Source organism: Dermacentor albipictus, chromosome 4, assembly GCF_038994185.2.
Source record: "Dermacentor albipictus isolate Rhodes 1998 colony chromosome 4, USDA_Dalb.pri_finalv2, whole genome shotgun sequence".
In the NCBI taxonomy this organism is placed as follows: Eukaryota; Metazoa; Arthropoda; class Arachnida; order Ixodida; family Ixodidae; genus Dermacentor; species Dermacentor albipictus.
This window is the reverse complement of record NC_091824.1, coordinates 124,113,057-124,185,145: the sequence shown is the minus strand read 5'-3', so window position 1 is coordinate 124,185,145 and position 72,089 is coordinate 124,113,057. Positions and strand designations below refer to the sequence as shown.

At 45.5% G+C, this 72,089-nt stretch overlaps 2 protein-coding genes and 1 long non-coding RNA gene across 4 annotated transcripts; 1 reads left to right on the top strand and 2 right to left on the bottom strand.

Annotated features, from left to right (window-relative positions):
- Window positions 1-7,645: 7,645 nt before the first annotated feature.
- Window positions 7,646-21,575, top strand: LOC135899555 (leucine-rich repeat-containing protein 58). Its single transcript, XM_065428852.2, has 2 exons — window positions 7,646-8,380; window positions 19,557-21,575. Exons 1-2 carry the CDS (start codon window positions 7,857-7,859, stop codon window positions 20,167-20,169), a joined length of 1,137 nt encoding a protein of 378 aa, XP_065284924.1. The 5' UTR covers window positions 7,646-7,856; the 3' UTR covers window positions 20,170-21,575.
- Window positions 21,576-34,527: 12,952 nt separating this feature from the next.
- Window positions 34,528-48,090, bottom strand: LOC135899607 (uncharacterized). Of its 2 annotated transcripts, XM_065428913.2 has the most exons (6): window positions 47,283-48,090; window positions 42,932-43,088; window positions 41,729-41,884; window positions 40,669-40,905; window positions 37,144-37,302; window positions 34,528-34,848 (listed from the first exon to the last, which is right to left on the bottom strand). In XM_065428913.2, exons 1-6 carry the CDS (start codon window positions 47,567-47,569, stop codon window positions 34,681-34,683), a joined length of 1,164 nt encoding a protein of 387 aa, XP_065284985.1. In that variant the 5' UTR covers window positions 47,570-48,090; the 3' UTR covers window positions 34,528-34,680. The 2 variants fall into 2 exon arrangements, with proteins under 2 accessions (XP_065284985.1, XP_065284986.1); XM_065428914.2 differs by lacking the exon at window positions 34,528-34,848 and having other exon boundaries at window positions 37,185-37,302; window positions 40,700-40,905.
- A 10,547-nt stretch (window positions 48,091-58,637) lies between these two features.
- Window positions 58,638-67,371, bottom strand: LOC135899606 (uncharacterized). The gene is made up of 2 exons (XR_010563660.2): window positions 67,267-67,371; window positions 58,638-58,932 (listed from the first exon to the last, which is right to left on the bottom strand). It is a non-coding gene; the product is annotated as an uncharacterized lncRNA (long non-coding RNA).
- Between the last annotated feature and the right edge of the window lie 4,718 nt (window positions 67,372-72,089).

Sequence of the window (72,089 nt, the reverse complement as noted above, 5' to 3'; positions counted from 1 at the left end):
GTCCAAGGGCGATAACACCGTCGCCGCATGCAGTGGGGGCGAATGAAAGCGTGCGAGGGTAGCCGACGATCGCGGCTCAATCTCGCGCGCGCAGAAGAGGAAAGCGGAGAGGAAACAAAGCGCCGTCTTCCGTCGCGCGAAAGGCCCCGGGTGGGGGAGGCGATAACCTATCATCATCATAATTTATTTTCCTTTAAGGGCCCCTGTCGGGGTACTTATATAAGGGGGGAGGGGGGGTACTGCAGAAGATAAGAATAGAAACAAGGATATGGTTACAATTTCCGACAAAACTCCGCCTGTGGATTCATATGAGAACAGAAAAGGAAAAAAAAAGAGAAAAACGCGAAAAAAGAAAGGCGTAGGAGGCACACTGAATACAATGCAAAAGCAAATCAGCAGAACAGTCGCAATGTGAAACGTCAGTCGCAAAAGAACGAAGACACAGCAAAGTCATTGTAAGGTTAGGGTTTGAAGTGATCAGCAAGCCGCTGTTTGAAGATAATGGGGTTACGTTCATTGACAACTCTATCTGGTAAATTGTTCCACTCTGCGATGGCGCTAAGCAAAAACGATTTATTAAAGGAAAATGTTGAACCGTGCAAGCGCTGGATGCTGCAAGAGTTAAAGGCGACGAGATGGACGGGTTGGTGGGATTAGAAGCTTTCCGTGTAGTTGAGGAAAGTTATAATACAGTCGGTGGAAAAGGCACAGCTTTGAAAATTTCCGCCGGAACACCAATGGTTAGAGTCCTATAGGGATGATTTAATGGCACTGACACTTTCTTCACGGCTGTACGTGGAAGCGATTAATCTAGCGGCACGATTTTGTATTCCTTCTAATATATTAATTAAGCAAGCTTGGTGCGGTCTCCAAATATATAGCTGATGCGTACGTATTCAAGTTTACTTCGAATGAAAGTTTTATAAGCTAGTTTTCTTGTGGATGAGGAGCACAGCGCAAGGGTACGTCTGACGTAACCAAGTGATTTAGTTATGTCGGTAGCCAATTTTGTTATTTGGTCGTACCAGGTCAACTTGCTGTTAATAGTGATGCCGAGATAACGGTATGATTCAACTATATGGATAGGGCTGTCGAGTTAAAAAATTGTACCGGTGATTTTTGTTAGAGTGTTTACGGGATACCTGCATAACTTTACATTTGGAAATGTTAAGTTTCATTAAAGAATTGGAACACCAGGTTTCTATTAAGTGCAAGTCTTTTTGGAGCATTGCATGGTCGTTTGGGTCTGTGATGCGACGATAGATTACGCAGTCATCTGCAAAAAGTGGGATAGAGGATGAGATGCCGTTAGCAAGGTCGTTTATTAAGATGAGAAAGAGAAGCTTGGGGACCGAGGACAGACCACTGTGGTAGTCCATATATCACGCTAGCAGTGGCTGAGCAATAATTTCCAACAGCTGTGTACTGGAAGCGATTAGTAAGAAAGCAACAGATCCATGACAATGCGAGAGGGTCGAGACCGAGGCATGAAAGTTTGGCCAAAAGCCGCTGATGGGGAACACAGTCAAATGCTTTGGCAAAGTCTAGTTATATGACGTCAGTTTAAAGTGATGAGTCTAAGTTCTGGTGAAGTTCAGCAATAAATTCAAAAAGCTGTGTATCGCATGACAAACCAGGCCGAAACCGTGCTGATTATGAGAAGAGAAGGAATGATCACCGAGATGACATGCTATTTGCGAATATATTATATGTTCTAGGAGTTTACAGGGAATACTTAAAGAAATGGGGCGCTAGTTGGAAGGATCACAGTGGCTGCCTGACTTATATACCGGTACCACTTTGCTAATTTTCCAATAATTTGGAAGTGAACTATCAGGAATGGACTGAGTAAAAATTATTTGTAATATTAATCTGGAAATTTCTTTCGTACCTTTTAGCATCTCATTAGTGATGTTATCCGGCCCGGGGGCACTAGAAATCTTTAGGTTTTCGATAAGTTTCATAATGCCCTGAGAATCAATCGTAATGGGAAACATGAGGGGAAAACTGTAGCCGGGCAAATCAAAGTCCTTCAGTGCAGGCTCACGAGTGAAAACAGAAGAAAAATGCGAGCTGATGACGTCTGACCGCTGATCAAGCGGCACGTTCGAACCGTCGGGGTAATTCAAGGAAATATTATTGGAGCTATTTGTTTGGTTTCAGAATATTCCAAATTTTTTGGGGGTTGACACGTGTGATGTTAGGCAAGTCGTGGTGGAAGAACTTCTTTTTGGATTGTTTCAAAGTGCTAGTGTATTCGCGCAAGCATTTAAAGTACTTGTCCCACTTTGAACAAGATTTAGAGCGTGTCGCATCACGAAAAAGACGTTTTTTTTTTCTTTCCCGACAGCTTCCTAAGTGTGTTAGAAAACCAGGGTTTCCTAAATCACCGCGAATGCGAACAAGAGGCACATATGTCTCTCAACAAGCGATAATAATTTATTCTTCAATAGCAACCAATTTTCATCTACTGTACGAGAAGAAGCAGTCTCACGAAAAACATTTTAAAAAGTGTTTAGTTCAGTGTTAATTTTGCTTAAGTCTGCTTTGTTGTAGTCCCTAATGTGTTTGGTCGAGGGTTGTCGAATAGGAACTGCGATGCAGAGATTAAATAGCAGTAATTTGTGGTCGCTTAGACTGGCAACGGATGATAGCGAGTTTAGCATTTCGGGGTTAGAAGCAAGGACAAGGTCTAGAATGTTCTCCCCACGGGTTGCCATATTAAGCGTCTCAGTAAAGTTGAATGTAAGGGTCGCGTCAAGAAAATTTTTGGATTGCTGGTTATGTGCCTATAAATTTGCCCAGGTAATGTCCGGAAAATTAAAATTGCCACAGAACATAAAATTCGCTGTCGGGAAGCGAGAGTAAAGACTCGCTAGTACAGAATTCAGTTCATGGTTTAAACATCAGTCAGGAGCGCGATAACAAGCAATAATCACAGTCATACTTGACGGAAGTGATATTATTACACACAAAATTTCGTGTTGACAATTCCGTTTGGGGACATACGAAGGAACACTTTTTTTTAACAAAAATCAAAACGCCGCCTCCCCTGCGCCCCAACCTGTTAAGCCTGTGAACAGCGTACGTTAGGCTATCGTGTAGTAGCTCGTGGTCAGCGATATGTGAATGCAGCCAAGATTCTGTAAGTATAGCGAGGCAAGTATTGTTGTCTTTCAAAATAGAATTCTATGGCGTCTTTCTTAGGCAGATAACTACGCACATTTGCGACCAAGAGCGAGAGATTTTGATAAACAGGAATAGTAATTGAGGCGAGGCAGGTGGGGGGGGGGGGGCGGAGTAGAGGGACGCGCATGCCTGAAGAAACGCAGTGACCGTTATGCCCTCATTCCAACTATGCAATCAGATTCAGAATTGTACGTGAAATGACGTGAATCATTGTACTACGTTGTACTCCAACAGCGCCCGAGGGTTGCCGACGATTGTGGCTCAATCTGGCGCGCGCGAGGTGAAAGCGAGGAGCAAACGCGCCGTCTTCCGCCGCGCGCATGGCGTCGGGGGGAGGGGACGGAGCGGGGACGGCGTTGTGCTCCGGCAGCAGCTGCGCTTTGCGTGGTCTCGCGTGCCTTGAAAGCCATCTGCTACAAATCGGATACAAATCGTAGTAGTAGTATTGCTACGGATGTACGGGTGCTTCGTCGGTGTCTTCCTACGTAACAGTATAAAACTTTTATTTAAAAAAAATCACATTCAGGTCCAGTGGGTGGGTCCCTCAGTCCAGGGCCCCACTGGCGATCGCGGCACGCCGGGCTTGGTCGAGAAGGGCCAATTGGCCCTCCCGCACCGTGCTGGCTAGCCACAACTCCCACTGCCTACTGTTGGAGTTTTGACCCATAAGGGGTGATTGAATTTCTTGTGGCCGACTCTGGCACGACCATGTGATATGGTCAAGAGATGGCCGCCCTCCGCACCAAGGGCAAGTGTTGGGATACCGGGTGGGGTGTATGTGGTGTAGTAGGAGTGGATGTGGGTATGTACGGGTTTGTAGTCGGATCGGAAACTAGATTGTTTGACCGCTGGGTAACGTAGATTTGCGAGCAGGTAGCGCATGCGTGTATGTGTATATATATTCATGGGTCACACACCAAATTAAACCAGTTGGAAGTGCCGCCCGTGTTGTCTGTATGTGTCTTTCTTTTGTGTGTGTTAAATTGCGGCAAAAAAAAACATGTCTTTTGTCAGGGGTCGTGTCTAGGTGCAACTATAATGTTTCTGTACATGCTACCGCAGAGAGCAGAGTTGCGCGTTACTTTTCCGGCACCACTCGCACCGCTATTCGCCGAGCGCTATCACGTGGAGGAAAATGACGTCAAATGTTCAACTGCGCCACTGCGAAGCCAACTTTACGGGCGCGACGCCGACTCGTCGTTCCCGTCAGTGCCATCGACAAGAGAAAGTTTTAGAATAGGGGCCCCGATAGTTTGTGGCCCCAAAGAAGACTTATGGAGAAAGAGCTATGAAGAAGCTAAGAATACCTATGGGCCCCGGGTGCCAGACGACCTAGCTACGCCACTGGAGGTGCGTTTGCCCTGTTTACAGAGGTGAGTTGGGCTTGTTTATATTAAAACAACATTTATCTCAAGTAACACCCCTGCTAACGCTGAGATCAGTTCGCCTGTCACGAGAGGTTGTACGATTTTTGGTTTATATGCGCAGCACGACAAAGACGCGGGACAAAGAATGAACGACACGTCTGTGTCGCGCTGCACATACACGCCAAGAATGTTGTCTTACCAACTCGCCCAATTCACTGTGCTGCTTGTTCGATTGTTCTGACTATGCGGGTCTCGAACAGCGTGTTCAAAACAGAGTAAATAACTAGCAGATAAAATTTGCCCGTTGCACCCTGGTTTTTCTCTCCTCTGTTTTTTATTTTATTTTTTTGTTTGCGTTCTAATTTTCATGTGACGCCGATGTGCTAGCGTTCATTTTCTGTAGTAAGCGAAGACCTCGCGCACTCCCGCTTATGAGACAGCTGGGATAGCTTAAGCATTTACCGCCTGCAATATCTTTCTTGTTAGATCGGCCTTAGCCGACTTGAGGAATGCAAAATTCTGCCTGTATGCTTAATAAGCGCTGTGTTATAGTAGATGAACCTGAGCGGCATTAGGACGTCAAGAAAAATGTATTCTCATATTGCAGTCTGCAATGTGTGAATAATTATCTTGCAAGTTTGCCATGTCGATGTTATTAGTGCAATAAAAATGACCTCTTGTTACTCTTAATAGCCTGTTGCCTCTCCAGTTGCTTTGAATTCTTCCCCCCAAGGTTCCTAGAACCAGCAATCTTGCCCTACTGCCAGCAGCCATTGCTCAACCATTCTCTTGTACGAAATAAATTTGATCTAGAAGCTCCTGTATCTTGAATCTTTTTCCACTTGGAGATTTGCTGCTACGAAGCAGCTGTTTAGTACGCGGTATGAATGAATAATAAAAATAAGCTTTGCATAAAGTGTGTATGGGAACATTTGAAATGCGTTTATATCTACGTGTCTGCACCGTATGTATCGAAAACGTGCTGCTGCTGTGAACGACAGTTAGTGATAGATGAGGCTCTGTTAAATGTCACTGACATAATTGCATGCACGATAGTTCGCTTGATGACGATAATTAATCTGCTTTTCGGCAGCCAAAATGCGCTCACATAATTGTTCACTTTACGTGTGTGAAATTTTGTTTAAACATCCTTTAAAACATTTCTTGCCTTCCAGCCTCGGCGAGGAAACTTCATGTGCATGCCGAAAAACATTGCACCGCTTTTTGTTTCAACGTGATGCGCGTTTGCACGCGAGCTTTAGAGCTGTTTGAGCCACGGGCGTAGTCAGAACTTTATTTCGGGGAGTCGAGAGTGGTCCTACCTCCTATATGCACGTTCGTGTGTGTGTTTATATATACATATATATACACGCACATATACAAACTAAATATTTCGGGTGGTTGCAACCTTATCTCGCTTCTGCTGCGCCAATGGTTTGAACATATGGCCTGTATTAACAGGTGCCATCTTTCTCAGCACTTGCGAACAATTGCCGCATGTAGCTCGGGACCAGCAGACCAAAAAAAAAAAAGCAAATGGAACACCGCGCGACATTTGCCTCCTGCGCGTGGAGGAGTGGCTTCACTGCATAGCTGGAACATAATGCCGGACCTCTGGGCAACTCTGCTCCCTGCGGGAGCATGCATATACAGAAACACTAGCTGCAACGGCGGCTCATACCTTCGTGCGTGCTGCGTTCTCGCCACTCACTTTGCGCTGAAGCGATACACAGCACGAAGGTCACTTCGCTCGCTCATACCTTCGTGCGTGCTGCGTTCTCGCCACTCACTTTGCGCTGAAGCGATACACAGCACGAAGGTCACTTCGCTCGCTCATACATTCGTGCGTGCTGCGTTCTCGCCACTCACTTTGCGCTGAAGCGATACAGAGCACGAAGGTCACTTCGCTCGCTGCTGCTGCCGAGCTTTCTCAGGCCAGCGTTTTGACAGGGTGTGTCCCCAGTCATCAAGAGTGATGTGTTCATGTTTGCTTGCGCGCTGACACCGTGCTTGTTAATTTAGATAGTAAGCGAATGTTCGCAAGTTTATACGGTCGATAAAACTACTATCCTCCGTACAGCTGTGTACGCAATACACGCAAAGTGCCTCGAGCGGCCAGTGGCGCGGCAATTTGCGTGTATTCGCGGGCTTCTTTCACGCCCGGAAAAACACTTCTTATGTAGCACGTATAGCGCAACAGAAAGCTGTATCGGGAACGTTTCATGTTGCTCTACAATTTTCTCATTGACACTTTTCATGTAATTATAATATTTGAGAAGATGATTAATTAAGACTAATTATTGCAATAGGCGGAATGCAAGAAACTATCCTAAGTATCTCCAAGGTATGTGGTATTTGCATACTTTTAAATCTTGGTGCATGATAGTTTGGACACCCGGTGTGTGTGTGATATATATATATATATATATATATATATATATATATATATATATATATATATATATATATATATATATATATATATATATATATATATATAGTAGGCAAAGAGGGATTCTTCAGGCTACCTTTCAAACGTAAAGAACTTGAGTGGTGCTACAAGGTAAACAGAACAAGTATTTAATTTCGACAGTTTCGATATATATATATATATCAGAGGAGTCCAAGCGCAACTCTAAACCTTGTTATCAAAGCTAGCTGTTGTAGTCATATTTTAATAGCTAAGAACATTTTTTTTGCACATGATAATTTTCATGCAAATCGGTTCACCAGTCGCCAAGAACATTTCTGCATCTAGCGTGCTACGAATCGTGCTCGAACTGAAAGGTATTACTATTAAATACAAAAATATAGTCGAACTCAACTGATAGACCGGTGTTCTGAGATAAGAAATGCGTCACTGGTGCCTTTAACAAACCTTCATTAAGCAAGGAAAATGCGTAAACATGATAGAAGAGCGATTGACACCAATGTGGAAATACGGCTTGTAAGAAGAGTATTGTGAGATTGATATACGATCTTGAAATAATATACATATGTGAAAATAAAATGCAAGTTCTTATTTTCTTGTTATCTAAAAAGCTCGGCTGCTTGTCTGGACAAGCTAGAGACCGAGCGGGAACTGACAGCTGCTCTTTAGTCTGACGCCAGTAGGCTCTTAGGAACATAAAAGAAAATAAATAAAGGCAGTGATAAGGTGCGGCGATGCGCACGTGTTTGCTATGGACCCGAGACTGGACTTTGAAACGCGCGCGCAGAGGAAAGGTGAAAGGAGGACAGCCCTCATGACAAGTGACGTAATCCTGAGGTCAGCGAACGTCACCCGGTCTCTGCCAATCTATGCTCCCATCACATCTCATCACGCCTGGCTCGACGGCGCCTCTTGCGAAGATGGCTGTCGACTGGGGCGTCGACGAGTCACCACCGCCCGTGGTGGACCTGTCTGGGCAGGAATTGAACGCAGAAAGCTTGGAATCACGGCTGTCGGACGTAGCTGCGTCGCAAGAGGACGATGGCACGGCGCCGCGGTCGCTGCGGCTGGAGCGCAACCGGCTGGAGAGGCTGCCGTCGGCCGCCCTGGCGCCCCTGGGACTGCGGCTGCACACGCTAGACGTGAGCAACAACGGATTGACCAGCCTGGGTGAACAGCTACCGTGCCCTTCTCTGCGCGTGTTGTTGGCGCGTGGCAATCGGCTGAACGACCTGCCTAAACAGATGCCGGCGCCACTGCTGGTGCTCAACCTGTCGGGCAACCAGTTTACCACACTGCCCGATCAGCTGACTCAGCTTAGCGAACTGCGACACCTCTACATGGGAGGCAACATGCTAGACCAGTTACCGGACTGCGTCGGAAACATGCTCAGGTAACTACCGCTTCGCAGCGTCAGCTGTCATCTGTGACTCATTATAATACTACTTACAACGCCATGACGCGAGTGAAAGGGCTTCAGAATGAAAGTGATGATAGCGCCCTCTCGACTTAGCCTCTCTCGGCGGCCGCGTGTGTTTTTCTTGGCAAGTGCACAGCAGTTGCCAACACGCCGTGCGCAGTAGTTCTGATAGACCCCGTCTTGTTGCAAGAGCCCAGAAAAGCCAGCGTGCCGAGCGCGCAAAGCTGTTATGAAATATGGTTCCAACGAACACTGCGGTACTCACATGAACATGTTCCTTGCTCTGTACAAGTCATTTCGTGCAGAGTACCGTGCTGGCCAGCAGCAATACCATCTAATTCATGTTGACAGTAATTCATAAGTTTTTACATAACCTGTTCACTGAAGTTTTTACGCCGAGAATGTGTCCTCAAACTGTACTTTAAGGCTGCATTTTGTTTGCACCACATAGAGTGCCCAATATTTTATTAGCTCTGTAGGAAACCTTGCAGCACTGATTCCAAGCTGCTGTGATAACGTTTCTTTGCAGAGTTGGCCTGCGCTATGTAGGCAGAGATATCTCACAGAGCAGCAGCAATTGCTTTGACTTTGAAAGAGAATGAAATGCAGATTTGTATGCTGCTTAATCCTAATTCTTCTCATGCTTTGGTGTGTCACATGATGAGGTAAAGTGTAAAGTGATGTTGGACAAGAGCAAGTGCAATGCTCTGTAAACGTACTCTTTGTAATTCAAGGCATGCACTGTTATGTGTTATGTGTAAAGCAATAAGCAAGTGTTTGGTAGACTCTGCATGTTCAGAATCCATCAGTGCAATAAAGTTTTGCAGTGGGCCTAACAAGATAATGTTTGTGTGAACTACAACAGGCTGTATTTTTAATACACAATTTTTGACCACCTCAAACAGCTGTAAATGCATAGACTTAAAACTGTGCTAATGAATGCGGTAGCTAGCCTGTTCTATGTATATCCATGCCACTCGAGCACAGAAAATAACATTAACTTGCTGATGCCTTAAATTGTAATGCCATTTGCATGATGTCACATGGACAAACCTAATTCCATTTTCCTTAATGTCATTCGCTATCTAATGTGTTCACCAGAACTAATTTCACTGAGAAATGCATACCCTCAACTCTATACCTTGTCCAGTGCAGTACAGTTGAAGTCCTTGAAACAGTCTCTACCATATAAAAAATAATTTCTACATAACAATCAGCTACAATGCTCCTGCAGAAAGTTGTACTTGGTCTACTTCTTCAGGTCAGCATTGGAGTGGTTTGACTGGCCAAACCATAGAGTTTCTCACTATAACACCTAGAGGGCAATCTGGCGGCACCGTCTATGGGAGTTTCCTAAGGAGTGCTGTGCCATCATGGGAATGACGGTATATGTGTCTACGAGGCTTGTGTTGGCTGGTGTTGTAAGAGGCTTCGTCTAAAAGGTGGATATGGCTACACAAATGACGCATTCTTAAAGTAAATTCTTCATAAAATGTTTCCATTCACATATATCTTCCAGTGAAGTTTACTCACCTACAATGCATGACCAAGTGAAGAAAAGCAACAGATGACAAACTCATCCAAAGCGAGCACGAATCTTGTCGTCTGTTCTCCAACTGTAGCGGCCTGCTGATACTTTTTACGTTTCATAAAATTGTACATGCAATAACAAGTTCCCATAGTTAAACACAGCATGTTTTTGTGTGATAATAAAGCTAAAACAACTTTCTATGTGCTGCTTTAGCAGAAAATGAATCATTGTGGCAAACGGAACGGTGCTTGCTTGGCTCTCTGAGAACGATGCCAATCCGAAGTCGCAATATACCGGCATTCCCATGTATACCACAGCGCAGCAGTGCCAGATTTCCCTCTAGGTAATATAGTGAAAAACTCTGTGGGTCAAGCACCGTTTTGATTTTGGGCTTTAGATTTGACTTGGAATGGCCAAAGTTGCTATGGTCGATTGCAACATTGTAAAACACAGCTGCAAACTCAATATAACGACACTGTAGTATGCTTGCTTTTATGATTCACTATTCGTAAAGGCAAATAGTAAACTTGTAAATGCATAGTTATTTTTTATTTAGTACCTTAAGATTGCTCACTTGAGAAGATGCTGTCATCGACATCACCACATCAAATGTCATTAAGTTTGGATGTGTGGTAGCTCCACGAAAAAAATTATCATTACGGAACTTAAGGCACTAACGCACGAATGTCATTTTTTGTGCCTTTGTGGCACGGGTATTAGGTTACTTTTTCATTCTGCATTTTGCTTGTTTGACAATATCACTTTAGTTTGGCAACATGGTTCTCAAAAATTTAAACTTGTATAATGTTATCCTAGGTTTTACAAGCAAGTTTCGCAACTTTTCTTGTCCTTTATTTTGCTACAAAGCATGAACACATATTCATTTATGTAAAACAATGCTTGGGGCCGTGTATTATGCACTGGTACCCAGCAGAGGCTCTTCTTGTGCTTATATATGCTGCTGTAAATATCTTGGAAGTGCATTGTTTCGATGAGAGTGAAAAATGCTCATGTACTTAGATTTAGGTGCACGCATTGGTCCCAGGTGGTCAAATTTATTCAGTAGCCTTCCACTACGGTGTGTCTCATATTCAGATCATGTTCTTGGCTCATAAAATATGAAAACTTAATTTTATTTTATTGCATTGTCGATCAGAAAATACTTGGTTCACATGAGCAGCACTGATTGCCCAGCCTGAGTATGTCCAATATCTGAGAAAACATTCTAAGCTGGGGCATACTTTCAAATTTTCAAGGCATAGGATTCTGTATCACTTAATTTTAGCGAAATAAAGCTGTGCATAATAAACTTCTCAAAGCCATTAGCCACAGTAAAGAACGAGAAGAAAGGGGGTTAACCGAGGAGCCCAATTTTTATTAATCCTATCATGAGAAGCCAACAAACAGACGCCAAGGACAACATAGGGGAAATTACTTGTAGTTACTAACTGATTTAAATAAAGAATAAATTAATGGCAGTGAAAGTGGATGAAAAAAACAACTTGCCGCAGGTGGGGATCAATCCCACCTCTTCACATGGCGCTTGCGATGCTCTAACCAACACAGCTATAGTAGCATCTTAACAATGGCGCAATCTATTTTTTTTTTGTGTGTGTGTGTAACATTCTGAGCACTCTTATACATCTTGCAGAGCACAAGGAAGTAAGCTCTTATAATTTATCTTGTCTCATTCAATTTGAGTGATCTAGGTCCATTTAAGGTCCTTGCTTGCAGCAATGTGATTACAAACATGTTAGGAAAGAGCATCTGTGTTGCAAGTCATACGTTTTCATGTTACTAGTTTCCTTTAAATGACAAGAAATGCAGAGTGCATCTCTCCAGGACCACCCACATATTGCTGAAATGTACCATGTAAACACAGATATTCATTTACTCCTATTTGTCTTGCTCTATGAAATTCTTACTCTTGGCTTACATTCTTCCAAATGAGAGAATCATTACTGAAGCGACTGAAAACCTAATTTAACTTCTTAGTGCACGCTCTTCTAAGTATTGTAACGTTTGCTGTTTAATCGGTTATTTATTTCTGCGTTTTTGACTACAGCTGTGTCACAGGAGAATGCTTAGCAGCGAGGAAGACTTATGAATTAAAGAGTGTCACAGAGGAAAATAGTTCTTGCGGAGCGATACAAAAACAATAGTTGCTGTTCCTTTGCTGTTATAGGCACTGACAACAGGGGGAACATTGATGTCTTAGAAATACTCTTAGAAACAGAAACCTTCCAACTGCTGAATATAGCAGTGCCATTTCATGTAGGTATGGTGGTAAGGGCACATCACTCACTGCAGCTTTCATCTTTATTTGAGCAATCTTGCAGGCCTGAGTTCACAAAGATGTTCTTATGCTAGAACTGTTTTAAAGGCTAGATACAAGTCAAGTGCATTGACATATTATTAGTAAAGGTGGCAAGCCAGTGGCAAGCAGCTCTTGCAAGCTTTGTGCCCTTGCACCTTGAGTGTAATCCCCGTATGGGTCTCATTCAAAAGATGTTGCTTCTGAACAAATTGCTGGTTCTAGGCAAATGTTCGGGTATAGAAAACAATAATTAAGCAAGTGATGCTAGTTACAAAGAATAAGCAAGTGCCTTATGTGGGAAGGCTGTGATTGTTCACACTGCTGTAAAGATAAATTTTATTGACCCACAACAACATATGTACTCTCAGCTGAGTCATTGAAACTTGCATACATTGATGTGGTGCATCTGTATGTATGTATGTATTTATGTATGTATGTATGTATGTATGTATGTATGTATGTATGTATGTATGTATGTATTTATGTTTGTGTGTGTGTGTGTGTATATATATATATATATATATATATATATATATATATATATATATATATATATATATATATATATATATTCTTTCTCTCCTTCCGGACGTCTGTTCAGTGTGTCGCAGTGATAATAATCTAATTGAATGGTGGATAGGTGAACTAAACTGTAAAGCTGTTCTGTAAACGGCGTTTCTGGTTTCCTCACAGCGCCGTAAGTGGCAAAATGCAGCAATGTCCTGCTCTCACGTGACCACACATACCGCGTCACGGCATCACAACGCAGTATCTTCCTGGGAAACGAAACCGAAACTGCCGTAGAAAAGCTATTATGTTAAATTATTTACGACGCTGTGAATCTTCTCATTATTTTTTTTCTAGTGTTTAAAGTATAGAAGCTATAGTTAAGCAAAAATGATGAATAGTCGGAAATATCATGTCAGTACCCCTCTAAGCTGCTTTATCGAATTACGCGTTTGCATTAGAAAAAAGTCGCAGTTTCGCCCGAAAGGCGAAGCATCGATTGCGATAGCCAATTAGTGGACAGCTATACGAAGTAAGGATGGTAGTTTTATCGGCCGTGCAAGAGTTGTAAACATGAGCGTACTAACCAAATTAACAAACATGGTGTCACGCGTGCACAAGTAAGCACGAACACATCTCACTCGACCGCGGAACTACGGCAGCAGCAGCGAGCGAATTGACCTTCGTGCTGCCTCTCGCATCAACGGGAACTAAGCAGGGGAAAACACGGCCTACGGTGGACTGTGCCCTGTGGCAGGTGGCTTTCAAGATACAGCGGCCCGGGCGGACGAGCGCGGCCACTTTTAGAGTAGAACCCCCCCCCCCCCCCCCCGCGCTCTCATTAACTTCCCGCCGGAGCCTTGCGCGCTTCCTCCCCGCTTTCTTTCCTTGCGTGCGCGAGATTGAGCCGCGATCGCCGGCTCACCCTCGTACGCGTTCACTGGCGCATGCAGCATATACGGCGCGCGGCGGCAATTTTATCGCCCTAGGATTTTATACGGAACCTCACGGCGACGCCGACGGCAGAAATACGCCTGGAGTGTCCATATAATCTGTGAGATGGGGCTTGGTAAGCGAGAAAAGATGCGAGAGCGAAAGACTGGTGGCGACGCCGCCGTGAAGTTCTCGCACCAGCTTGCTGTAACGTCATGAATTTTGACATCGTCTGCTCGGGTCTAATTAATTATCTGTAAAGTAAGACTACAGTTCATTTCAAAACAACCGATGACTCAAACAAGAAAGTTAGTCACTTTTCCCGAGACAAAAACGCCCAAATACGAGATAATGCCTTTGAATTAGTGACGCACCGCTGACTTACCTACTTTTGGCGAGAAGTTCACGTAAGAGAAGTTTCATTTTGTCCGCTGGTGACAGATCTGTTACCGCTTAATAAGTGCTGATAGAACCTTGAAATACTTTTATGCGTCTAAACTGTCTTCCTGTTCTACTGCTTCCTTAATTTTTTAAAAACAATGCAGTGGAGGTAAATAGGTTATTTTTTTCTGCCATATAACATGAATGGTTCGGCGCTGGCGGACATCAGAAATTGTGCGGCGATATCTGGTTAACAATTTGACTAGGATGGCCTGACGTTTTCATTAATTGCGTTGTGACACGTGTTGCAGTCGCCGAATCGAAGCCAATGAGGATTCAATGTTTGATTTCATATAGCTGGTGTCTATAATCCAGTGACTAGCTTTGAAAGAAACTTGCAGCGAAATGTCCATCGACGTCCTGATTAATTCCCGGAAAGCATTCCTGCCGCAGTGAGCGCGAAAACCATGCGCACGGAGTAGCATTTTGAGGGCAAATTTCGGAGGCGGATATCTTAAAGCTGGTGTTAGTATAAGGATGATAACTTAAGCACTGACCGGTTTCAAATTCCGCGATTGCAACATGTGCCCTGAAATAAATAAGAAATTCAATCAGCGAATTTAGATTTTTATTCCATGGTAAATACACAGTTTCTAATGGCCGTATCGGCGCTCATTAATTCGTTACTGGAGATGATTGCCTTTATATCGCTGCAGCAACAGTGGTTCCATCTTTTCTTTAAAATGATTTCTAGTTCTGTGCCAAACTAACCAGTATGACAAGTAATTTAATTGTTTTGATATCCAATTTAACAACCTTTTCTAGCCGCCTTGGCAGCACAATTTTATGGCGTGGGGTACATTATTCGAGGAGGCGGACATTGCGTAGAAAATCGCTGTATATATACTGCTAATTATAAAAATAATATTGAACTTTAAACTAGTCGCTATACAACTCTAAGAATTAAGCCTTACTTCATGAGCTCCTGTCTAGATACATGGGAGCGGAGAAATCGCATTTCTCGGCATTGACTGAGCCAATGGTGATCACGTTTATTGCATTTAAAAGTAAATGTTAAAACCTATCGACTTAAGGAGTAGAGTTTTGATTTAGCCATTGATGTTTCTTTGCAAAATTTCTAGAAAATCGATAAAGAAGTAACTGAAAAAGTAGACTCTTTAACCAGCAATAAAAGATTATATAAAATTCTCGAAACTGCTGCTATTGAGACATCTATAAAGCGGACAAAACATTTCTATTTTACATTGCTCTCAATATACCACTAAATTGTGGGTCGGAAGAAGTGCTTGCAAGAGCAAGTGTTGTAGTTCAACATCTTCACGTAAGCCCTAACGTATGGCATGCGCCCGCTTTAAAAGCTCCAACAAATGCTGTATTCTCTCTTAAAGAGTTCAAACCAGTTCAGCGGTTGTCTACTGAGAGCATTTCTTTGTTTTACCCGGTTGTCACACGGAGCACGTTCGATCTCGGTCGAATCCGATTGGGGTCCAATTTCTGTGTCGCGATTGGCTTCTTAGAGCAAGCTGCGGTGAGGAGCCAATCCGCGGTCTATAATTTCGATCCAGATCGGGGTCAATCGCGATCAAAAGTGGCCGTGTGACGCCGGTATTACATGTATTTGAATTGGGAAATCAGGGTTGGCTCCCGGTTAGAGCTTCGTCTCGGCAGTCCTGCTGCTTTTTATCGCACGAGTGAAGGAATTGCGGGCACAATTCAAAAGCAACGCCTTTGTTTCGCCATTTGGGTGTCAGAAGGTGCGAAGCAAAACGTCCGATGTGGTCTTGAACTGTTGACTAGCCGTCGACACAGCGGTGCCCCCCCCCCCTTTCCGGACGTCACACAGTCCATGACAAATGGCGTTCGCTATCGGTGGGAGAGGCTTAGAGTCAGCGATTTCACGCGAAAATTTCGAGTTAATGGACCACATCAAGTCGCGATTGGTGAGTTAAAGCCGGCGATTTCTCAAGGCGTGTCCACTTGGAACGAATGTTGAAACTAGTACTATTGTAAGGATTGGGAGGTCAATCCCATCGCTCGTAACCAGTTGTCAAGATTGGCGTCGGGCATGAATCAGATGGTAGCTGGCGCATGCCGTCGTCCAACTTATCCACGCTGAGGACGTTGTTGAAGGAAGGACTGCTTCTCATCGAGAACGAGGAATATGGGTTTATTTACAGTATCTACATCAGGACGTTGCAGTTCATCAGTCTAGCATGACTGCGAGAGAAAGTATACTGAGCAGCCGCACAACAGCGGTTTATAAACACTCGGTCCTCCCTCGATCCCTTGGTGAGGGAAACGTTCGACCAGTAGACGAGCCGCCTCTCTGCCGGAGGGATTACATACACACACACTTCCGCACAGGTTCATGGTCCTCAACCGAGGTCAGACGGTCTTCGCAGAACTCGGGGCTGACGTCAGGAACGGTGCGTGGTAAGGGGCCTCGAACTACGTTCCCTCGGGGACTCCCTTGTTCACAGCAGACCAGGTCGGCGGTGGCGGGTTCCGTCACAAAGCCTGGTTCGTCGAACTCATCTCGGCAATCCCGCGACGCAGAGTGGCGGACGTGGCGCATTGTCCAAGAAAAGTTGACGCCGCTGTCGCAACTGGCTGGCAAAACTTGCACCTCAGCGGGCCGTTCTTGACACTATGCATTTGAAATAAGTGCTGTCAAACTTGCGGCCAGTAGGCACAGTTGTCCCACTAAGATTTAACCAATAAGCGCCTTCCAAAACTGGGTGGGACAAGTTTAACTAAAGAATAGAGGGTCCTTAAGTTTAATTGGTACACCAGTGCATTTCGTCGCACTATTTGCGCTGAGCCGTGCTCCAGCAAGGGCTGCAGATGATATCGTCTACCCCTTCCTTTTCCGCAACGGACCGCTTCTCTCTCGCACTATTTCGTAACGCGCATCTCGAAAACTGATGCCAGCCTCAGAATTCATTATTAGTGGATGTGTCTTGCGAACTTGCGCGCTCTGTTTCTTAAATTGTAACATGCGCCTTAAGGTAACTATACACTATATAAAAAAAGTAGTCATTCAGTTGATAATTATTTGGTCGTGCATTTGGACTTCACATGCAAGTAATGTACGCTTATTGAAGTAATATAGCTCAAGGAGGCACAATTGTGCTATCTGCTGAGGGTGAATTTTTAAAATGAAATTTGGTTAAGATAAACAAGAAAGAAACACCTGGTATACACTACTGTCGCAAACTGACGGAACAAATTGGATGCTTGAACGTCGTTCATGGCTCTGCGCCAATATGAAGGCGGTAAGCAGCCACGCCGTCGGCGACAACTTTCACTACACGAGCTCTCCGATAAAGCCCACATGGCCGCCGCATACGTGATGCGCCATGCGTATTCGTCGAGCGTCAGGGTCATGGAAACTCGGCCACGGGGAGCGAGGCAGTAGTCGCACGCTCTCCGTTCCAAAGGTTACGTAGAGCACACACCCGCATTCGGAGTATTCACGCGAGAGCGTCAAGGGCCCCGCGTCGCAGAAAATCCAGCGTCCAGCGTCGGGCATCGCTTCGGCAAATATAATTTCGAACCAAATTCCGAACCACGCATACCCAATTACTCGTTTACCACCAAATTTGCTCATACCTTGTCTTTCATTCTTCACAAAGTTATACATCGGAATATTGAGAACGGCAGCCCACAAACAAATGTAATAATAATAAAAAGAAAGAAGCGCCGGCAGCGCATATATTTTATGTTAGCTGTTCTCAGAGTGAAATATTAAAAGTGCGAAACAATAATAGGAGGTCGACTCATGCAAGAGGCAGCGTCACGCATGACCCTCTAACAGTGGATGTGCCACACCCTCTGCACCGCAGACGTCATGCAGTATGTGATCTTTGGCGCATACAAATTGCCCATAAACCATTGATTCCCTTGATTGCATTATCTGCTGGCTTCTTACAGTTGTTGTGTGAGTGTGTGTCGCACACAAAGCATTCATTGACAGCAGACTTTGCAGACCTAATGAAAAAAAAAAGATATATAGCGTCGTAATATGACTAGTGTCGTAGACAGTAAGGTTTCTTTTTTTTTTATGCAGTGAGCGTGAAGAGCCCGCACAATTGCACAACTTCTTAAGGCCCAGGGGGAATGATTGTGCTGCGTATTCTAGGTAGTCCTATATCCAGGACCAGTCCGTTCTGAAGCTAGGTTGTAAGGTTCGTCTCCTTCCTTTTGGACGATAGCGCATCGCTGGCCTTGCCAGAGGCGTGACGTAAGCTGGTGATATGATGACCCGGACTTGGTACACCTTGTCTGAGTGTGCCGGAGTCGATAGGTGCTTATCAGTTATCCGCTGAAAGGAATCGCGGTATTAGGTCGCGAGTCCACCATATTGAATATATGAGCACAAGATCGGGCTTTGCTTTTCGCTTCCGTAGCACGTAAAAGCTTCGAATCGCAAGTTTAATTAACAGCGGATATTTCGAATGTTCCAATATTAAAGGACCTTTGGAAATTGTAGCGTCCAAATATGCGATATGAACACAATTAGAAAAGGGTGGCGATGTCGGCTTGTTGGTGCATCTTGATGGTTGAGCGCAGGGAGACACAAGGACAACGGTAGACGCATTGGAGGCACAGCTGCTACGAACAACAATTCACGGAATGGAACAAAATACTACCTTCAGTCAATTACGTCACATATGACATGAAACACTTTTGAAACAAAAAAGAAAGTTAAATTCGATTTTTCATGTTTGGCTTAGTAACTTCGCTGCAAATCGCTGTGGCCGAGGCGATGAACTGACTGCTTTAGCGATAAAACAGACTATAAAAGATATGAATTCGCTAACTTTGCGGAGAAATGCATTGGCGTTCTAGTTATAATTTTGTGCTTGAATGCATATAAGGACGATTTGTCAAGGAAGTAACTGGAACGCCAATGCATTTCTCCACAAACTTCGGGAATTAATTTTTAGAAACTGGTGTCATCTGAGAATTCGTTCGAAGTGGATCCGCCTTGCGAACTCCACGGCTAGAATTTATAAATTACAATATGGGCCATAAGGTAATTAGTTAAAAAGTAAGTAGTGAATTTCTGTTAATTAGTCGATTATGCATTTCAGATTTTCGTGCAAGGAGTGCCCACCACTTCGAATAGACCACCTCATGAACTATAATTGTGCTATCTACCACAGGCAAACTAAGAATTTTCGAATGTGTTCACTGAAACATCCTGTATGTATAGAAACTTGCCTGTCATTGTTGAGGGAGGGAGGCGTTAGGCATAGGTTATTTGCCAACCGATTCGCTTTCCCCCCTCTGTTTGCCAGCGCGATCTTCTTGCGGATTTTGCACGCGGAGGTTGCTTTAGAACCTCCATGCCCGCCCAGAAAAAAAAAAGGAAAGCGCACCGCTTTGCTCGGCGTTGTGCGGCAAGAAGCTCGCTCCTATAGGGCCGCGCGTGCTTCTGCTCTTCCCACGCGCAGCCTGGAAGCTCTGTACCTGGGCGGCAACCAGCTCGAGGAGCTGCCGGCCTCGCTGGGCCGGCTCTGGCGGCTGCGCAGCCTGTGCCTGAGCGGCAACCGACTGGCCAGCGTGCCGGCCTCGCTGGCCGACCTGCGCAGCCTGCGCTCGCTGGCGCTGCACGACAACCGGCTGCGCACGCTGCCCCCCGGACTGGTGCGCCTGGGCCAGCTGGTCGAGCTGAGCCTGCGCGGCAACCCGCTCGTGGGCCGCTTCGTGCACGACCTCACGTACCGGGCGCCCAGCCTGCGCGAGCTGGCCGCCCGCTGCGCGATCCGCGCGGGCCTGCACGAGTCGCCAGAGGCGAGCGCCTTCCTGCCGGCCAGCGTGCGCGAGTACCTGGCGTCGGCGCAGCACTGCGTCAACCCGCAGTGCGGCGGCGTCTACTTCGACAGCCACGTGGAGCGCATCCAGTTCGTGGACTTCTGCGGCAAGTACCGGCTGCCCCTGCTGCAGTACCTGTGCTCGGCGCACTGCAGCTCTCAGCTGCAGGCCGACTCCTCGGCCTCCTCGTCGCACGCCCAGGATCCGGTGGAAGAGGACCCCGACCGCCTGCGACGCGTCCTGCTCGGGTGATTGCCGACGTTGGGCGCAGTGCGGGCGCGGCGATTGAAAAGGGACCACGTGGCGTGATTGATGGACGTCCGCGTACGAGCAGTGTGCGTGCCGTCGCTCTGCTGTAGACCTGATGAGATATGCAGACACGTGAACGCAGTACAGGCTAGCGCTAGTGGCGTCGTATAAGTTAGGCCTAGCACCTCCTTTTCTCTTAACTATATTGCCGCAAGGTTAGAAAGGTCCAGGACAGGTGGGTCACGTACCTATCACAATAGGATTAACAATTTTATCTTCAGTCCTTGTAGTTTTTCGCCCTTGTTCATAAACAGTGTTTTAAACACTGGACACATTTCACAGGTGCAGGCGACTCTTCACAGAATGGTACAGCGATGGCCGAAAAGACTTGTGCTGCAAGTTCATCAATGACTGTTGATCAAATGGTGTATGGCTTGAAATGAGTAGTAGCCAAGAGAAACAAAATGCTGGTTCAAGTCATACGATTTACTATTTCTCAATTTCAGTATCCCCTTTAACCCTGGATATTAATTCGTGCTCCTTTGTTTTTCTTACAAAAACAGGGGTCTCGCATTCAAGGCAGTGCTGTCCGCATTTAGTCAGCAGAAATGTGTATGAATGATACCTCTTACTATGAATTATGGACCCAATTTCTTTATATTCACTTTTTCATTTATGTGTACTTCACTGCACAGTGTAAGAAAGTGTATTTGAAGAAATCCATTCAGACCAGAGTTCATGCGTACAAAAATGGTGTGCAGTGCAGTCATGAGGTTCTTATTTGATAAGTGCTCCTGCAGTTTTAAGCATTTGTGCACCAGTTTATGAACAAAGGCCACTTCATAGCTTTGTTGCACATGCATTAATGAATAGTACGCATGTCACATGTATTTATCAAAGTATGCATCTTCAGCACATGAGATGTGCCTTAGTTGCATGTGCCTAACTGCAGCCGAATAGAGATTATATAAAGATGTCACTATATATAAATGTGTCACAACTGAGGAGGCATGTTTCAATAAGTTAACAATTGGAGTAGAGAATTAGTAGAATTTTCCAACTTGCACAATTCAAACATTGTTGATAACGCATCTGCTGCATTGCCCTTTTGATTAGTCGATGCTAATCTTGTTTGCTGGTCTCAATATTCTTGCACTAAAGCCTTTTATAGTGTGACAAAGGACATCTTTATTTCAAAGTGATGATTATTAGAACCGATTATTTTATTTTGTTGAAATGTGAGTATTTTTGCATTGATTTTTCGAAATGTGAGGGTTTCCTCTATTCTCAAATGCTGTTAGTCACAATATTCTCCCTAGTTGCTTTGTTATGTGCAATGAACAGTTCATCTGAAGGCAGATAAGGAAAAAGAATTGTGCACAAGAGATTAAATTGGATTGAAACTAAAATGCGTCACATTTCTATGTTGTTGGCTTAGATATTACTATCGGCGGACTGTAATGGTGCTGAACTGAACACCTATGACTGGGTTTTATACCGCGCTTCGTCTCAGTTTGCAACGATGCGCATCCCTCTCAAGATTAGAGCTGGAGGGAGCCTGCCCGAGCCGATCGTTTAGCTGATCGCAGAGAAATAAAATGATTCACGTGAGCAAAAGTCTGCTGGATCTCGGCTATACTCGCAGGTTCAAAGGTGAGAGCGCCACTGAGAGCGTTGAACTGTAGCGACATGCTCTGAACGAACCAGGCGCTAAATGTAAACTGTGCAGCTAAAGCGACCTAAAACGACCAGTCTAACAAGAAAAGCGTGCGTGTGAAAACATCACGTGAGCAACATTTCCAGAAATATGTGCCTGGCTAGTGCCATCTAATGTAGCCCCAGAACGCTGGCAAATTCGCACTGATGAGGCAGTGGGGATCGTTTCCGTGACGCGATGTGGATTGGGCCTGTTAAATCACCACAAAAGACATCCCTAAGCTGCCCGTGTCTGAGCTGCCCGTGGGCAGCTCAGAGACATCTCTGAGCTGCCCCTGAGGCACCGTCATCCTTCTTTAAAACACTGCACAGGCATCTTATCTGAGCCACCTTTTAAATATGTATTGTAATCGCATCATGTCAGCAACATGCGGCATATTCTCGGATGATTACTTTGAGTGCGCGCTGCTTTGGCTGGTTGAGCAAAACCTCTCGAATTATCCAACAGCACGCGTTCTACGCCACGCGAAAGTGATATTGTCGCCGGAAGCGATTCATCCGAAGTCCCCGTGTTCGGCGCGATGGCGCAGTTTCTGTAGTGCCAGTGACAGCTTACAAGAATACGAAACACATGCACATCTGTCGCGGAATACAGCTGCATAGGTCGCCAAGACACACCTCTTTACCACTGAGCACGCGTGTGAGAGAGGCTCCGAGTACAGCTTGCCGACATTCTTGCATTCGCTTGCTCATGCTTTTTTTTCACTCTGCCAATTTTAAGAGAGTGCTTAAAGCACTTGGATGCATGAAATGCCCATTGCTTTTTTTTTACATATATAAAGCCACCAAAGATGAGGCATCAAACATGCAAAGAATGTAATACTTGCTGCTTATAAACTTTCCAAGCAAAATATAACCTTAAATGATGTGCTCAGTGATGAATGATGTTCTCACTGTGCACAAAAAGTTGTGTGTAAGTGGTTAACTTCACGCAGCAAGGAATTGAAGGTTAAGCAGTGAGTGTACAATTCATTATGAGTGGCATCAAAGCAATATGTATGTATAGCGGTGACCTTATGCAGATATATACTCATGAGATGTTTCCAAAGGGAGTATTAATTTGAAAGCAAATAATTTATATTGCTGATAAGAGAACTTATTTTGCATGAAATCAAACAATTGTATTCTTTCTTGCCAGCCTGGGTGGCCAATCTGTTGCCACCTTACTACTTAGACATACCTAATTTAACATTTAAACAATGTACAAAACATTACCAAAGTGCACAAAATTAAAGGGACACTAAAGCGAAATATTAAATCAGTTTAGACTAATAAAACGTTGTTTGAGAACACTGCAGGCAGTCATTTCAAAATAATAGTTTGATTATTAGATGAGAAAATGAAGGTCGAAGTATCAGTACTTGAATTTCGCTCCGAAACCCCGATGTGGTTACATCAATGTGACGTCAGGGGTTCCAAAGTATGTTTTCGCATTTGGGCCACGTTGGCTGAGCGAAGGTTCCCGAAACTTGCCATGTTTAATATTTCATGCCTTTAGAACACAATGTAGTCAATCTGTACCGCTATATAATTAAGTAGGCCCTAGAAGATGCCATCAAAATCCATGACGTCACAGCGATCATGTGCGGGAACTTCATGAAGGCATCGCCACCCGTCTTTCTTTCTTCCATTTTTTCTGGTTTACCAAGAGTCTTACCATGCTAAGAGCGGTGTTTCGGTGTCCTGGAGAGGTAATTTACTGATGTAGAAGAAATCATTTTTTCTCTTTATTGTCCCTTTAAGCAGTACCATGACAGGCATGCTCCCTCTTTACCCATGGCAGCAAACAAGGATGATCGACTTGAGACTGTTTGATACTGTCAGCATCGTACATTTGTGTTCTGTTTTGATTGCTCTACATATAAAAAGTATGCCCACACAGGATGCACATGAGATATGAACTATTGTGAGCTCTACTCAGGTTATTTGAGTTAGTTGGGCATGGGCTGCATGTTGTTTATGTATTTATGCAGTAACAACCTAGCTAGCTAATGCACAGCCATATTTTAGGAAAATGAAGAAATGCATAGCATAACATAAACAGCTGGCCACTACCTGCATTTATTTAAAAGCAAACCGAGATTATCAAGTGACTTAGCTTAGCAGTAAGTTCAGAGACCTCTCGTAGTGTGAAAAGGTTGATGTAGTATGTAGTTTTGTGTTCGTCTTTCTTAATTAGTACACGCTTCATAATGCACGTGACAATGAAATGAAGGCTCATATGGCGGAAGACAGGGCCGCACAAAAAGTGAGGAAACATTCCTTGCCGTTTTTTTGATTGCATAACAAACCAGCGAATCATTCCTTAGGCTCAGTTTAGTGAATAAAGCACAAGGTGTTCTGTGTAAAACTGGAAGATTGTTTTGCTCCATTATCTATTCACCATTCAGGTAGCCAAATGAATGATACCCCCATTACCACTGTGAGAGCACAGAAATTTGCAATCAAGAGGCCGCAATGGCACAGCCTCTGTGCTTTATGTAAAATTGTTCCAGAAGAAAACACGCATACTGGTGAATTGGGTATGCATTCACATCTACTATTGAAATCTATACATCACGAGTAATCTTTCATTCCTTGGCACATTGCTCACTATTGTACAGACTGTTTCAGCACTGTGTGTGTGCAGTAATATAACTTGGCAAATCAAAGCTGTGGTTATTCAGTACACTGAAAGCAACTTTGCATGTGGGTTAGATAATATAATGCTCCTACATATGGGTCAGCTTAGTATTATCAGCCGCCTTGTTTACTAGTTACGCCTGGGCTATACGGGGCCACTGGACAATGCTGTATTCCTGCACGTACGCTAGAACAGCTTGGCTATGCACAAACATCTCTTTACATCACGCTTAAATTAAGGTGGTGTAGATTTGCTGTCAGGATGCACTGATAAGCATAACTGCTGAGCATTTGAAAAATCGTTTGAAATGTAAAGGTGGATGCTCAGCTTTGCAGGTGTGACATTTTACATTTATAGTGCAAGGACACATCGATGGACAAGGATACCACATAAATGCTCATGTTGTGACCCCACAGTCGCAATGCAAGTAGTTTTCTGTGGTTTTTTATTTATTTATTTATTTATAAATACTGCGATCTTAAACAAGATCTTAGCAGCGTGGTACACGAATAAGTTCACGAAACAATATAAATACAACAATGGGGAATTTCACTCAAAAATTCCTCAAGCCAGCGCTTCACACAAGCGTTTCACACAAGCGCAGAAAACAGGCGCAGAAAACACAGGCACAAAAAAAAACACACAAGCGCAAAAAACAAGCGCTTCAAGGTTACATCGGTGATCTTTCCCAATCATACAGTAAAACAGTGCTATCACTGACAATCTCAGCATGTGCCCCCCAAAAAAGTTAAAGATATGTTTCAAAAAGTGATAGTGAGTCCTGTGTTACAGTTTTATCGGCCAGCTTATTCCAATCTACTATAGTTCTTGGAAAAAAGGAATACTTGAAGCAGTTGACACGTGTTGTAAATGGTGTTACAGCTAGTGAGTGTCGCTGTCTGGTAGCGTAACCTGTTGCATAGGTGATAATGCGAGACGTGTCGATGTTGTAGTGACCATTTATTATTTGGAAAAAGAACTTTAAACGACATGCACGATTTCTGTCACTTATAGAAGGCAAGCCGCTCCGAGATAAAAGGTTAGTAATAGAACTACGCCCATATGTATTGTAAATGAATCGAACTGCTTTTTTCTGTAAGCTTTCTAGCTTTCCAATATCGCTTTTAGTGAACGGGTCCCATATAACTATAGCATATTCTAAAACGGGGCGGACTAGTGTTTTGTATGCCAATAGACGTACTGTTGGTGTGGAAGATTTTAATACGCGTCTTAGAAAAAACAACTTGCGGCGACAATTTGCTATTACTGTGTCAAGGTGCTTTGACCAGGAAAGCATTTTGACCAGGAAAGTTTTTAGCTATAAACATGTGAAGCAACCTGTAAATTCATAACTGTATTAGGTAAATTTAGGCACCATGAAAAGCAACATAACACTAAGGTGTACACATTTTTTAAATTGTGAGATAAGCTCTTTGTGGTGCAGGTCAAATATATATATGCGCTATTACTAGCTGAAAACAGCATGCATTTCACATTTAGAGCTCGGATTGTTCAATAGAAAAGATTTTTAATGTGTCAGACATACATATGGTATCTTGTCCAATGCTTTGTCCAGCATTGGACAAGGTGCTATCCTTGTCCAGCTCGAGTAGCACATTCATAAGGTACTACTACATACAAAATTCATATTGCACCTCTCCTTTGATAGTGTACCCTCCGACACAGAAGTACAGACTGGAATTTTTCTTTATGTCAATATTCAAAAGGCAAAGAGGTTTTTGGTATCGCACGTCTCAATCTTCTACACATGGCACTTATTGCATGTTCTAAATGTGGATTCATTGCCGGTGGTACATCTTCTAATGTGAAAATAGTTTGGTTGACGTAGTTTTACCGGTATATTTTTGAATTTACCCATAAGTTTACTGCTCTACTTGTATATACCTCCTTCAGTACTGGTATCTGTGCTGTGCCTTCATTAGCGCAGTAAATGTTGTGAAAGCTGTTAATTCATAAAATAGGAAGGCTATCCAATATAAACAAGAAACTTGCAGGCAAGGTAATCTTGACAAACCAGTTGAGATGGTGGCACTATTCTACTTGTTTTCACTTGTGATAGAAGTATTCCCACTTGTGCTGCCGCATGGTTGCGACCAATATGCTCGCGAAGGTTTGGGTCATTCACATTTCAAGGGATGAGTAACTGTTGCATACGTGCAACATGTTCCTCTACCTATATCAATGGCTTAACTTCATGTAGCAGGTTCAGCTGTGTGATTATTGGTGTAGCTGAAGTGGTGTATCATGCATAGTTTCCGCACACTACCCGATTGGCGAAAAGCATGCAGGAATTGGTCTTTGGGCTATGGGTCCAGTGGTGGCTTTTCACTTAACTGACTGTTGAAGAGGCAGACTTCATCAAAAGGCCCGTGTGAAAATGAGCCTAGAGCTCATGCCACCAAATAGAGCCACCATGTGTGACTGCAGAACAACACGCGACAGAACGATGAGCAGTGGGATTCATCTCACTGGTACCAGTGGCGTAGCCAGAAATTTCGTTCGGGGGGGGGCTCACATTGCAGCTCGGCCTCCTCCTAAGAGGAAAAATTAGGTCGGATGCTCCTATCTGAATACACGTCGAAGGAAAATTCGTTTTTCTCGGCAACCACTGCACCAAATTTGATTATATTTGTTGCATTTAAAAGAAAAACTTAAATTCTAGTGCCTGTGTTTCGAATTTTCGATTTATGTCGTCAATATTTTATTGATAAGTGGCACAAATCAAAAAGTTTCAGAAAACGAAACAATTAAGTTTATAAATCTGTAAATCAGCAATGAAAATTGATATCACAATTCCGTGAATTGCACATAATTGTACGTCTACAGCGGACAAAATTGATATGTTACACATGAGTCTCAAAAAATTAAGTATTATGGAAATACGGCTCTTGCAGAACCCTTGTACCTAACATAACCAATTCATGTAAGATACAAATAGATATATCCTATTTGTCCGCATTGAATGGTGTAGTGGGTGCCGTGTACAGAACCGCGATATCTATTCTCGATGCAGAGCTCTTAATTTGTAAACTTCGTCCTATTTTTTTTCGAAGTTTCCAATTTTTCAAAATATTTTAAACAATGTTCCGGCCCTAAATCGAAATTCTGCTTCCAACAGACACTAGAATTTAACTTGCTCTCTCAAATGCAACAAATTTCATTAAAAGCGATTCAGGAGTTATCTCAGAAAAGCGTTTCTGCGTTTTACATGTATCTGAATAGGCCGCGTCGGAGTTGCGCCCAAGCTAAGCTTCCTCTTAAATAATTTGCCTAGGGATCAAATACATGAATAATAACCTCATTGCCATTGCCAAAGATGCTGCAAACGAATTCTTGAACGTACGCACTGTCAATACAAGTAAAATACGTATTTTTCATAAAATATTCTATTCGTATGTGCCAAAAATCGCGCCCAACGTAACTGATGTCAATGCTTCCACGTTTTTGTCTATTTAATAATAAAGAAAATATCACATGAACTTTAGAACTACATCAGTTCGAAATCAGCAAAGCAGTGCATGTCGCTGATATGAAAAATGTAAAGGCCATGAAATGAACAAGTTGAGGACAAATACGTTAACGAAACTTTGTCATTCAAGGTCCTTGTTTACATTCTTGTACATATGCAACGGCCAGTAAAAAATCTCTATGACGCTGTCATTTGTTCCAATGTATTTCGCAGAAACATTTATCACCGGTCGTGTATCGTGAGTAATTGCACCGAAATTATACTGGCAGCAGAGAGCACGTATTATGAAGCAGGAGTTCTGCAGAGTATACGAGGGCGAGTCAAATGAAAGTGAGCCAATGCAAATATATGACAAACGGGGTACTTTGTTTAAAGTAGCCTCCATAAGCATTTAGACATTGAGACATTTCTCTCATTGACTAACGAGTCGCGTAATTCCCGTCTCATAAAGCTCCTTGGGTTGCTGCTTCAAAATGTCTGCAACTGACTTTCACGTCATTGTCCAAGACGAATCTGGTTCCCATGAGCTGTTTTTTCGGTTGCCCCAAAATGTGGAAGTCAAAATGTGGAAGTCGCAAGGCGACAGATCTGAGTTGTATGGCGGATATTGCAGCATTTCCCACTTGAACTTCGCCAGTTTTATATTAACCACATCAGCGACTTGGAGATGGGCATTGTCATGGAACAAGATGAACCCATTCATCAATTTTTCACGTAGTTTGTTCTTGACTGCGACACGCAGGCAATCTGGCGTTTCACAATATCGTAAACAAGTGATAGTCTCTCAAGATCCAGTAAATTCTATCAGTAATGGCCCCTGACGATCGAACAATAAAAGTCAACACCTTTCCGGCTGAAATGGTGGCCTTTGCTTTCTTTGGGGGGTGGTGAATTCAAGTGTTTCCATTGTAAGCTTTGCCGTCGTGTTTCAGGCTCATAGTAGTGGCACCATGGTTCGTCCTCGATCACACTTGCAGACAAGAAATCGTCACCCTTATTGTAATACCGGATCAGATGAGTAAAGGCAGCGCCGAATTTCTCCGTATTCTGGCGGAGATTCAAAATCTTGGGCATCCATTGCGCACACAAGAGCCGATAACCGAGATGTTCATGAATTATGGCGTCAACGGTGACGGTGAACCGAACCGTGACTGATGTTCACACGCTCTGCCAAGTTCATCGATGCTTATCCTCCGTTCTTGTGTCATCAGCTCATCAACCTTTGAAATTTTGTTAGGGGTGATTGCACGATGGCTTTGTCCCAGTCTGGGATCGTCTTTGCAACTTTCACGTCCTTCTTTGAACCGGTTATTCTAACGCTTCACAGTGGCGAATGAAATGCAGTGTTCAATCTACACGGCAGCCATACGATGAATATTACTTTTCGGGAAACACCTTCAGCTGTCAAAAAGCTCACGGCACCACGCTGCTCAACTTCTGGAGCGTCCATTACGTCACGCAACCATGTTCAACCAAGTTTATGAGCGCATTGAAGAACATTTACGCTCACACCTGCGTGCCACTTTTGTAAATGAGAGATGCCTGCGTGCTACGCGCAGGCTTTGCAGATAATGAACAGAACCATCATTGCGCGGGGTGGGTAGGCTCACTTTCATTTGACTCGCCCTCGTACATTAGAAATGCGAAGATACAATGGAATATACAAATGCTAAGATACAGCTTGATAAAGGGCAAAAAATTGCCACTGGAAACAAAGTTCACTGCACGTATACACAAAACCTCGCAACAAGATATACGTATAAGTTTGCAATAAATCTACGTATCTAAGAAAAAGTCATGGTATATAATGGGTCAAACAAGGCAAATAAACATGTTGCGCAATCACAGATTCACAGAATCCTAGATCCCGCCCCAATTCCATCCACTCCCCCCGATGTATCACGCGCGACGGCAGGCGCGGTGCGCTTGGTCCCCGCTTTTCTTCTTTGCGCACACAAGACTGAGCCACCATCATCGGCTCATCCATACCCCCCCCCCCCCCCGCACACACACACACGCTTTCACTCGCACATACAGCATGCGGCGCGCGGTCACGATGTTATCGCCCTTAGACTTTATGCGGAATATGAGGGCGACGGCGACGGCAGGAATGCGCCTAGAGTCTCCACATAATTGCTATCGCAATAATATAATGAGCATCCGGCAGCTGAAGCGTCCCATGGTCCATTACTTTCCGCAAAAGAAGTAATAAAATAGAACTTTCACCATGCGACAATTCGCTGCGCCGCAACATTTTGTTTTTCCTTTTGTGGGGCGGGGGAACCGTAACGAAAAAAAAAAAATACGCAAAGGAAAGTATGTTGGTGACAATCGAATTCCTACTTTGGGCAACTAATGTGGCTATTAAAGGAATATCGAAGAAAACACGAGACGCTTGGTTCACCAAGAACCATGTGAATACTGCTCGGTATCCTACACTGGCGAGACAAGACTTTCTGGAGAGGTTGCGCTCAAGCGAACGCGGTGCAATCCGTCGAGTCCCCACATTGATGGCGGCGAGCGACCATTGTTTCTTTTTCTCGTCTGCTAGCTAGAAAGCGTCCAAAAACTCTGCCAGGCGAAAATGCACTCGGCCAGAGAAAACCGAAGGCGCACAGAAGTGCGCCGCGCGGTGGTCGGGGCAACACGAGAAAAACGCATGCGCCCTGGCTGGCTCTGGCAGACCCCGGGTAGGGGAGCGAGATCAACAAAATTGAAGAGGCTCAACGTGGTCTTCGCGATTAAAAGTCATAGTAGAATCAAATAAATAAGAACGTAGTTACCTTGGCTGGCTTTAGTGTCTTCACTGGATGCTTTGGCGCAGGTGAAAAAAAAGTGATATTTTTTATGTGACATGACGGCACGAATGAACCACCACAACGCTTCGTCTCATCGGGCCTCGCTGCGGGCTTTGTCAACTTGTCTGATAGTGCGTTGATTTGGCTAGTCTCGTTGTATGGACCGATGTGCGACTTTGGAAAAGTTAATGCACCTTTGGCGTCAAATATTTATGGGAACATTAAACTTACAAAGTTACGCAATTGAAAATCTCAAGCACACGTTTGGAAATGTCAGTGCACCTTTCAGATCAAAAGTTTACGAGAACTTTATAGCCATAAAGTTTCGGAATTGACATGCACGCGCTCCGTAGATTTCATGATAGAGTGGAGATTCCGCAGCCTCCGCGAGATGCCGCGGCGAGCCCGTTCGCCATAAAGTTCGCCATCAAAACGTCCTTGAAACTTAGAGCTCGGATGGGGCTGCTTGCGTTATGTGACTCCCGGTGCATGGGCGTTGCCGCGAAATCCAGCCCGAGTTCGCAATTTTTGCGGTGAGATGGCTTTTCGAGCATGAAAAATACGTTCTAGACAAAATCCAGAATGATTTTCTGCGCCGGGGGTTGCCTTGGTCGGCAGTGCATGGATAGCGCGAAAAAATTTCGGGGGGGGGGGCTGAAGCCCCATAAGCCCCCCCCCCCTGGCTACGCCCCTGACTGCTACACAAAGAACTGCAGCTGCATTCAGTATTTCACTGCTGGTATACTAAACACAAACCTTTATATGAGTTGTTTGGATGGTACAATCAAGATCCCTCTAATAAGCGCTGGCAAAAGCTAAATAAAAAGCTGCTGCCTCAGGTACTGCATTGGTCTAAAGTAAGCATTTCACATGCAGTGGATGCAGTCCATAAATTGGTTTGCACACAGGTATGAAATGGTGTAACTGCACCATGTGATTAAATGTAAACAAGATCAGCTGAATACCATATAGAACATATTTAATGGGGTGTAGTTGGTGCAACATGCCTTGATGTTAGAAGTTGTGCTGTTTTATTCTCACACACATGCATGTAAATGCAAGGTACATTTACATTTGTGTTTATGTGTTACTGTGTGCATCAAATGAACAGCACAACCTTGTACAACAAGACAAAGACCAATTTTTTTCGTACCAGTCTAATTCCTATTAGCTACGCAGTGATTTTTTTTCTGACATGCGGCAACTCAACCCCGTGCATAAGTTAAGTTGATGTTGCTAATCTAAGCTAGACATGGGTGTCATTTGCAGAAGATGATAAAGAAGTGACCATGTGTATGGGCCTAAAATTGATGGTTTGACAACCTCTTATCTGGCTGAGCAATAAATTTGTGTCAAAAAAAGAAAAAAGTAGCACACTGACAAAACAGGGTGACTAGCATAATAGAGGGAGCAGACACTCTGCCGGCAGAGTCACTTGAACATTTTGCCAGCAGTTCATCCTCATTAGCTGGCTTCAACCACATAACTAATGCTGACATAATTGTGAAAATTTGTGTTCAGGATAAACTCATGGCAGCTAATAGGCACGTTTTACATTGTGATAGCAGCTGACTTCTCGGGGGCAATGCACTGTGGCCATGAATATGCTAAAGAATGACGAGAGGCGCGGCACCTCTTTCCATAGTCTGGCAGCACAGCTGAAAACGGTTCAGTTAATGAGTAGAACCGGGGCATGTGCAAAATAAAGATCAGTGAGATAGCCACTTACAGCGTCCAACATCCTACACCCACGAATGACAGGCAGCAGTAAGCTTACAGATAGATGAAAGTGCACCGGAAAAAACATTACTTTGCAGTAAAAAACGTACTTTGCAGGCCCAAGTCTGTTTAATGCACATTATTTGCTAATGACTGTTGGCAGAATGAACATGAGGATAGAAAATAAAGCACTTATCAGGCACATAATGCTTGCACTTGTGCTATTGTTCGCTTTAAACTGAAGGCTCTTGCCAAAACAGGTGGCACGGACCAGATAATCAAATAGGCTGGATATACAAAGTAACGGCAAACTTTCGCTTACCCAATTCTGCCTGCATTAGTAAAATGACCATAGCTAGCCAGTGAGGAAGAACTCAAGACAAAATTTCTTTCATGCAGTTTTGCTGGCTGCTAGCAGAATATCACATATCACCATACCTGTGACACTTGTTATTACTTGTCTTATGTGTTCATTTTTACATTCATATTGCTTATGTCTGCAAATGTAAAATTTTACTTAATAAGAAGGAAGTATCCAGTTGTTACCTGTAACGTATTCATCTACCATGCCACTGGTGTCTTCACAGACTCTGTGCTTAGTCACCAGCCAAAAACAAGCAGTAAGGATTTTTGGGTATGTAAGCCGTTTGCATCACAAAATATATAGCAATTTACTTCCTGAAATCTAGAAATATTGCTATTCACACCAATGTCCACATGATAAAAAGCAAGGCTGCCTGAAATTTTCATTCATGACATTAGTGCTGTCAGGCGTGTCCAAATTTCAGGACAGCGCTCTATGTCTTGACGCACGTAACTATTATGATGTTCGCTAAACTCCACCACAATAGAACCACCTTCAAAAGTGCAGTAACTTTTGAAACAAACGATACATGCACGAAGAAGAAAAGGGCGGTGTGATAGGGCTTATCTATGGGAAGGCACCCTGCAATGAAGTTTGCCCTAGTGTTCCTCTATATGCTCCCGCAGGGAGCATATACAGGAACACTAGGGCGGACTAGGCGGACGAGGACGGAACGGACGGGCGGATTGACCATGTTTGGAACCGCTGCGTCCGCCCTCCTCATTCCTCCTCCTCGTGTTCCAACCAAACGACGGCTCTCTCCCTCGCACAGAGCGCACCCACCCTCCTCGCCACAACGGCAGGATGAAAGAGGGGTCTTCCCGACATAGCCCAATCGCGAAGCACCGCTAATTCCTCCTTTAGAATGTTTCTGCATTGTATTTACATAGTATGAGCTGAATTGCTGATGTGCCAGACGCCCTTTGTTTTTTGAGTGACGGATTACGTCTGACATTTTATGCTGTCATTCAAGTGTATGCAAAATGTTTTACATTTCTCAAAGTTGTTCCGATTAATTGTCTTTATGAACTACAATATGCATCCTCGCTCTGCTAACTTGCACAATGCAGTGCATTTGTGCGTGTGCGTAGTTTAAATCATAATGTGGTTACCATTTTATGAACCCTTCCAAAAATATTTTTCTGCACATCGAAGATTCCTTCCGCGACCGCCAGGGTGAAGCAATAGAGGCTCAAATTTGAATCAATGGTACTATTCCGCACATCATCAGATTCTGCCGTATTGTCGAATTGCCTAATCCAAGGGCCCCTATATATAGCAGGCCTCTGGGCCACTCATAGCTGAGAAGATGGCAAATTCGACACTATAGCAGAATTTGACAATGTCGAGAATAATATTCCTGTACTGCGAGCTCCTAGCGTGTTGCGCAGATGCAGGCGTGGTCATCACTGTGCAGTGGTTCACCATCAATGCGCTTACCTTTTTAATGTTTCTGGATGCATGCTGGAGAGATCGTAATAACACGTAAGCACTTGAGAAGAACGTTGCAGAGTCCGTAGCATGGTGTTAGAATATGGTCCGTAGTAGATGTAGATCTTTGTGACCTACTGGCACGTACCCACTCTGGGGAACTGGCCAAAAATCGCGTAGGTTGTAAGTAGGTTGTATGCGTGTTTTATTATTATTTTTTTAGGGGGGTGGGGGGAAGGGTCTGCACGTGTAGTGACAGCAGCGCCCTCGCATTCTCATCACGTCAAGCTCTGCGGCTTGTCAATCGAGGGGCCGTGTCATTTGCGACCCGGAGCGTTCCACATAAATACTGAGAGCGATTGTAAGCTCATATCTATGTGGGCGTAATCACGTGTTCGATCCTTAGCGCGGAGGCGATGTCTCGCAAGGCTTCAGATGCCTCGGATGCCTCGCAGTCGGCCACGTACCCGAGCACTCCGTCTGTCAGCCCTTGAATCACTCCGATCATTCCGTCGACGATGCATCGCTGTTCTCTTTGGCTCTGTGGGCGGAAGCACGAACGGGAAATTAAGCGCCAGACTGTACATAGCAGCCAGGAAGGCGGAACACCGACCACGTGCGTGATCCCCCATCCGTGGGCAAGTACGTGCCCACACCCAGAAAAAGAAAAAAAAAATTATGGTTACGCCACTGCGTATGTAGCGGACGTGATGCAGGTATAGCTTACTCGTAAACGTATTACCGTTTACTGATTACTGGGCTGTGGGAGCTGTGGACTGCAGTAGAAGCGCTGGCCAGTGACGTCTGGTGACCCCTTTTCCAACTACAACCTGCCTGACAAAACTTTGTTGTGAGTGTTCTCGTCGAAAGCAAATTATTAAAGCACTGCGTGTTGGTTATTCTGTCGATAGCGAGAGAGGGAGAGAAAGTATGGTATTGCAAGGTTAAAGGGTGGAACCCTTTGTTAAGGACTCCAATGGTCATGACGATGTTGTGGGCCCGCGGCGGACCACAGCGCCTGTTGAACTTTGGGTAGCCACCATACTTCTGGTCGCCGTTTCTTAGCAATAGCGACGCGTTAAACCAGCACGTAAGTAGAATATCGTAAGTCACGTTAGTATTAGGCGTGTGTGCTTTGTTCTTAACCTCCGCGTCGCAAGGAGTTGCTAGCAGCGTTTTTACTTCCGTCTACTTACGCGGGAACCCGATATCCTGCAAACGAAAATACCAGGGGTTCTGTCGTAATGCGTTTACGGACAACTTAACACTATGTGATGTTACGGTCGCATGGTATAGTGGCCGCACCTCTTTATGCTATTTGCTCAGCTTGATAACGATTTCAAGCCAAGAGAGCAAACCTACTCCCATCCCGTGTGGATTCTTGCACTAGCCGGATCTACTTCAATGCAATATTAATTGTCTTTAGTATCGTTCTTTCTTGCTGCATAATATGCTCCCCATTACGGCGAATAGTAGCGTGCTTTCGGCTTAATTTGCATTGACATTCACAAGACAGACTCGCTGGGCGCGTCTGTCCTCTCGGCGTTAGCAGGAATGGTTCGCAGCTGCGTCCATCGTATGGGTGCGTTGCCTTCATGCGTTTGAGTCTGGCTTCTTTTTACCTGGTGCATATATCTACATGGACGTTCCCACCATACACATCTCATTGTTCGAGTCCGCACCACAAATTCCCGACATATGCAGCATTTCTCGCTGCGTACCATCAGGTTACGAACTAAATCGCATGCTTTTTCCCCTCGCCCCACAGTGCCGGATTGCATTCATAGTTTTCCGCTGCTGATGCCAATGTTAATCGGCGATAGGTAGAACGCTCCTTCCCATTTGCTGTCGTTCTTAAACCTCTCGCTTGTTTTGTTGTCACCGGGCTAACAATTGTGCCTTTTGGCATGTGGTTCCACAGTTGCATAGCGGCTCTATTTACTAGCCGACATGTATTAGGTATCGGAACTCGATGTCTGTCTTTGCATGGGCAAGAAATCTCAAGCACCTGCGTTGTCACTCTGTCGGACAGGGTGGCACAGTCCGAGTGAGTGCGCGAGTGCGTTACGAGTCCGCAAGCTCACACAGAGTGCAGGACGTCCGTTCTACAAACACGTCTCGATGCTAGCCTCTTACTCTGCAGGAGCGTTACTCTATACAGGGGCGGCTTAATGCTCCCGCTTACTAATATAGCATTACCATAAAGCAATGCTAAACAGCATTAGGAGCATATACGCCATGCAGATTCACTACTGACGAGTGTAGCTTAGCGCTATCGTACTGATGTGACTACGCTTCAGTTATGTTCATCGACGACGTCTGCGATGAGGAGTCGCTTGTTAAGCACCCGTCCACTCCAGCATACATTGAAAAATCCCGGTTATCCTAATATGATCGGCTGTAGTCAGATAAATTAATAAACCACCCTACAAGCTTATGTCATAACTTCACTGACTGTATGTCTGTACTACAAAACTAAACAATAATTCGGGCTATGTATACTGTGCGCCTTGTTCAGTTCATAGTTAAAGGGGGGGGGGGTATTCTGTAAGAGTCCACCTAGTGGACTGTCCATTTCGGCAACTGCTTATTGCATGCAGCTGTACGAGAGAGGAAGAGACGAGTGGCCCTAGCCAATCAGCAGCGGCCGAAATGAACAGTCCACTAGGTGGACTCTTACAGAGTACCTCCCCCCCACCCAGATTGCCTCGTATGATTACTTTTCTTTATGAATTACAGGCGCTTCCACTGAGAATGTTGTGAAGTTCCTTGAGACTGACCAGTTATGTCCTCACTATATGGGCGAGACGCTCGAGGATAGCAAGCAAGCTTATACCTTTTCTGCATCCGCCTCGCTTCTTGGGCCACCGCACTGTCGCCGTACTTCAGAAGCCTTGTTCGACCCTGCATTCGCTAATACTGCAGGAAGCGATCGCGGGTCGCCAAGCGGACCATGGCGTTCGCGGTTCAAGAAAAGATCCAGTTCTTTTATGGCCTGAAAACGAATAAGAAAACAGTAACATGTCAGTTTCTTTTATTTCAAGAAACCCCTAAAGGACCTCACAACGAGGGTATTACATAGGGAGGTGACAAAAATTCTACAAACATCTAGAGAAGCGTATTCAAGGAATAGGCAAGAAGAATAAAAAAGCAGAACAGCGACACTCAATGAGACATCATGGGAAAACGCAACATACTAAGCAGAACAACATATATATATATATATATATATATATATATATATATATATATATATATATATATATATATTAAAAATTAAACACATTGCGGTAACGGAACAAAACTAGAAGAAAAGCTACTCATCGCATTAATTTTTTAGAAGTTTATGAAATTTAGACGAATTCATCTCAGTTGCGATTGAAGCAGGCAGCTGCTTCCACTCAATAATTGTTTTGGGTATGAGTGATGTCGCAAAAGATGAAGTGCCGCAAATGATGCGCTTGATCTTGAAAGGATGGTCACGGCGTGGAAAGACCGCCGATGGTGATTGAAAGAAGTAATGAAGCAACGGATGATGGTAAATTTTGTGGAAAAGTGTTAAGCGAGCAAGTTTGCGACGATGGGAAAGGTTATCAAGACCAGCACGAGCCTTTAACACTGTGACGCTAGTGAAACATGAGTGATCTGAAAAAATGAAACGAGCAGCACGGTTCTGCAGGGATTCGATGTTATCTATGAGGTCTGTAGATGTTATCTACAGACGAACAGTGCGCCGAACGACTGGCTGAACGCCGCAACATAGCTAGACAACCAGACTAACCTAGACTTGCAATCAACATTAACCAAGGCTAACCATGCATGCTATGCCTTAGCTCTTTCGCTACGTATATCCTGGCATGGCCGAGCTAAGCCACTGTTAATTTTCTCTTGCCGTACCGAACGCGCGAGTGCGTTCCACGTGCACGATATCGTGGCAGCCCTGGTGCTCGTGCAAACGGACAGCATAACTCGCAAAAAGCAAGCACGACTCCGACTCTCTGTAACACGTGAGAAACCGAAACGCATGCAGTTTCCTGCTGAAATAACTGAGAACTCCAGCGCTATAGTTTCTACGGCAGCTCGCGGCAGTTTCAAAAGATGGCGATTCAGCAAATATGGCAGTATTCCACGTAATGAAAAGCGGCACGCACAAGAATTTGACCAAACTTCGTCCTTCTGGCTTCAAATGGGTTTGTGACTTGGCAAATCGATCATTTTCAACAACATACGCAGTTGTGAAATGCAGCAATTCGCAATGACTGCGCGTGTCCGCAGATACTTACCGTGTCAGGAAAATTGAGTGCGTGGAAATTTAGAAAGATAAAGTGCGATAAGTAGTGTCATCATTCATCATTCCCATGACAGCTAGCTGAACGATCGTACATCGTCAGAGTTCCCTCTAATAATTTACGTACTAAATTGCCCTCTCAACTTGCGTTTCCGTTTTGTTTGTTCGCGTAGTGCTTTTAAGTCTGCGCGTTCTTAATCAAAATAAGCCAACTGTCGCCATTGCTCTGTTTACGTAGTAAACTCTATGCTGGAGTGATAGACCCATGGTACAGACCTGACCTGAATGTTCAGCTTGGGACGAGCACTTTATACGAGTGCACAAGAATTCTAATTCGTGTTTTTATACACATGTGAATCAGGTGCTCACTAGTTTCATAACAATCAAGGCGCTCTTCAGTTGTATAGCTATTGCTCCGGACGGTTACGTGCAGTATTTGCCATGAGTATGCGGGGCGGTGCCTAGGTTACCATAGTTGCTACTAGGTCGCCAAGCACGAATGCTGACTGACGCTCTCCCAAAGATCAGAAGGCATATTTCTTTATCTTTCTAGACTTTACGTCTCTGAAGTTTCGGAGTAACAGTGGCGCCATTTCCCGCGGCGTTCTTGTATTGCGCGCCTTATATATTCAAAAGCCCTGCATTTAAGAACCTGAATAGTAAAAAGGGTTACGTCAGCGTTCGAAGGAACACTCGCATTCCCATGCAGTCGCCCTTCTACAGAGTGCTTGCATTTAGCGTAAGCGTTAACATTATTACACTCTTAGAACTTATAAGGGTGTGAGCCGGACAGAGCAAAAACCATACGACAAACTGGAAGCACCCCCTAGCACGTAAAAATCACCCTTAAGTGTACTTTTGCTGCCTTTTACCCCCTTAAGGTTGATGTTGGTTTGTCCCTTATCGGCTAACATCCTTAACAACATCCTTAAGGGTTTTGCTTTGTAGCATGGTCGGTGGCAGCTCAGTGTCCCGCGGAATGGACTTGCCCATGATGTGGTGAACTAATGTTTACGATACCAGTGTCCCTCTGCTTCGAGGTTGGAAACTCCAACAGCTGTCCTCAAGAGTACACCTGATCACCAGATCCACTCCTTCCCGCCTTCCGTGGGGTCTAAAAGCCGTCTATTGACTGTGTTTTTCGTGCAGTAACCTGATCTGCACGATGTATCACCCGCAGTTGTAATAACTACCATGCTAGTGAGAATGTGCTGTGTTCCACAGTGCTCTGGAGGACGACCATTACCGACCGAAGCAGAGGCGAGAAGTGCTGCGCGATGGGAATGCACCTTAGCAAACATTCTTTGCCACTCGTTGGAAATACCGGATGCAAGCAGTACGTATACGCGCTTTGGCGCACTACTTGCCATCATCATCATCACTACGATGATGATGATGATCACAGGGCACTGCGTGTCCCTGTGCGCAATTATATACAGGGTGTCCCAGCTTACTTTAGCCAGAGTTTAAAGAATATACGAATGCTGCTCAGTTGGACAGAACCAGGGTAATGTCCTTTGCCGTCGTTTGGAGATGCTCAAATCATTTTTTTTTCATTTTGCCTAATGAGATAATTAGTCTTAATTAACCAATCAACTTCTCAAATATTATAATTAGATGAAAAGTATCACTGAGAAAATTGTAGAGTGACATGAAACACTCCCGGTACAGCTTTCTGTTGGCCAATACGTGCTACATAAAAGTCTTTCCGAGCGTGAAAGCAGTCCGCAAACGCACGTAAAATTGCTGCGCGACTGGCCTGTCAAAGCACATTGCGTGTATTCGCGGGCTTCTTTCACGCTCCGAAAAACTCTTTTATGTGGCACGTATTGAACAACAGAAAGCTGTACCGGGAGTTTTTCGTATTGCTCTACAATTTTCTCATTGACCTTTTCCATCTAATTAGAATATTTGAGAAGTTGATTAATTAATTAAGACTATTGAGGCGGAATGAAAAAAATAATTTGGGTATCTTTAAGCGACGGCAAACAACGTCACCTTGGTTCTGTCGACCTACGTGGCATTCACACATTTTTAAACTCTGGCTAAAGTTAGCTGGGACGTCCTGTATACCTGGATAGCGAGGGCGAGGTCGTTGCCGCACTGCCTTGCTGCAGAACGCTCCTCTGCGTTGGCCCCCGCCAGGAGCTGTGAGCACTCGAACGCGTTGGCCAGCGGTTCCGTGTTGTACACTTGGTAGCGGGACCACTGCTGCATGATCGGTGTACCGTCAGCAGCATCTGTCTTCTCCTTGTCGTCGAAGTACGAAGACGAAAATCGTTCCAGGCTTCGTGAGAACAGCTCCAGAACCTGTAACCAATGCGGTACTGACACATGTACGTATTTCGCGTGACTCGCCGTAAAGTTTTCGCACTGTGGAATAGAAAAGAGATGAAATATAGAGGTGAGATAGATGGGAAGGAGGTGGGTCGTGTAAACGCCTTTACTGTACTATACTGTCTTCAGGGCCTGCTTTCGGCTTCAACATTAATGAAATACAAATACTCTTGCTCACTGCACGTGTAAGGTTCAAGCGTTATTATCTTAGCAGATGATGCAACGAATCGAAATTATGCAAGAATATGTTCAGGGGCTGAAACTCAATTGCGCCACGTGAACTGATTTGACGAGCGAGGCACTGGCAGGCAACGGAGAAGAATCTGCGGCCTCGACAAGCATGGCTCGTCTTGTGCCATATTGGTAAAAACGGCTTCGACAAATACAACTCGACCTTAGCATTTAACCGATTAATATTTAGGTATCCATGCTTTCGTGGTCATTTTACATTTCTGAACTACTGTTGAGACAGAGACGAAGAGTGACGGTTTTAAGGCTGTTCGCTACCTGCGTCCCTGACATGGCCTTTATCTCTTCCTCGTCTTTCTTGCATAAGAAATAAATAAACCGAATAAAAGTGAAAAAACAAAAGATTAGATGAATTATTCTTTGCTCCGACGCTCCTCGGACACTCCGAGTGTACACTCTTTCTATAGCGCGTTCAATACCTATTCAAGGCGACAACATCATTGCAGTGTTAATTGAAGGCCCAAGGTACCTCGTATAGATACTCGGATAGATACAGCGACGACCGCCCGATTAAATACCGCGTGCGCGTGGTTAGGAGGCTACTCACCCTTACGTCTGCTGTGTCAGTCACAGTCTTGAAAGCCAGAGTTAATAGTGCATCGCTCAGCATCGTGTTCAGCTTATTCGCCGAACCGATCGCTTTCGCGTCAGCGCTGTCGTCCGGCGCGGTGGTCACTATGTCATCGTGAAGTTCCTGCGCGATCTGAGAGTAATTGGCGAATTAGCAGTCACGATCAGTAACAGTCGTGCGATTTTCTATGGACCTTAATAGCCTTTTTTGCTGTACTGCAGTGTGATTGGACAAATGTTCAGTCTCTGTGAGCGTGTTCTTACAGCCTTCGTCGAAATGTGTGCGTGTGTGTGATCAGGAAATAGTAAAACAATGTACATTTGATAATATCGCATTCGAACGTACCAAAGGAACGCACTCAGTATACTGATCCTTTTTTTTTCTCCTTTTATTTAGAGCTAGATCGGCTCAATGACTTGTGTTGTCGACATCGAATTCTCGATCTTTTTGCGCATTTGGCATCATTAGCACTGGACAGAAAACACCACGCTGTTCATTAAAGGCTAGGTGTTGTGGTAAAGACATGTATTCGTTGTCCTTGCATGGTACTATGCACTTACGAGTATGTGGCACAGAGTCGCTATGGTATTTAACGACATTCGTGTGTTTCCAACATTGACCGAATTAGGTTAGTGAAACCGTGCCTACAAACATATACGAAAAATTTAAGCAACTTGCGTCAAAACAAGTATAACAGACCCTTGCAATGAGCAACCGTCGCAGCAGAGCACACCCCATTCCTCCCTGCCTCCTTCGCCCCCCACACGCGTGTCCACACGCTGGACTTCGCCAGTGCTCTCTTGCCGATGACTAAATTATTTTTTGTTCAGAACTGCTCGAAATGCCCCGAAAGGGTGCCCCGAATAATAGAAAACGGCATTGAATATTGAACGTGCAAGGAAGGTATCAAAAACTAGATTTATCCAGTCGTGTGCGATTACCGTATGCGAAGATTTACAGCTGAGAATAAAAAGTCACTGTCCTCACCAAAGATAACTAGAGTAATAAATACAAAAGCAGGGATTACTATCAGAACAGAATATCCAGCTTTGTACTTGCTACCCTATACGGGAGTAACGGCATCTGACTAACTCACATATATGCGTACGCAAAAGTTGCACACCACCGAAAATATATGCGTAAATGCTGGGAGCATCAAAATGCACAGCCAACGCATACCTGCTGCATCTGAGCGACGCTAATCAGTCGCTTCAGGTTGGTCCGGGTTGACTCGGTGTGCTCGAGTGGCGAAACACCTTTCCTTCGAATACGGGTGAAGAGGTGTGTCAGGCTACCTACCTCTCGGTGGCGGGACGCAGTCCCGTAGAAGAGGTCCCTGCGCGACACAAAGATGCTCGCGCGTTGCCACTATGGTCACCTCCGCCTCCTTATACTTCACAATGCAACTGAGCTCTAAGGACGCTCGTTATACTGATCGATGCTTATTGATAGCAGTGTTCAATTTGACTCGGCATGCATGCTTCCCCTTTATTCCCACCTTCTGCTGAACAGTTTTACAGCTGCTCGCACTAAATTAAGCAGAGATATTTTCTTTAATTTCTCTGCTACCACCACCACCGCAGGCAACACGGTTGATCAAAAGTGACAAATGGGCGAGTTGGTATGGAAGCATGGCTAAATTCAGGGCGCGAACTACTGGGACACAAGTTGCAAGTAGCGCCGTGTCCTGTCTTTTCTTGTTCCTTAGCTTGTGTCCCAGCAGTTCGCGCTCTGAATTTAGCCATGCAGCACGGTTGGCTTGTCCCTATATAAAAACGATAAGGGTAGAGCAAGAGGCCAATAAACATGTATTTGCTATTTATAAGCTAGCTTGGGCACAGCCAGTATGGCCGATAGTCTAGCCTAGCATCACTGCGTCGTCTTCTTCATTCCATTGATAATAATCGTCTTTGTCTGTCATTCTTCTCATAGCGCCGTGACTAATCCAGGGGGTTAGTCATCAATCATCAGTCATCAATAGTTAGTCTCTGCAATGTACAACCGTACCTTGAGGGTATGATAAATAAATAAATAAATAAATAAATAAATAAATAAATAAATAAATAAATAAATAAATAAATCCCCAGGGCGACTTGCGGTATAGACCAGTGGAATGCCTGAATTTGCCTATTCTTCGCGGACAACAGCCTGAATCGGGGACATGGTCGGTCGGGAATCCTCGGAAAGGTGAACGAAAGATGGTTATCGATGCCGCCTCGATTTCGCGGCGCACAAACCGCACAAGGCTATCAGCTGCGGACGGCTGGAGGGACGCTCGAGCGTCTTCGCATGATGACGTAGCAGCGATGTTGGGAAGCAGCACAAACTCTTGGGCGATGCGACGGCTCTTCGAAACGTGGCGCTCTGATAATTTCGTTCACCGTTAAGCAATCTTTGAACACAAGTAAGTTAAAGGCATAATCTGCGATGCCTTTCAGGGCATGGCCTACTTTGTCAGTCTAGGACATATCGATATTGACGCGGCGGCAAAGAGTTAAAACCTCAAGGATGCAAGTGACGTATGTACGATTCTGTGGCTGTCTTGAGTCCGACAGGAGAGTTCTCGCGAAGCGGCGCGCTGGCGACCAGCGACTTGGCCGAACATATATAACTGTTGCTTGAATAAGTCTCAGCGGGTCAGTTCGCCTTCATGATTGTTATACCAGAGGCGAGCTGTCCCCTTGAGGTAGACAAGCGCGTTTGCGAGCATCACTGTCGGGTCCCGTCGGTTGCGTGCATCAACACTCTCGTACATTGCCAAGCCATTCATCGACGCTGTCGGTGCCAGTAGAGATCCCAGGGTCGCGCAGCTGGGTCAAGATGACCGACGGCTGCAGCGCCGCGGGCGTGGTGGAACCAGTGGCCTCATCTGTCGGCATATTAGGACGGCAGAGGACAAGTCCGCTGCGGTGTTCCGTCGCGCGCCGAAGTCCCACACCTCCGCCAAAAGTAATACGGGCAGAGATAGAGATGAATAAAACATGTATTTGCGATTTACAAGCTAGTTTGGGTACGAGCAGTATGGTTGACGATGACGATGATGACGATTATGATGCCCCTATAATATGGCTCGTACACTAGGGGGACTGGCCAAGAATTGGGCACCTGAACCTGCACGTATACTACAAGAAACCACAAGTGATGTGCTATTGAGCAGTCAAAACAAACAGATTAACAATTTTCACAAGGAGGACAGTTTATAATAGTAATGCTAGGATTTAACTCACAGATATCTCGAAGAGAATTTATAAACTTAGGAACTTAATAACCTATTCGTTTTGTTGACTGAATGAAACCACAAACGGCATCAAAGACGTCCCCGTGGCTAAAGCCCAGTACTGAGGCACCGAAAGTTAGTACTATTTCTGATGTCAAGTTTGCGCCTAGTTTAGCAAGCGGAACTTCAAGAAGCCTTTTTCTTAGTAATTTATGCCGGAGACATATTAAAACATAGTGTTCTCTGAATTCTGTTTCCAGGCAGAATTGACACAGGGGCGATATCGCCAGCCCAGTCCTGTGTAAGTATACGCGCGCATGTTTAATGGAGGGACACGGCAGCGTAATCTGGTGATCATTACTTCCGATTGTCTTGATGGACACCACGGGATTTTCCACGGAAATTTTAGGTGCTGAAATTCAGTACATGATTTTATTGCTTCAATGATATCTCTACGGACTGAAAGTTTTCGATATTTAATCGCTGTTATGTGTGCCACTACTGGAAGAACCGATATTATTGGTCCACTCAGGAATGCTCGCCCTAATGAATCAGCCATTTCATTTAAATGTAATCCACAGTGACCTGCAGGTACACATAATAGTTTTACAATATTCAGCTGTGGAGGAACTAATGATAGGAACGTCTTTAGGGATGGTGAATTGGATGAAGCTGTAAGCGAAGCACGGACGGAAAGAAAATCTGTTATAATAACGGCACTGATTGCATTCGAAGGGAGTTTCCACTCAGCTAGAATCATTGCCAAGAGCTCAGCTTCAAAGACGGGAGTGAAATCGGGCAGTCTCAAAGAGAGTGACCAGCCAAGCGAAAGCGAATACATGCTTACGTCCGCATTATCGTCCTTTACGGAAGCGTCTGTGGCTATTATGTTATTTGTGTGTACGTGTGCAAGGTAATCTTGCAACCGGTTTTTTAAAAGACCTGACTGACTGAAACTTAGGGTTTGGGGTAACAGTGTCATCAAGTTCAACATTAATATTCTGATTTGAGCCATCTATAATGGAATTACTTCTCGAATCTTCACATGTAAATTATCTAATTGCTTTTGTACAAAAACAGTATGTGGAGATTGAAAACGTAGTCTGTAGTCTATGGCAGCACTCCGTCGTCCCCATTGTCCCATTGATGATGGTCGTTTTCGTCGGTCGTTCTTCTCGTAGCACCGTATGAAGGCGGCAGCTATTCCTAGAACTTGCAACAGCAGCATGCATACTACGAAGCGAAGTTACCACGTTTCTAAGGTTCCTACCATTCCACAATGGGCCGTGGCAATGAAGTTTGCTATAAAGAGACTGGAAGAAAAATGTATGAACAAGAATCTAGGGAGTTAAAGCACAGTTTAACGAGTTAACGTTGTCAGACGAACTATAATAGTTCGTCTGACAACGTGATAGTAGCTTTGCGGCATCTCGTTTCGGAATTCGGTTTCAAACGAACCGCAATCGTTGGTAAATAGATCGCACCGCTCCGCGTGAATGGTCACTGCAGCAATGACTCAACAGCAGAATACTTTAATATAACCCCTCCCATTCACTCCCAAATTCAAAGAACGCTAGTGCTAAGAGCCCAAAATAAATGTTTGCGTCTTCCTCGTTCACGTTGGAGGAAAACCTCACCAGACTGAAAAAAAAAAGAAAGCGAGAAAAAAGGTTCTACACCTGAGCAGAAAGAGACGCTCGAAAGGAGTAACTGCTTGTCCTCGGTGTCTCTCTCCAAGCCGCCTGTAGCAGCACCACCACTGTCATTACCAACAGTGCCATGTCATTGCAGTTATTTTGTCATCCCAATCTCTTGACTTCACGGCCATTTGATTGATGTTTCTTATGTTCGTCCTTTAGATAGCTCCGTATATAACAGGTGGCATATCAGTGGCATTAGATTAGATCATTAGATCATTAGATCATTAGATCAGGTCATTAGATCAGTGGCATATGGCGTTGCGCTGCTAGCACGAGGTTCGATTCCGGCCGCGGCTGCCGTATTCCGACGGGGACGGAATTCAAAAACCCTCGAGTACCGCCCATTTTTTTGTGTGTGTGTGTTTGTGCACGTTAAAGAACCTCGGGTGATAAAAATTAATCCGCAGTCCCCTGTCACTGCGTGCTTCATAAACCTCAAAATTTAATTAATTTAATAAGCCTTCGTGCACAGTGTGGAGGATTCACCTCCGGGACCCCGAGACAACAAGTAGGGCTCAAGATGAACTGAGCTGGAGCTACACGGAACAGTTGCTTCGGTAGAATACTCGGTAGCTCGCCAGTGGCCCGGTGAAAGTCAGCCCATATAGCTCACCTCACGGAGTCGACCAGGAATCCTTCCAAGCTGCGTGCTTTAAGTACGGGGTCGAGCACTACGGCCGAGCTGAACGCACGTGGATCGACCAAGCCTGTCGCGAATTTTCTCAGGGTCTCTTCGAGGTGGGCGTCGCTGTATTCCAATGCGTAACCTGCTCGTGAAAGGGCCTCACGGAAGCGCATCTCGTGCGACAACTGTTGAGGTTTCTGCGCAAAGAATGCGCAGTCACTTCGTCGGTGGTTCCACATCTGCCTGGCCGAAAGCGGTCTTCGCATCCAGAACATAACTACCGTGCGCCCTGTTACGACTGGTAGTCAGGTGTTCGGAGCGTGATGCTGATTGCACTTTGCAGCGAGTCACTAGTCCCGAGGGGGCCATGCAGGCAGAGGACACGGCGGCGACATAACGATGAACAACGACGTTTAATTACATCGTTAGCGAGCGGTCAGCTCTACACGCTTCCTGGTGAAGAGCGGCAAGCACTCTAGCTTGTGTTCAAGGCTGCAGAAGGCTGAAGTGGGTCGGCGGGGGCGCCCTTCATAGAGTCTGGAACGCCCTCACTCACGAGGGGAGAGCAAACGCTCTCCACGGTTGCGGCCGCCGCTCGGTACACGGTCAGCTCAACTGATTTTCTTACCGCTTCTGGCCCAGTAGAAGGAAATGCAATGACGCGCACACACGCACACGCAGGAAGCTCCGGCGTGTCCGTCGCCGAGGATAATTAAGAGGCAATGCACACACGAAGCTTAACCGTCCCGCTTTCTGAACGGAGACGGCACTGCGGAGCCTACGCTGTGGCGTGGTACAGCCGTTCGCAACTTATGCGATTTGTGACTCGCATAGAGAGCAGGTTGCTCCTCCTCTCTAACTCCTACCTGGCGAATCACAACTGCCCTAACTCGCCCGCCAGCGTCTCCCTGACCTGCCAACTCGATATAATCTAAGTCACTGCAAGCGCGTGACGTGATCGGAGGGCGAGATACAGATGCGGTCTTTGTAGAGTTTTCATTGCTCTAAAGCCATCCAGGAAGCAACGCGAAGTGCTTCTCACTCTCGTGAGCTTCGGAAACCGAGCAAGTCTCGTTTATACAGGAGCGCCACTGCAACGAGGCCCTGCATGTGTCTGATCTTGTGAAAGTCGACGTCGAGTTGCTTCGAAACTTTCGACGAAGGCTGTACGCACACGTGCCACTAGCACCTTCCGGAAGCACCGAAGAGTATCTGCCACTCCGCAGCGGCGACGCTACTTGAGGACACAGACTGGCATGAAATGAGCCGACCGCAGCGGTGGAACGGGCGGATTCCTCGCACGCTGCATGCAATTAAGACGCTGTCATTCCACGCCGTGCGGCGTCTTTGCGTTATTTGGCGCAAATACGCAAGCACACTTTACCCGCATTGCACATCGTGCTTCGGTCAAAATGACGCGTGTCGACCGTGATGTGACATCCGGATATGAACTACGAAACTAAAGAAATGAAATAAAAGCAGTTTACGAAAGGGAACTATGTGAACGCTTATCTGCAGCTGCTGCGTGCTCCATCTGCTGTCACAAAAGGGTGGAAAATAACATTCCCTTCAAGCATTTGTTAGCGGTAAGGGGTGCGCGACTGTTAAAATCAAAAAGCTAACCGAAGTAAGGGAAGTAAAATAAATTGCCAGTATGAACGCACGCACCACACACACACATGCGCGTGCGCATGCTATGTGGTGAACACTGGACAGGTATGTGTGGCCATACGCCGCGAGTACGCATGTGCAAGATGCTGTACACGTCATTGCAGACTGTCACGAACATACATGTATGAAACATACGCACTTAAAGGGGTACTGACGCAAGAACTTTGTATCCTTCTTTCTTTTTTTCTCTTGTATTTTGTATTATCACTTGGCTGTCGCTCCCGTGTCATTTCAGAATGATAACCTTTATGGCAGTATTGATAACCTAGAAATAAATAAATTGACATCACGGATTGCTCCACGAGAACCTTTGCTTTTACTTTTCCAAAACATATATCACAACAAATTCATGCATTCATCATCATTAAAACCGTAAGCAGCAGTTGTCTTCGAACTCTCGCTAATACATGCTCCGCATTTCAGTGATCCATGAACCATTCAGCGGGATAACAAAGTTATTCACTTACTTAGATAGCCATCTTCGATAGCTTCTGCATCATTTTTTTCTTAGAGGGGCCGTATATACACCAGCGTTTTTGATAGAAACGCTTAATAAATGAACAATTGCGCGCTACTGAAAGCAAGACTGTTTTATAAACTCTTCGGATGCATTCCGTTTGTTTTATAACTATTTATTTATCTTAAACTGTTTCGTATAAAAGAGATTGGATGTGTTGCGAAATAAACGCATGTACTCCGTTTTTTTTTTTTTTAAATTCGCATATAGCGACATATGCGTAGTTTCCACATCCAATCTACACGTATGTCGTATTCCACCTGCGAGATGGCAGCCGCTCCGGAAGCAGCACTGGTCAGTTATATATATAAGCCACGTTTCGTTTACTTTTGTCTATGGCGCTGCGACAATAATTGAGGTCTCGGCTGCAGAGGTGTAGCATCAATATAAGAGTATTGTACTTGCTGCAATCAAGTGGGGAAACCATGAAAGTGCAGAATGTGGTGCACAAACACCGTCTTACATAACTTCGTTGCGCGCGGGCACAGGCTAAATAAGTGTCTGGTGTTTCACTCACAGTACGCTCCAATTGTCGCTTTATGCTACGTTTTGAACTTCATATTTGTTTGGCAATGAGGGTAGCGCAAAAATATAGAAAAATAATAAAAAACACATTTACAAGGGAGGGTGCGTACAACTGCGCCTGTCCTGCGTGCCTTCCCTTGTGAATGTGCCTTCTTTCTTGCGTTCCTAGTATGTGTAACGCACTAGGCCACGAATAAGTTTTACTTCATATTTGTTGTACTCAAAGAACTACCATATCGCTTGTGGTTCCGTGTAGCCAGCACCAGAGCGATCGGCGCTCGCAGCCATTTTCTAGTCTTGTTGGAACGGGCAGTCTCCGGCTATACCCCCTCAAAATATTTACCAGGATTTGTTCGGCATAATAATGCTTGTTTAGTGCGTACACATCGCTTTGGCATGGTGAGTTTTCGCGATTTTGTGACGTCGCGTGACAGACGGGCGAAGCTGGCGAGGCCCGACATTTTTTTTACGGAGTGCTAATGGTTCGGGGAAAGGGAGTAGAAATAGACGGGAATAGCACAGAATAGCTTCACTATTTATATAGCGCCCCAGCGTCATCTGGTAACACTTTATGGAACCCCAAACGATGATAGATAGCCAGTTACCCGCAAAATGATTCGCATAACATATTTTAGATGTGTGGGATCTGCAACATATTCTCTTTCTTTTTTTCTTTTTCTCTGGCTTCCACTTAAGTTAAAGTTTACAAACTGCCACCAAGCTGCGCTATATATATGCTGTATATCCCAAGAGCCTCTAACAAATGTCGTGGCTTACCTGACCTTTCTTTCCAGCGCGCTTTGCGTTCCTGTCGAGGTGACGGCCCGTTGGAACAGGTCGACGTCGCCGGCGTCTAAGACTTCCCGCAGGTCCTCGAGAAGAGCGTCTTCATCTCGGCCGAGCAGCCGATTGGCCTTGCTGAACGCCTCGACAATCTGCCAGCTGCCAGTGAGAATCGTGTAACTAGTGGGATGCGGAGGAACAGCTTCCGCATGTCTCGTGACACCTACTCTGCCGAAAGCAACCGTTATGGCTGCTCGAATAATTTTGCCTAGCTGCATTAAGGTGTTTGAAGAAAGAAGGGGAAAAAATAGAAAAGAGATGAAACTCAGGTTTGCTAGGTAATCACACGGTCCCATGAAAGGCACCTTTGCTCCACGAAGTTCTGCATTCTCTGTACGCCCTGAACGTGTTTCACATCGTTTTCTCTCTTCCTTTGACTCTCTGTGGCGATCGGCAATGCCAAGGACTAATCGTTGTTCGTGTTCAATTTCGCTGCAGAGACAGCCATCCCTACGATGACGTGAAACCCGCACGCTGTGGACCTCCTTGCCCGCCCATGGCGGCAGCGATATGCTCTTCTTGATGAATTCATTCATGAATTCTTGGCCGCGACCCAACTGCGACATGCCTGCTAGTCGGGAATAGTACGGTGGGCGTAATTTGGAGCCTGACCGAGGGGGAAAACCAATCTCACCACGTGAAAGACTCGACATAACTCATTGAGGTATCCGACATCGGGAAGTGTATACGGTGTAAATTGTCACGTGCATAGGCGGAAAGTTTGCAAACTTTAGGCGGGGTGGAGGCGAGGGGGAAGGTTTCGGCATCACCGGTCCCTGCTCACCCCCCCCCCCCCCCCGGAAATCTTGGGAGGGAGCTCGGAGCCCCCCGTCGTCGGCGCCTATGGCCATGTGTACAAACTCAGACACTCGGCCCTTGCGATAAGAAGAAATGTGGATCGTGTTGCAGACGAGAACCCTGGAAACGGTGTGTGTTAGGACGACACATTGTAATGTGAGCAATGTGGTGCAAAAAAGTTGTGTCTCATATCAACAAGATCGGTGCGGAGTTGAAGGGTTGCCAATTTTCATGGTACGCATTTCTAATTGCGGTGCACTTCATATACTCTTCATGGCATGTGATAATCGTAGGAGGTGTGTTCAAAAAGTATAAAACCCTTGGTCAGCAGAAATACATTTATTACTTAGGAATACAAAACTCTAATCATCTTCAAAGTAGTCTCCGTGGCAATGCACACACTTCTCACAACGCTCCCGCCGCTGTTGGAAACACGTCTGGAACGCGTCTTTTGGAATGGTGATAATCCGGGCCTTCGCATTCCGCATGACGTCATTCTCTCGAATCAAATCGGGTTCCTTTCAGCGGCATCTTCATCTTGAGAAATAGTCATAAGTCACGGAGTCATGTCGGGGGAGTAGGGAGCCTGACGAACCATAGGAATGTTGTGTTTGGCGAAGAAAGTATGAATCAGATGTGCAGAATGGGCGGGCGCGTTATTATGATGGAGCTGCCAAGTTTTTGCTAACCACATATCCGTTCGTTTCCGCTGCACATCATCATGAAGATGACGAAGGAATTCCTGGTAGTAATCCTTTGTGATGGTTTGCCTTGTGGTGCGTACTCATGACGCACCACCCCACAGGAGTTGAAGGAAACGGTAAACATGACCTTGACATTGCTACGGACCTGCCGTGCATTTTTCGGCCTCAGGGATGTCGGATGTTTCCACTGTGGCGACTGAACCTTGGTTTCTGGGTCCTACCTGTTTAAACCCACGACTCATCGCCTGTGATCACGGTGTTCAGAAAATTCGGGTTGCTGTTTGCATTGTCCAGCAAGTCCTGTGCCACTTACGGACAGAGTTGCTTCTGGTCCATTGTTGGCAGTTTTGGTAGGAATTTCGCAGGCACTCCCCTCATGCCCAAATCCTCGGTTGAAATTGAATGTACTGACCCTATGTTTTCCTCTATCTCCTTCGCAAGTTGTCGGACTATGTGGCGACGGTCCTCCAAGACCAAATTCCGCACTTGCTAGTAATGACATTCTCATTTCGGTGCCTAAACGCAGTTCGCTGTGCACTAATGTGCGGCCATATTTGAAGACGTTATTTGTACAACTCCTTTATCCGTGAGGTGCTCGTGGCGTCGTCCCTGAAAGCTTGTTGAATCTTGCGAATGGTTTCCACTTTGGTATCGGCAAGCTTTTGGCAAAGTTTGATGCAGTATCGCTGCTCACGTTGTTCCGTTGTTCTACAACTTACTGGAATCCCGCAAGCTCTCACTACACGTCCTCACTCATAGGCCGACTGCCAGCAACTGACTCTTCCTGCGGGCGGAAAAAAAATTCACAGACATGAGCACAAATTTCCCCTACATACTTCCGCCGAAGGAAGCCTCCTGTACTTCATTGGTTTACACGGGAAAGAAGGAAGCTCGATGCATTTTTTTTAACACACACCTCGTATATTGCTCCCTAGAAATGCGGCTGACAGTTCTCTCGTCGCTGATGTCGCTGATCGACGGCCGATGACCAATGTCGGACGACCCATTAGGTGATCAACGATTTTACTTCGTAACGTTTAGGCCGTGCCATTGCCGAAACATTACGGAGTAAAATCATCGATCAGCGATATCGGAGTCATTGTTGGAAGAAGTCGAAGACGAGGAACGCACGCGAGCAGTGGTGCAATGTGCCACGGCCACTCAGGACGACGACGACAACAACAACAACAACAACAACAACAACAACAACAACAACAACAACAACAACAACAACAACAACAACAACAACAACAACAACAACAACAACAACAACAACAACAACAACCGCGGCTTGGACTGGGGGACCTCGCCGTCCCCTCAAGCAGTATATCACTCTCGCCAGCGTCCCGGTGAACATCACAACTCACACTGGAAGAGAAAACTGAGCTGCGCTGTAAAGCCGCTCCTCGCACAATGAGAAGAGGCTTGATAATGAGATGCAGAAAAGAACGAAAGAATGATGGGCAATGCCTTTTCGAAATACCCGGACCGGCTCGCCGTGGCGTAGTGAATTGCGATGGCGTCAATTCGGGCACAGTTAAATTTGTTACCGTTAAAGATGGGGGCTGCATTGTATTCTGAAGGAGCCAAAAGGCTGACATTAGCAAGTTACGAAAACATTTAGTGCGCTGGAATGACCCAAATATAAAGGTGCTTCGAAATCCGTGACGCGACACTGACGAAAGGGCACGGAGGTTTTGGCACGGAGATTTCGGCAGAAAATTCGAAAAGAACATGAAAAAATTTGTAATCATTTTTTTCATAAATATAATCAACCTATTGCAGCGAAATGAACTAAAATAGAGTTTCGAAATAATAGTGTATCACGTTAAACTGATATTGAGTTCTTCCTTTTAGTGTTCCTTTAATTTCGCCTCAATCGATAACAGTCTTTATCGTCTGTTAATGCTCCTTGTCAAGACATCATCCCTGGTTGTCGTATAAAGAATCATAAATATCGAGAAAAAAAAGAATCCGCTCATCCGTAATTGCACCGCTACGAGGCTGAACGTTCCGTCATCGTTAGCAGGCTTTCCTCGTCGAACGACTGCGTTGATCGCTTCGTGATAGCATCAAGCTGGCGATGAATACTCTTCCACCGCAAAAACTAACGAAATACATTTGCACACATCGCACGAGTCTTAGCAAGCCCAGTGGTAGTCAGTTCTCTAGAAAACTTGAAAAAAAAGGAGCTACACACATTCTCTGGCGTTAAAATTCCGCTGCATAAGATTATTTCAGCCAGCACGTTGCTAATGCATGTGTTATCGACAGACACGGAAGTGATTTCAACGTGAAGAAAAGCAGAAAAAAATTGCGCAATCGAAGACAAGAAATGGCGCACGCCCAGGCACAATGCCAATAATAGTACATTATCAAGGAAATACGCCGCCTCGTTTTTCAAGGACGTGCATACAGATCGCCTGTGGCACATAGTATGGCAGTTCCGACGTACTTCTTGCATCGCTGGAACAGACGGGTTATTTGAACGAAAAATCTCATCATGCGATTGCATATTGAACAGAACTGTTGTAACTGAAATGCTAATTAACGACATTAGGAAGCATCCTTTGCACTGGCGAAATTGAAGACGGCCAGTGCTCAAAATTCAAGCCAGATATCTGAAGTATCTCAGCCGTCCCCCCCCCCCCCCCCCACACACACACACACACGGCGTGTTGTCACGGAACAAAGACAGAAACGAAAAGAAACTACATGTTTTCACCGGAACAAAAGACGCTACGGAAACGTTATTTATTATTTTGTTTCGGAGCGAAAGCGGTTTTGTCGGTTATTATTTGTCGGTTTTCGCTGCAACGGGAAATTCGGCAATCCGAACGGCAACATCAGCATTAGCAGTGCTCAGCACTGGTACACTAGCAGATCGGCATCGTAGCAAAACCGAGGGCTCGCTTTGTACAACGCTTTGTTACCGAAGTTTTATCGTTCGTTTAAGTTCGTTTTATCGAAACGAGGTCTCGCATTTCGGTGAGTACAGTGAATGACGAGCTGCTTCCGAGATCATGTCAGTGCTTTGACTCAAGGCACTGAGCATTATCTCAGCATTCAATATGCAATTATTGAGTGCACTAAATAATATGATTCGAAAATGCTTCGATATGCTTCGATATGCTTCGAAAACATTTTGCATGAAAACGAAAACCGTTATGAACCGTTACGGATTATTTCTTTTTTTTTTTTCTCGCTTCGGAGCAGAATCGGAACGGAACTTTTTTCAGTAAAACGAAACTAAAATCCGAACGAAAAACATTTGGTTCCCACACCCTGAAAAAAAAAAGCATTATGGGTCTCCACATGTTGCAGTGAGTGAGGTGTATTCGGAAATACGGTGCCCCGCTTGGCTGCGCGCACGACGCACTTTCAGAACTTGAGAATTCCACAGGTGGTTGTTGCGCAACGAGATTTTGGTTTATATGTTTAATTATTTGCCAAGCGCGCCTCTCGTTGTTCGAGTCTCGGGCGCACGGAGGTACAGATCGGCAACATCCGCGTCGGTCAAAATCCTCATGAGGATGATAAGATGTATTTACTGAGGGGATGGCTCGAAAGCCTATAGTGGGAATAGGAAGAGGAGGCGGGAGGCATATTCAGATAAAGCGAGCTATTCAGTGCTGTTACGTTGCCTCGCTTCCAACGCTGTTGCAAGGTGCACCTCGAACCGAACTTTCTTGTGAATGCCCCAACCCACCCGCTCCAACGTCCCGTACTCCACCCCTCCCTGTGTGAAGTCGCTCTTTACAGCGCAGTCCTCGACGGCTAGGGAAAAAAGGTCGACCGCTCCAGTCGGATTGCAGAAACAGATGGGGCCCCGGGCTAAGGGCTTCACTCTCATGGGAATAACTAAAGAATAAATACTTTTTTTTACTACTATTACTTTTTGGAACGCGACGCAGCGTTCCGAGCAACGCCGGCACATCTTTCCACGAAGCCTTCACGTGGCGTTCGAACAAATAACCGCCGCGTCCGCTCTCGCCAATGGTGACGCTCTTGCTCACACATGCAGTGCACTCATCGCCACAACGGTCAGACGGTGGAGGGGTTTTTCTCGACTCACCACATTCTAGGCACCCTAGGCATAACCTACACCACCCAATTCGGACCAAAAGTACCCATCCCTCCAAACATTCGTGATCAGCTAGTTGTCCCGCCCGTACCTCGCAATATGCACCCTGAACACAATCCGGAGCGACGTGCAGAAAGAGCTAAACAACTACAAAAGCGCTACGACCAAGCCGCTGATGTAACCTACGTGGACGCAGCAGACTACCCCAGCCAAAACGCCATGGCGGTCGTCGCAGTCGCGGGTTCGCAGCACCACCTCTCCGCGGCCGCATCAATATTCGCCACGCAACCCGAAGTAGGAGAAGAAATGGCCATCCCTTTGACCTACGCGGCTACCAATGCACACTGCATCATCAGCGACTCAAAAACGGCCATTCGTAACTACGCAAGAGGACTGATAGCACCCCAAGCGCAGAAGATTCTCTCTGACACTCCTCCCTCAAGGCAACGCCGCGTGCAGATCATCTGGGCCCCTGGTCACTCGGGTCTGGCTGGAAACGAAGCCGCCCACGATGCCGCCCGAGCTCACGCACACCGGGCGAATCATCCTTCTCCTGCGTCTTCCGATCCCGACCAGCCCTCTGTTCTGCATCGCGGTCACGCGAGGGACCGAATGGTCACGTTCAGAGAAATTCTGCTGCACTACCGCAGAGAGCGCTTACGCTACCCCGCAGCGCACAAAACACTGACTAAGTCTCAATCCACCACTTGGCGACTCCTTCAGACACGAACTTTTCCGAACCCCGTGCTTTACAACCGCATGTACCCCGATGCATACTCACCACTCTGCAAAGCGTGCAAAGCCCGCGCCGACCTCAATCATATTATTTGGCAATACCCCAAAGCCTCACCCACCAACACCTCCCGCACTAACACACGCATCATTAGTACGGCCGAGCAGTGGGAGACATTGCTGCTCAGTTTGGACCCAGAGGAGCAGCTCTGGGCCGTCCGGATGGCCGAAGACGCCGCCAGAAAGCAAGAACTGGCCGCCGTCTGAGGAAGGGGGGGATTGGGGGTTAGTCTCCCGACCCCCGCCACCCCTTAACCCCATCAAGGACACAATAAAGTTTTATCTCTCTCTCTCTCTCTCTCTCGACTCACCCCAATCGCGAAGCACCGCTGCCCCTTCAGTAGAATGTTTCCGCATTATTTCACTGAATACCACTTCTGCGGCAGAACATGCTGGTATCAGTCGGTTGTGCTTAGCTCAATTCATACTGTGCTCGACGCCGTTTGTTGTACTAGTGGCGGATTACCCACATACCTTTATTTTTTTGTCATGCAAGTGTCTTGAAGGTGTTTTGACATTTTATTAAGTTTTTTCAGATTACTATGGTGCTTGCGATGCCCATCGCCACTCTGCCAACTCACACATCGCAGTGCTTTTTACATATATATATCGTATATCTGAGCGTGCATGAACTCATACTATAGTTATTGCTTTTATTAAACCTTTGCAAATCATTTTTATGTACAGCAAAAATTCATTCTGCGTCCGCCAGAGCGAACAAATTGACGCTCAAATTTGGAGCAGCCCTGGGTACTCCTTGGGTGATGCGCAGGTGCAGGCCTGGTCACCAATGCACAGTGGTTCATCGTCAGTGCACTTATTCTCTGAATGTTTCTGGATGTCGCTGGAGGCATTGTACTAACACTTAAGTAGAAAACATGCTGCAAAGCTTTGCGGCTTATATCTCGAGCAGTCGTACGTGTCACTCGTAACCTGAGCGTCCCGCATGAATGCTGAAAACGATTGTAAGCTAAACTTTGCCATGTCTCAAACGTGCTCTTGGGACAACCGAACGACAACACAGTAGCGCAAACAATGAAAATAGCATTTATTGCGCCTTTTATACACCAATATGCCCGCTGGCCTAATTACTACTAAGGGGACACGTCAATGGGCGCTGACAAATCGTGAAAGTCCGACTCACCGCGGCAGAATATCGAGCGAATATGTTCGCCCCCGTGCTGGACATTAACACCTAATCGTTCGAGCGTACAGTAACGGGAATCGTGTTCGTCCATCCCGATGTCCCGGTACGAAGCCTTCGCGGGACGGTCCCGCGAAGCGTGCCCACGGGTGCACCAGCCTTCCGCGCACACAGCCGACTCCAAGCCAAAGAGGAAGAGGCTACTGCCCCGAGTTGCCCTGCCGTTAGGTAGCGTTAGCAGCGTAACACTCGCGCCATGTCTTCGTACTTGTCTGGAACTACACCGACCGCCGGCGGTGCACGACTACGCGCGGAAGCCGGATTACAGGAGACGCGAGAGCCATGCGGGGAAAACAACATCAGGGCACGCGTGAGAGTCGAGCGTCCCCACAAGTTTTGCAGGGGCGTCATCATGTGTTCCTCAGCGCGTAGGCGATGTTCCGCAGGGCTTCGGATGCTTCGGACGCCTCGCAGTCGGCCAGGTACCCCAGCACTCCATCTGTCAGCCCTCGAATCACTCCGCTCATTCCGTCCACGATGCCCCGCAGTTCTCTCTGACTCTGCGAGCGAAAGCACGAACACGAAATTATGCACGAGTCTGTACGCAGTGGACATGACAGAAAGATTTAGCTTGCTCGTAAACGTATTATCATTTGCGTATTACCACGCCGCCGGCGCTGCTGACTGTAGTAGGAACGCTGGTAGCGACATCTTGAGACACTTCGTCCAACTACAATGCGTTTGAGCATTCGGGCGTTAATTGTGTGAGTTCTCGTCGAAAGCAAATTATGAAAAGACTGGACGTTAATGTCGCTTGCGACGCTTTACAACAGCAGGGAAGTATAGAATATGGTAAAATAATTATGGGGTTTTACGTGCCAAAACCACTTTCTGATTATGAGGCACGCCGTAGTGGAGGACTCCGGGAATTTTGACTACCTGGGGTTCTTTAACGTGCACCTAAATCTAAACATACGGGTGTTTTCGTATTTCGCCCCCATCGAAATGCGGCCGCCGTGGGTATAGAATATGGTAGATCACTGCATTATTACTTCTGTGTGCGCTGTTGTTGAATTCCGCGTCACAAGATGTCATAGGAGCGTTTATACCGCTATTACTGCCGGACACCTGGAGCGGCAAACTGCGCATATTCTTATCAGCACAGGTGAAGTCAGCGCTTCACTCTACTTCACACCTGAAAGCATGCCGAACTACTTGTAGACCGGTCATGGCTCTATACTACTCGTACTCTGTTAGGCTAAATGAAAAATAAAAGCTCGGTGCCTTGGGGTATAATATTGGCATTGCCTGAGCAGTGGTATCGTTATCTTCGATTCTATTTGCCATTGCGTTCAAATTTTACCCTAAACCTAGTGACACAAACAAACGCACTCCGCAGTACCTACGCGGCCAGATTGTTCATGTCTCGGCTGCAGGAATCAAAAATAATCAGTTTCTTGTTCATTGCCATTTCCTAAGTAGCACGCAAAGTCTTAAATTTCAGATATACGTCGGATAAGACAGATTTCTGACCTTTCTCGACCTCCTAAAGACGCCTCAGACCAGTCAGATTAGATATATGTTATCCTTAAGATCGCGTCGAAAACGTTTTCAAAATACCATTTGTATCCTCCTCTTTTCGAAACCCTATTAAGACCATGTTTTTGGCGGGAAAACATTTTTTTTTCTTATCGCGGCAGAGTCATGCTTTCTCCGCAGCCGTTAGAGGATATAGACAAGCCAGCAGTTGCAGCGCGGGAAGCCGAGCGGCGAGCTGCTGGAGTGCCGCCCGCCATATTGTGGATTGGGTCGAACGGACAAAGGAATTTCTGGCATAACGTGACGATTGCCCGCCTTCTGGGACCCTTTTGTGCGGTACGTGGTGAATTCGTTGTTGCTGGTTATTTTTGGAGGATAACTGCATTTCGAAGCAGACTCCGGTGATGCAATTACTCGTGATTATAGCGTATACCGTAAATGACGAGAAGTGGCGGGAACAGTCGCATTCATGTCCTACCAGTGCCACTCCCAATATATGCGGCGTTGACATTTGTGTTTATTGCAGCCGTATATTGAGGCATTTCATTGTGAGTAATTTGCAGTAGAAATAAGTCGTGAAGACTGGTAATGTTGGTAATTTTGAATTTTAAGTAAGTTTTGAGTAAGTTTATCGAAGTGGCGTCCATGTGCACGCTACTGTACAATCTCTGACAGGCGCCAAGTTACTCCGAAGCATTCTCACATCTGTAAGAGTAAGAAAACGTCCTTTCCAAGCCTATAAGCAGGTAAAACAGGCACATAAAGCTTTTGTGAGGATCTTCTTAAAGGGATTATAGCTTGTAACGGGCTACAGTCGTGCTTTCCTGTTTCTGAGTTACGAGTTAAGAATGAAGTGACAAATGCACCTTATATGAATTTGCTGACATACATGAGGTAAATAACTAAAGTTAAAGAACTGCGTGACCCCTATGTACTTTCATTTTACATTTAAGTATGTCATGCATATTGTAGCTCTTCTGTGAATCCATTTTGCACCTATATATTTATGAGACTATGGATTTTACTTTATTTTGGAAAGTATATAGAGCTGCATGCTAGATGGTGTGCTAACAATATGATCATGCATATGATCACATTGAATATGATATATATTCAATTGAATATGATATTATATAATATCGTGCACGTGATGCATGATGCTTGCAAGCTGAAAGCGAAATCAATTGAAGATAGTAGGGGTGTGTGAAAAGTGACTTTTGAGACCGAATCGAATACGAATCTAATAATGTCAGAAGCGAATGGAATCTCATCGAATAGTTTTCGAATAATGAACACTCGTTATCACAACTAATATATAAAACGATGTTCACATTATAATTTTATTCAGGTTACTTGCTTTCTGCAACTACGCAGCACGTTATGAAACGCTCTTTATTAAAAGCACAAATGGAGCAAACAAGTAGTTTCTTCTCATGTGCAGGACTTTTCAGGGAGCGCGAATGATCGCTGTATAGCCTGTAAAGTATGGTTACCTAAGCGACGTAGCCTGCTCCACGACACAAGTTTTCATGTTTTTTTTGTCTATAGTATACCTGTGGGGCGAAAATGCATCGCACTTTTGCTCTAATTATATGTTTAAGTGGGTGCAGCTGACGTTTTCAAATATGGAAAAGTATTCGAAAAATATGCTAATTTACCAATAGAACTTTCGATTCGAAGACCGAATACAATAATGCACTATTCAATTCGTCATTCGAGAGTTTCGCGCATTCGCACGTTTCAAGACAGCACCCAGTCTGCGTTGTCGTCATCTTTATCTTACAAGCGATGATAAGTTCGCATGTAGGAAAGCAAATAACTGTAAGTGCTGCTGACATCAATGCAGTTACATGTTTGCTGTTGCTCCTAACCACGGTGAAAGCTCCTAACCACTAAGTTTCCTTTCACATTACTGCAAAGCAGTAAAGCTACGGCGTTCGCTATAAGCCTGTTGCATTGAGGTATCTGAAATTGCAAAAGGGACTTTTGCAATTTCAAGCACTAGGGTTTGGTAACACTGCTAGTATCCAGCGATGAATTAGTGTCGCCTGCAACACTTCTATGGAACATGTCACTCTTATTCCCGCGTTAGTCGTTATAGAGCGTAGCAGAACGTTATAAATATGGCAGCTCCATTATCGATCTGCACCAAGGAGGAAATGGGGGCAGTGATCCGCTTTTTGTTTTGCGGAAGGTGTTAAACCTGAGGAGATTATTCGTCCATCATGTCTACGATGGCTGTCCAGAAAATTTGCCAGGCTGAGGCGCTGCCGTTGTAATGACGTCGGCTGGAAGTTCATTCATTAAGAACAATTATGTGTGCGGAATAATAAAAAAAAATACAGGTGCCCAAACGCACAGTCGCCTTCAAAAGGTTACGCGGCCGACGTTCTGCGAACAAACTTAATTTCGACGCAGCTAGGCCCGCAGCCAGTAAAACTATGCAAAACAGTTGTTTATTCCATAGACCAGCACATGCTGTAAATCCGAATACCACGCTGCCTGCCTGGAGTGCCAAAATATCAACTTTCTTTTTTTTTTCAGGTTTCGTGGTCCTAAGTTTTTGACGCTGTCTATACGTTCCGAAGGCGGTATAGATTACTTTTTGGCTGATAAGGTGATAACATGCGCCGAACTCTATAGATGATGGAATATCCGAGCGTAGAATAGTAGGACTTACGCAAGGTCAGGCGACTTCACGACGCAAATCTAGCGATAGCAGCTCAGCATGCCATTTGTTTAGTAGCACTGACGACGGATGAATAGTCAGAGTAAATGAATCTTCTCGTGCGATTCTGGACACACTAGAGTGTAATGCACAGGTTCTACGGGGGGATCATTCTTAAGTTTTGCGGAATATTTAAATGTCGCCTATGGCAGATAGCATAATTATTGTCCTTTAGCTGTATTATTCGAAGAGGCTGACATTACTAGCACGAGAAATCGACACCCATTTCAACCGATTAACAAAAACTCAGTAATTGAAATTTGATAAATTACTTTACCGCACATATTGTAATTTACTAATTGTAGCCGGTAAGTTTGCAAGATGTATTCACTTTAAATGAATTTCCAGGATTACCCCAGGTAAATGTACTATTCTTTAAAGTGTGGCATGGAATACATGGGCGGTCCAGTTAATTTTGTGCGTCGATGCATAAAGGAGCGTTTTTTTAAAAAATAAGTGGAACTGCAATGCATCTTCACGAAGAGTTTGATGCCGCATACCTCCAAACTTCTGTCATTCTGTAAATTAATTTATAGCGGATCCGCCTCGCAAACTCACCGGCTACAATTCGTAAATTGCCGTATGTGCCGTGAATGCATTAATGAGGGAGGTAGTTAATGAGTGTTTGCTAATTAGTTTAATATATGTTTGGATTTATCGTGCATGTAATGTTCGCCTCTCTGAATATATATTCCAGCTCAAGAACTAGAATTATCTGTAACGTGCTATTTCTAAAAATTCCACTTAACTTAAGAATGATCACTCCTATATTGTTGAATATACCAGTACTAAGTCCATACTACGCATTTCTATTCTAACTTTGGCCTGCCTTCCGCCTACCAATTTTTTTAGCAATGAGGAAAGGTGGGCGGTGTCTTCTTGGCATGTAGTCAAGACCGTGGTTTATGTCATTAGTAATGCTGCATATGAGAATCGGCTGAGCGGAATTATTACACGAAGTACGCCAAGCTGCATATGCGAAGTCATGATGGAAATTACACAGAGGTCCTTGTTGTATAAAATAAAGTGTTCTGAGAGTCCTTCCGATAAAAACGTTGTAAGTTCAAAAATTCGGCAGAGGCACTTAAGGCTGCTTTTGCGTGGGAATTCGAAACTATTGCAGTTCCTTTGTTGACGTGTTCCGCGCGTTCCTCGTCCGCGCAAGCTCTCGCCTGCGTTTTAACTGCCAAATCAAAATGCCAAATGACTTGGCAAGGCCAAATCAAAACGGGCCAAGCGTCTCGGAGCGCTCGCTTGCCCGCGGAGAGTTCGTAACTCGAAGGAGCGCTCGGCGCCGTTCGGTTAGGCATTAATGCGTTTTAACGCGATAGCGTTAAGGAGCTCGTGTCGCAGAAAAGCCGGTGTCGTCGGCGTCGGTGTCGGCGTTTGCGGCGTTGACCGTGAGCGATAAATCACGGCAGGCGCTTCATAAATAAAAAGCAACTTCCAAGATTGGCCCGGTGGGAATCGAACCAGGGTCTCCGGAGTGTGAGACGGAGACGCTACTACTCAACGACGAGTTCGATGCTTCCAAGCGGTGCAAACGCGCCTCTAGTGAATGCGATGTTGCCTTCGAAACGAGCCGTGGAAAGTTATACTGCGGTGTATATCGGTAATTATGAACATGTAACGTACAGAAGTCACAATTACACGAGTTGCGAAGTGCGTTTCCGCTGCATTTCTTCTGCGCTTTCCGCACACGCAGAGCCATCTTGCGGCAAACACAGAAGACCCCCTCCTACAATGTACGGCGCTGCCCCGACAGGAGGCGCGCCGCGCGCGCATTGGGACCGCTGCCAGGCGCGTCGCGGGACTCCCTCTCCCCTGACGACGCTTCGCCGTGCTCCCGGTTGCAGAATCAAGCGCCGTTCCTTTCTTTAGATTACTATCTATCTCTCTGCCCGTGCCGATCACGACGTTTGGCTGGCGTAGATCGTTTCCCCTCCGAGACACCGAGTTCTTTGGTTCGTTCCGTTCGCTCAGGCGCACGTTTCGTTGCCGCACCGAACGCTGCGTTGCTCGACGCTCACCGCGTGATAGGTGGGCGCTAAGTCCGATGCGGGTCGCATCGTAAGTGATCGCTGTGCCGTAGCGCATTGTCTTATACCCCTTGGCGGGTCGACGGGAACGCTGTCGCGTCCCACTCTTGAAGGCGAAGCTTAAGCGTCCTCCAATTTTTATTTTGTTTACTCACGACGCCCCGCATCTTACGACAAGCCCCGCATTCGTCTGGAAATCAAATCACCCTCGTCTGGATCCCAGCACACGCCGGCGTTGTCCACCCGCACCTCACCAACCTCAACGAGGTTACACACTCCGTAGCACGAGGACTAGTCAACCGTGCCGGAGACGGTGCAGGTGCACCCGCAGGACGCGACCGCCTTACAAGATAGAACGACCTTGTAAAGTCATTTTACCTCGCAAGAAGAACCTTCCCCACCCCTCACTGCAAGGTAAACAGGGCACAGGCAACCACCCTTCGCCTGTTACAGACGAATACATACCCCTCCCTCACACGCTGTCACACTATATACCCCGACATCTACCCGAGCCAGACGTGCAAGGTCTGTAAAACTGAATCGGCAACACTCCCCCACATGCTATGGAAGTGCAAACACCAATACCAAGACCTTAATCCCGTGACCCTCTCGTCGAGATGGCACGCCGCCCTGCGCAGCTCCCACCTCGACGACCAACTCTGGGTGACCCAGCAGGCCTACGAAGCGGCGAAGAGGCAAGACCTCGACGTCCCATCGTGGAAGGCCTATAGGCCCAGCCGACAAAACTGCTGGTGCTTATTAAAGTTCACTCTCTCTCTCTCTCTCACGACGCCCTCACTTGCACAATGACGCACGCCACACAGGCCACATATTTAGTTAGGCAGATGTCTGGGGCGTGACGTGTGCAATGACGCACGCGCTAGGCACACATTTAGTCCTAGAGTTTCTCGCCACACACCTAGAGGGAAATCTGGCGCTGGTGCGCTGTGGTATGCATGGGAATGCCGGTATATTGTGGATTCGGATTGGCATCGTTCTCGTAGAGACAGGACACCTTGAAGACGCGCTTGGCAAGTACCGTTCCGTCTGTCATAATGATTCATTTTCTACTAGAATAGCACGTGAAAAGCTGTTTTAGCTTTATTATTACACAAAAACATGTTTTGTTTACGTATGAGAACTTGTTATTGTGTGTACGACTACATGTTACGTAAAAGGTATCAGCGGGCCGCTAGAGTTGGAGAACAGACGACAAGGTTCGCGCTCGCTTTGAACAGTTGGTCGTCTGTTCTTGCTTTTCTTCACTTGGTCATGCATCGTGGGTGAGTAAATATGTAATATGCGTGAATGGAAACATTTTATGAAGATTTTACTTAGTCAACCAGAACCGCGGAGCTAGCGGAGCCGCCGTGGCGTAGGAGAAGCGGGCTCGTCTTGCACCCTTGGCTCGATTCCCACCCAGACTGAAATTTACCGAATTTTCTTTTCAAGGTAATTAATTTACCTTGTTTACAGGAACCTCCCTGAGAAACTTGGTGTCAATCCGAGCATCATTGACGTGTTCTTACTGTTTGCGTGGTCGGCCATTTTTCGTACTGTCATTCGGTCACGCCGCCGACTATGATGCCGGATTTTCGCGTAATGGGGCGTATAATGCTTTCGCATTAATAATATTAGGACTTATTGGCCTTCTGTTAAGCTGTTGAGAAAACACACTGTTTATGAAGTTTTTTTTTGCTTGTTAAATTACGAAGTTGTCATCACTTCCAAAAGAAAGTGACTGTATAAGTCAATATTTCTCGTACACAGATTTCTCCTGGCTACCACCGCCTGACCATCTGTATTTCTATATGTGCCCCGGCGACATAAGTTATGTCGCGGAACGACAATAAATACCGCTTTTAAAGAAAACCATGCATCACAACTTCACGACAATGACCGGTACGTTGGCGCGAGTCGTCATCTGTGATAAAGATAAGAGCGGCAGGCCATCGTTAACTTGTCACTCCACGCTTATTTTTTTATGTCAAGGACGCGACTAACTCGTTGAAGCAGTAGAATGACCATTCCGACCTTGATATGATGCTTGCGGCCTATCGGGTGGCCGGAAGAGCGCCTTCTTTGTGTAGATTTCGGGCGCATGTCTTCGAAAGATTTCAACCTTCAAACAGCGAAAGTTCTTCACAATCACTTAGGTGGTTGCACAGAAAGCGCGGACTGTCAGTCTGCTTTTAGCACACACATTCTGAAACAAGAAACACATTTACGAGAAAGGGGTTCCTATAATACCCGTGGCGAGAACTTGATTCACAAATTGCCCCTTGTTATCATGATGTGTTATCATGAGCTGCACTCTGTAGCCTATGTTCCGTATTATGGCAAAAATATAGTTAGTGCAGTGTCATTTGTAGGCTATATGTAAAATGAGGAAATTGAAGCCAGAGTCACATCAACTGTCATATATCATAAATTAATTTCAAAAGAAAAGAAACCTGCAATTGTACTTCATAATACTCGCAAAGCAAACGCCAATGCATGTGATCCATTTCAATTTCTTATCTGTTCGAGGGTACAAGTATGCTGTTTAGATGACCATACAGTTTCACCCGCTGTGGTGCCGTGCTGACCTTGGCGTTGCGATGCCAAGTCCGAGGGTGTAGGATCGAATCCCGGCCGCGGCGGCATCTCGATGTGGGCGACATGCAAATTAGCCCGTGTACCGCGCATTGGGGACACGGCAAAGAAACCCCTAGGTGATCAAATTTAAACCTGCAGAGTCTCCCCCACTATGCCGAGCCTCATAATCATACCCTGGTTTTGGCACGTAAGATATCAGAATTTAACGTAACTTTTTGACACGCAGTTTCATTTTTCAAACATTCATAACCTTGTCCTCCAACATGAGTTCCTATGGCTCATGCGCATTTTTTTTTTTTCATCATACACAGGGCCTCCCAACTATCATGCACCAAGATTTAAAAACATCAAACGCCACGTAGGTGGACAGAAACAAGGTAATGATGTTTGCCGTCGATTGAAGATACTCAGATTATTTTTTTAATTATGCCGAACTAGATAGTTAGTCTTAAGCATTAATTAATTAATTAATAATTCACCAACTTCTCAAATATTATAATTTGTTGAGAAGTGTCAAAGCCAAAACTGTAGTCTAACATGAAAAATTCCCAATAAAACTTTCCGTTGCTCAGTACGTGCCGCATAAAAGTATTTTGCCGAGTGTGAAACAGGCCCGCGAATGCACGCCAAATTGCCGCGCGACTGGTCGCTCGAGGCACTGAATTAAGCTTATGACTTAATTTCATCGGCTGTATAGCTGCACCTAGAAAATGAAACAAGAAGTCAAACTACTATGCGCCGTGTATACTGTTCATCGTTCGGTTTGTGTCGTACTTTTTTTTCTTTGTGTATTACACGCGTCTTAGTTGAAAAAGTTGTGAAGTTTCTTGACGCTGATCTCTTATTTCCCCATTACACATATGGAGAAGACGATAGCGCATAGCATGCAAGCTTATACCTTTTCTGCCTCCGCCTCGCTGCTTGGACCGCCGCACCGTCGCCACACTTCGGAAACATTGTTGAACCTCGCCTGCGCTAATATTGCAGAAAGCGAACGCGGGTCGCCATGCGGACCACGACATTCGCGGTTTAGGAAAAGACCCAGTTCCTTTATGGCCTGGAAACGAATCAGAAAACAGCAGCATGTCAGTTCTCATGAGTGGTGGCGTTTGTTGTCTGAAAACATTGTTATGTTTTTTTTTAAAGGATGCTTCCAATCTGGACTCCCTCTGGACTATATTCGTCCTCCGCTGGAGGGAAATAGCAAGTGGGGTGTCGGGCTGGGATACCTTGGTGGTATAATGATGATGCAGGAGTTTAGCAGTGTCGTCAAATTTTTTATTCAGACATGTCGTGAAACTCATGTCACTGAAATCGTGCATGTGGTCCTTCCTAACCCCCTCCCCTCCAAAGGAAAGAAACAAATGGGCAGAACTTATGTAAAGATGAAAGTCGACGTTAACGCGATCAGCACTGAGGCAGTGCAGCGACACACCATCTATTGTCAGTGTCGAAACGTGTACTGCAGGCGGGCTCCGCTCTCGCGCATCCTACTGCTGTCTGCACCATCTAGCGGTGCCGCCACGAAGTCCGCGGGTGGCACGGGTTCGAGTCCGCCGAGCTCCGCATAAATTTTGAAGTATTTTCTTTTTGTCACTGAAGAACAGCACGTACGCAGTGGCACATACCCAGTTACTCAGGCTGGCGTCAGAGAGGTTTATTGAAAAGCGAGATATATATATATATATATATATATATATATATATATATATATATATATGTATGTATATATATATATATATATATATATATAGTGGCGTGTGTCCAGAAACGCAAGTTGGCGTTAGATTTATTGAACAGTGGCGCACGAGATCAGTGCCACATAACCAGAGCCACATCCCCAGTGAACCTAGTTCTCATGACGGTTGGTTTCGAACCCTATTCCATCAGCGCAGCAGCAGCTGATGCGCTACCCATTAAACTATGAACTACCAACCCAGTGAACCAACTTGTCGGAAAATCGGTTAGACACAGACAGACAGACAGACACACATACAGACAGACAGACAGACAGACAGACAGACAGACAGACAGACAGACAGACAGACAGACAGACAGACAGACAGACAGACAGACAGACAGACAGACAGACAGACAGACAGACAGACAGACAGACAGACAGACATCTCCCGGAAAGTTCGTGAAGTACCCAACGAATGCTAATCGAATTAATAAAAATAAATAAATAAATTTGTATACTAGCGTAGCGGCGCGACTATTGCCTCCAAAGCCGGCGAAAAAGAGGGCCCGCGTGCAGGTAGCGCGAGAATAGAGCATGCTAGCGCACTCGACCTGAGCGGCCGCGGTGCATGTCGGCCACTCACGAGATCCCATGGCACCATGGCTGGCCGGCCTAAGTAAACCGTGGCTACGGCGGCTACGTATTCGCGCCACCTACCACACCAGGATACTAAATCAGACGTGCGACAACAACCGTCAGCCCAGCTCCCTTGAAAGAAAATGTTGTCATCAAGCAGGCTTATTGAAGAAATTTGCGAGATGATTGGTGGCCTTAATGCGACTAGCAATATGTCTTATAACAGAAGCGTAAATGTGGACAATATGTTTTATGTGATGATTATTATCAAAGCCTGCACGTACCCAATGACCCAAATTGGCGTAAAAGAAGGTCATTCGTTCATAGTGATCGACCCAAGTTTGTTCGACGGTTGGTTACGAAGCCGGTTCTCTTGGCATAGCACGCCGACGTTCTACCCAGTGACCCAAGTTGACGGGAAACACACACACACACACACACACACACACACACACACACACACACACACACACACACACACACACACACACACACACACACACACACACACACACACACACACACACACACACACACACACACACACACACACACACACACACACACACACACACACAGTGACGTATCTAGGTCGTCTGGCGCCTGGGGCCCATACGTCTTCCGTCAGCCTCTCCGCCACCCCCCCTGGTGTAGTCAGGAAGGTGAGGATTTCGAAAATTTTCGGGGGGGGGGGCGTAGTGTTCAAGAACCAGCACAGCCGCCCCTCCCCCCTTCGCTTTCGCTCCCAGAGATCGCGAATGTAGCAGGTTTTATTCTCTGCACCAAATAACACAGGTTGCTCTACTGACAACTTGTGATATTGCATTTCCACATCTGCTGTCAGACTGTAAGGCTTGGCAGCCAATGCAGATGTGGAATTGTGGAGAATATGACTCACAAGTAACAAAAATATTTTAATAAAGTTTTAATTAGCGATTTTAGAGGCATCACATTTGCGATGTTGAAGCCCGACAGTCATATGTTGCCCAACAACAACTTCACAGAATTCGTCGTAGGTACTACGGCGTGTAGTAGTTTGGTTGCGGGCAGCCCTGAACCGAAACGAAGTTTAAATAACGTGTCAGTGATGGTGACCTCCCCATCCTATTAGAAAACGCCACATGCTTCCTTGCCGGGTGGGCGACAATGCTATGACACTACGAGTTCCCTTCATTCTGATTCATAAAGCCTGCCTTTATCTGTTGCTATTAGCAAACATCATTATCCGAGCTGCGGTACTGCCACAAGGTTGGGAACGGAATAGAGCACGCTTCGAGTCTATTCCTGGCGTCACCATGCAAAGAGAAAGAGAAGGCCGAGATGAAGGCCGTGCCAGCGAAAGCTTGCGCTCATGGAGGAAGGAAAATGATTTTTTTCCTTCCTCCATGCGCTACTGTTGGTCTGCACTCGCAAAGCTCTTAAAACGGCTGCACCCTTTGGGTCTATATTTATCCCACAACAATAATCGCCATCTCCCTTGCTAGCGTTTCCTTCCATACATACATACCGACCGAAAAGAGGACGAAGTTCCCAAATAGACCCGCCGTGGTTGCTCAGTGGCCATGGTGTTGGGCTGCTGAGCACGAGGTCGCGGGATCGAATCCCGGCTACGGCGGCTGCATTTCGATGGGGGATAAATGCGAAAACACCCGTGTACTTAGATTTAGGTGCACGTTAAAGAACCTCAGGTGGTCGAAGTTTCCGGAGTCCTCCACTACGGCATGCCTCATAATCATGAAGTGGCTCTGGCACGTAAAATCCCATAATTTGATTTTTGAAGTTCCCAAATAATACTAATAGCATTAAAATTGCTTTCTATGACACTGGTAAGCACGTATGCACTTCGGTTACTAGCCTTGCAAGTAAGATACTTGAGCATGTGCTTTACAATGATGTTATGAGCCACATGAACGTGCACTCTTTGCCCAGGCCCCTAGCAGAATGGATTTCGCAGTGGATTTTCCTGTACAACACAGTTGCTTGAGTTGACGCATGATTTAGCAGGAGCTTTGGATAAGGGTTTTTCTGTTCACTGTTTGTTTCTACATTTTAAGAAGGCGTTCGACGTTGTCCCTAACTTTTTACTTATAGAAAAATTAGAAATGTATAATTTAAACAGTACGGTTGTTAACTGGATAAAATAATACCTAAATTTAAGAAAACAAAAAGTTGTGCTTAATGGCAAAACATCCCGTGAAGTTGATGTGTCCTCTGGAGTGCCCCAAGGATCAGTCATAGGACCACTTTTATTTGTTATCTATATAAATGATATTTGCTCCGGTATCTCATCGCAAATCAGGCTATTTGCGGATGATTGTGTTTTGTACAGAACTATTCATACTACCCATGACTGCAATGTTTAAAAAAATGACCTGTACAAGGTAAAGTACTGCTGCAACAAGTGGCACATGCACATTAACATGACAAAAACCGTTCATATGCGTTTTTCGAGGAAAATAACCACTCACGACTTCTGTTACTCTTTAAATTCAACCT

Excerpts from the sequence above, each read along its gene's own strand:
- LOC135899555 (XM_065428852.2), top strand. The coding sequence starts at position 7,857 with ATGCTCCCATCACATCTCATCACGCCTGGCTCGACGGCGCCTCTTGCG. Across the intron at positions 8,381-19,556 it reads TGCGTCGGAAACATGCTCAG|CCTGGAAGCTCTGTACCTGG; the intron begins GTAACTACCGCT and ends TCCCACGCGCAG.
- LOC135899607 (XM_065428913.2), bottom strand. The coding sequence starts at position 47,569 with ATGTTCTGGATGCGAAGACCGCTTTCGGCCAGGCAGATGTGGAACCAC. Across the intron at positions 40,906-41,728 it reads CTGACACAGCAGACGTAAGG|GTTCTGGAGCTGTTCTCACG; the intron begins GTGAGTAGCCTC and ends CATTGGTTACAG. Across the intron at positions 37,303-40,668 it reads ACCTCGCCCTCGCTATCCAG|GCCATAAAAGAACTGGATCT; the intron begins GTATACAGGACG and ends ATTCGTTTTCAG.